Raw genomic sequence first — 72,089 nt, forward strand, 5'->3', positions numbered from 1 at the left:
GATCTGAAGTCACCATGGATCCCTACATTAGGAGTTGTGTACTTTAGTTTCGTCAAACGTCACCCGGGTGGACTATAAAGCGATTCCTGGGTATGTAACGAATTATGGAGAGGGATGTGAGTGATGTAGATGGGATCTATCTCTCCCATATGGGAGCGACATCGCTATTCTTGATAGAGTGAGACCACTAAGCGCATGACCAAATGAGTCAACATTAGATGTTGAGCTCATTTGATCGAGTGAGTCTACTTGAAGTTCAAGATTTAGATTGATTAGAGGATGACACGGTCTATGCCTCACATTGATCAATCTAGATGTCTAGGATAGAAGGACACTTGTCATTATTTTGTGAGTAGTCACAATTGGTAGTCACAAGGTGATGTCGGATCTCGACATTCTTGTAACTTGGGTAGTAATGATGTGTTGCTAGATACCGCTCATTACTTATGCTCCTAAATGGGTTTAGGGCATTGCCAACGTTACAAGAACCTATAGGGTCACACACTTAGGACAAATAGATGGAGATTAGGTTCATATGATGAACCAAGAGGATTAGATTTATTTGATAAATCAAATTGGATTAAGAGTAATCCTAATTGGGCTAACTTGGGTTCGACTCAAGTTGATTCATGTATTTAATGAGTCTAATTTAGATTATGACTTATTAAATCAATTTAATTTAATGAATTAGATTCATTATATTAAGTTGGCTTGAATCAAATGGTTGGATTAGATCAACCATGGTAGAGATTGGGTCAAGTTTGACTTGACTAGAGATGGAAGACCAAAGGTCAATTTTGACTTGACCTTTTGCCACCTCATTGGTGAGTTGGCATTAGGTGGACCAATGATGATGTTCCACATCATCATGGTGTGCCACCTCATGGAAGTTACAAAGCCATTTTCTTATTAACTCCACATTAATTGCATTTAATGGGGAGTTATTCTTGTGAAGAATGTGGCCGGCCACTTTGTGATTGTGTGAGAATTCAATTTCATTCAAGGGTGGTGAATCTTCCTCCTTCTTCCTCTCAAGCTCTCCCTCTCCCTCTCCTCCTTGCTTGGCCGAATCTCACCAAGGTGCTAGCACACCTTTGTGTGAGGTTTTCTCCACCTACGTGTCCGTGTGGATACTTCTAGAGGACCGGCGCTTGACGGTCTTGAGATCCGGCAACACCTTGGAAGAGCGGGATTCGCGTAGGGCGCGCATCAAGGGTAAACACTTTTTCCTCGTAGATCTAAGTAGTAGATCAGTTTTTAAACTCGTACAAGAAATAGTTTTTCAAATTTTGTATACGAAACTTTGCACGGATCTACGGTTTTGGGTCCTTCGGGGTTTCCGCGACGCGAAAAAGCGGTTTTCGCGGCTCGAAGAACCCAACAATTTAGTGAGGTGGCAAGATGTGGACCAATAGTGTTGATCCATATCATCCTAGAGTGCCACCTCATGGGGGTTACAACTCTTAATGGTCTCCACATTAATTGGAATTAATGTGGGGGGGGGGGGGTTACACCTCCTAGAGTGGCCGGCCACTTGATGGCTAAGGGGTATTTTGAATTTCCTCTCATTGATTCATTCACTCTTCTTCTCCCTTGGGTGCTCTCTCTTCTCCTTCTCTCATTCCTTGGCCGAACACTCCATTGGTGCTAGCACACCTTGTGTTTTGGTCATCTCCTTCTACTTGTGTCTGTGTGGATACATATAGAGGTTGTCTACTTTGACAACTAGAGATCCGGCGACATCTTGGACAAGCGGGAACGCGAAGGGCTTCGCTACAAGGGTAATGATCTTAACTTTAGTGTAGATCTAAAGTTTTTACAAACTCGTACAAGAAAAGGTTTTTCGATAATTTTGTTTACGAATCTTTGCACGAGATCCATGGGTGACAAAAGCGGTTTTCGCGGCCTGAAGAACCCAACAGTGGTATCAGAGCCACGTGCAAAGACTTGTACGAGTTCGTTTGTATTTTTATGAAAAATATACCTTCTGTGATTTTCTGTAAAAATTGAGTTTTTATGAGTAATTTTTCCATAGAAGCGAAGCACAAGTGTCTCGGCACTTGTAGGCTTCGGCTACCGAAAAGTTTTCTTTTAAACGGCTTCGTTTTGCCCCAAATCCGTTTGGGACAGCGGGGTCGGGTGCCATTAGATCGCAAAGGAGCAACTCACGATGGTTAGATCGTGGGTAGGGGCATTGCCCCTAACCCCGCAAGGGAATTTGCTCCGCGATTGCACCCGAAATCGCTAAAAACGAACCCGCCGGGAAGATTTTTCCGAAACGGCAATGTCTCGACCCAAATTGTTTTGGGACAGCGGGTTTAGGCGCTGTTGGATCGCAAAGGAACCCTCGCGATGGTTAGATCGCGGGTAGGGGCGCTGCCCCTGGGCCCCGCAAGGGGATCCGTTCCGCGATTGCGCTTTTTTAATGATACGGCGACCACCGAGAAATTTTACTCATAAAAATTGTAAAAATTATTTTAAAATTACAAAAAAATTATGAAAAATATATAATTTTGAATTATATATTAATTTGTGATAGTCATGGCCCAAAATACCCAATAAGATTGGATTTGTGTTGTAATTCATAATACGGCCTGCGTGCCGTCATATGATTGTGTGTGCTGTATTTTTATTTTTTTTCCACGGCCTGCGCGTCGTGCCTTTCTCTTATTCTGGTTGTAAATTAGATTTAGACTCGAATGTAACTCGAGTTTCAAATTGTAATGTACAAATTGGAGCGGTGGAGGGTCCACACGAGACGGAGTTCCGAGGCGGGCACGAGCAACACAAGGTGGTCAAAGGGAGGAGCTTGGAGAAGCTGTTGACCCTAGGTTGACCATTCGATCTTCTCATTGGCTTGAGAAGATCGTAGTAGGGCCATGACTAAATCACAAATAGATTAATTAATTAATTGTTATGTATCTGATGCATGTTTAATAATTAATTAGTTAATTAGTGCCTTACGATTAGATTAGATCTAAGTCGTGCACATGATGCACCCTTGCGATTAGATTAGATCTAAGTCGTGCACAAGATGCATCCTTTTTCGATTAGATTAGATCTCGATCGAACCAACTCTAAATGCCTAACCGTGCCGTGATACCTATCACTACCTCGATCACATGTATTGTTGAATCTGCCAAAGCAGAGCAATACATATTATCTTGGTAGGGTACGGAGGGACAATCTTGGTCCCGCCTATCAACGCATGGGTGAATACGAACTCAATTAGATTGAGTATTCCTAGTTACTCGGTTGGATCGAGTCAACTATAGGCATTATTCCAACGGTTGGAAAGGATAGGTCAAAATCACATCTATATTAACTCTCGGGCATGTTAGCCAAAGCTAATTCGAGTTTTAATATAAATACGGATATTGATTCTATAAACAAGAGTTGCATAGAGATGTAATTGGTAATCGTTACCTACCGATCATACTAATCCTTGGGCGTATTAGCCAAAGCTAACTCAAGGGTTAGTATGATGTGGATCTTGTCCCACAAGAATTATAGAATTCAGTGGGAGCATCATTTAATTAAAGGCCTAATTAAATGATTTTAAAGAATATGATACTTATTTCTGCATTTATATCTGTTGTAGAATTGCCATGGCGTCGAATACGAACATTTTCTCCCTGCGAATTGTCCTTAAGAAGGACAAGCTCAACGGAGCAAATTCACAGGCAGAACACGAGAATAGTTCTCACTAGGAACGTAAGCATGCGTTGGAGCAACTGTTCTCGAGGCTCCTCACGCAATGCCTCGAGGTGACAAAGATACTTACAAGAAGCATCAAGATGACGCATTAGATGTGTCATGTCTAATGCTCATGACCATGAATTCTGATCGAAGCAACATGAGTTGATGGGTGCTTACGATATGGTTGCACATCTTTGTCAACTATATCAAGGACAAGCGAGGGGAGGATGAACTTCACGGATACCGGAAGATCTTAACAAGAAGAGAAATAAGATTTCTACTGTATAAATGCTATAGAAGTCAACATCTCTATTTCTTCGTCGTGGGTTAGATATCGGATGTGCTTCACACATTTGTACTAGTGTACAAGCACTGAGAAATAGCAGCAAAGGGCGAGATAGACCTACGAGTAGGCAATGGAGCACGGGTTCTGCGTTGATGTAGGGACTTATTTTCTATCTGCCCTCCGGGCTTATACTAGAGTTAGACGATTGTTGTTATGTGCCTGCATTGACTAAGAACATTATATCGGCTTCTTGTTTGGACAAGAAAGGATTTCGCTTATAATAAAGAACAAATGTTATTCCGCCTATTTAAACGATATGTTCTATTGTAGTGCACCTCTGATAAACGGACTCTATATTCTAGACGTTGAGAGCCCTATCTATAACGTAAATACCAAAAGGTCAAGTCAAATGACATGAACCAAACCTACCTCGGCACTGTCGCTAGGTCATATAAATGACAAGCGCTTCATAAGGATGGTATGCTGGACTCATTTGATTTTGAATCATATGAGGTATGTGAGTCATGCCTACGAGGCAAGATGACCAAGACTCCCTTTAGTGGGCACAGTGAGAGAGCGACTTAGGACTCATACATAGTGATGTATGTGGCCCTTTCAATGTCATTGCTAGGGGTTATAGGTACTTCATCACATTTCTTGATGACTTCAAGAGATACGGTTATGTGTACTTGCGACACATAAGTCTGAATCCTTTGAAAAGTTCAAAGAATTCAAGAATGAAATGAACCGACAGAGTATTAAGATACTTCGATCCGATCGAGGTGGAGAATATCTTAGCCATGAGTTCTGTGACTATCTAGCTGAGTGTGGGATTCTGTCCCAACTCACTCCTCCTGGAACACCACAGTGGAATGGTGTATCCGAAAGGAGGAATCGTACCCTATTAGATATGGTACGATCTATGATGAGTCACACTGATCTTCCGACATACCTTTGGGGTTATGCTCTAGACACGGTAGCTTTTATACTCAATCGAGTTCCATCCAAGGCCGTGATAAAGACACCATATAGGATATGGACTGGGAGAGATGCCCAGGTGTTTTTCATTAGGATTTGGGGTTGTGAGGCTTACGTTCGACGTCAAGTCTCAGACAAGTTATGACCCAAATCCGACAAGTGCTACTTTATCGGATATCCCAAGGAAACTAAGGGATATTACTTCTACATTCCCAGTCAGCACAAGGTAGTTGTGGCAAAGACTGTGGTCTTTCTAGAAAGAGACTTTGTTTCTAGAAAGACTAGTGGGAGCGCGTTCGATCTTGAAGAAGTTCAAGATGCGAACAATACCACTGATGCCTCGATGGAAATTGAACTGGAACCACAAAGTGTTGTGGATGATGTTCCACAAGGAGTTGAGGAACAACCAGTTCAAGTAGACATTCCTCTTCGCAGGTCTGATAGGGTACGTCGTCAGCCTGAGAGATACTCATTTCTCTTGTCTGACCATGATGACGTTGTGCTCATAGAGGGTGAGCCTATCACCTATCAGGAAGCTGTGATGAGACCAGATTCCGAGAAATGGCTAGAGGCCATGAGATCCGAGATGGAATCCATGTACACCAACCAAGTTTGGACTTTGGTTGATCCATCTGAAGGGGTAAAACCTATAGGGTGCAAGTGAGTCTTTAAGAGAAAGACTGACATGGATGGACTTATTTATAAGGGTCGCTTGGTAGCTAAAGGTTTCAAGCAGATTCATGGTATTGACTATGATGAGACCTTTTCTCCAGTAGCGATTTTTAAGTCCATTCGGATCATGCTTGCTATTGCAGCCTACCATGACTATGAAATATGGCAGATGGATGTCAAAACCGCGTTTCTGAACCCGCTCGAGGATGTGTACATGACACAACCTGAGGGTTTTGTAGATCCACAGATACTAGTAGAGTATGCAAGTTGCATAGGTCCATTTATGGACTAAAGCAAGCTTCTCGGAGCTGGAATATTCGATTCGATGATGCGATCAAACAGTTTGGTTTCATCAAGAATGAAAATGCGCCTTGTGTCTACAAGAAGGTTGTAGGGGACATAGTTGTCTTCCTCATATTGTATATGGATGACATACTACTCATTGGGAAGGACATCCCTATGCTTCAGTCCTGACTAGGGAGTTGCTTCTCAATGAAGGACTTAGGTGAGGCATCCGCATTCTTGGGATTCAGATCTATAGAGATAGATCTAAGAAATTGCTTGGCCTAAGTCGAGTACATACATTGACAAGGTACTCCTTCGGTTTGCCGTGCAGAACTCCAAGGATTTCTGCCGATGTCACATGACGTGAGTCTTTCGAATACTCAAGGTCCCTCTTCGAGGAGAGAGACCGCGTGGATCGATCCCTTATGCCTCGGCCATAAGATCGATCGCTATGTACACGACCCGATGTCTCGTATGCTTTGAGCATGACGAGCAGATACCATCGATCGGTGAAAGTCATGGATAGCGGTCAAGAATATTCTTAAGTACTTAAGAAGGACTAAAGAATATTTCTTGATATATGGAAGCAATGATGAGTTATGTAAGGGTTACGGTGATGCTAGCTTCCAGACCGATCGGGATGATTACCGATCGCAATCGGGGTTCGTGTTTTGCTTAAATGGTGGTCTTTGTGGTGGAAGAGTTCGAGCGGGACACGATGGTGATTCTACAACGGAGGTCGAGTATATTCCGCATCGGAGGCGTGAAGGAGGCAGTTTGGATCCGCAAGTTCATCACTGAACTTGGGGTGGTTCCTAGCATCGCTAACCCAGTTGAGCTCTATTGTGACAACAATGGAGCTATAGGACAGGCGAAGGAACCTCGCTCATACCAGCGGACCAAGCACATACTACGGCGCTTCCATCTCATTCGAGAGATTATCGATAGAGGAGATGTGAAGATTTGCAGAGTATCTACAGAGGCTAACATCGCAGATCCCTTGACCAAGGCTTTGGCACAGAGGAAGCATGATGAGTTAGTTAGAGCCCTAGAGCCAATCATTTGATGATTGTATGGACTCATGTATATCATATTCTTATATTAATAAAGGCAATAGTTTGGTTATTATGCATATTTGTTTTAGTGCCAAATAAACTAAGTATAGTAACGTCCTTGAGTAGAGCGTTCTTACCTATATCAATCGATTGGTTGAATCGATAGTGAGATGATATAGGGAACACTACTCTTAATCATTCCTAGTCGAGTATTAACATTCAGGGACGATGTTAATGCAATAAGACTAGCATGTAGGTCAACTCGATGACTTGATCTCACAAGTCGTGGATATGGAGATATCAAGTTGACACATGAGTATATATTGGAGAATGTATACTGAATGACCCGTCATGAGAAAGTATCATGGATCGTTATATGAGTGTCATATACTTTCTGCTATTAGTATGACTATTAGTCCTTAGACCTGAAGTCACCATGGATCCCTACATAAGGAGTTATGTACTTTGGTTTCGTCAAACGTCACCCGTAACTGGGTGGACTATAAAGGCGATTACTGGGTATATAACGAATTATGCAGAGGGATGTGAGTGATGTAGATGGGATCTATCCTTCCCATATGACGGGAGCGACATCTCTATTCTTGATAGAGTGAGACCACTAAGTGCATGGTCATGCCCAAATGAGTCAACATTAGATGTTGAGCTCATTTGATCGAGTGCGTATACTTGGAGTTCAAGATTTAGATTGATTAGTGGATGACACGGTCTATGCCTCACATTGATCAATCTAGATGTCTAGGATAGAAGGACAATGTCACATATTGTGAGGAGTCACAATTAGTAGTCACAAGGTGATGTTGGATCTCAACATTTCTTGTTACTTGGGTAGCAATGATGTATTGCTAGATGCCGCTTATTGCTTATGTTTCTAAAAGAGTTTAGAAACATTGCCAACGTTACAAGAACCTATTGGGTCACACACAAAGAACATGTGGATGGAGATTAGGTTCATATGATGAACCAATAGGAGCCAAAGATTGGATTCGAATTAGACTTATTGAGTTAGACTCAATTAGATTCAATTGTTGAATGAGTCTAATTTACATTTGATTCATTGAGTCAATTTATATTAATGAATTGAGATTCATTAAATTAAAATTGACTTGAATCAAAGCTTGTATTTAACTCAACAAGGAAGAGATTGAGTCAAGTTTGACTTGACCAAATTGGAAGTTGAAACATCAAGTTTGACTTGATGCATTGCCACATCATGTAGGTTGACTCATCCTACATGGCATGACACATAGTTGCCACATCACCTCCACCTCATGAGGTGTGCCACCTCATTGGAGGTTACACTCTCCTTTCTTTAATGTGGCCGGCCACATTAATGAGAGGAGTTATGTGGCCGGCCACACTTAATGGTGTGGAGTTTTTTCATTTGTGTGTATTGATGTGGTTTTATTGTATCATCTTCCTTCTTGCTTCCTCTCTCCATGGCTGATTGTTGCCGTGCACTTCATTGGGAGGAGAGGTGTGAGTTAAGTCCAAGACAATAAGAGAGTGTGAAGGTCACAAAGGAGAAGACTACTAGAGGAGTGGTGAGATTCTTCTTGTTTTCTCTTCTTTTCTCTTCTTTCCAATCCCATCCGAGAGCATCTAGAGAGTGCTAGCACACTTGTGGTGCTCTCTCTTCCATCCTTGAGAGTTAGAGAACCCTCCTTGTTCGTGTGGATACCGAGAGAGGATTGTCTACGTTGACAATCTTGAGATCCGACGATTTTGGACCTTGCGGGATTGCGAAGGGCACGCTACAAGGGTAAACATTTTCTCGTAGATCTAAGTAGTAGATCAGTTTTTGAACTCGTACAAGAAATAGTTTTTCGAATTTTTATACGAATCTTTGCACGGATCTACGGCTTTGGGTCCTTCGGGGTTTCCGCGACGCGAAAAAGCGATTTTCGCGGCTCGAAGAACCCAACAGTGGTATCAGAGCCACGTGCAAAGACTTGTACGAGTTAGTCTTTGGTCTTTGGAAAACAAAAAAAAAATCTTTTCTGTAAAATTCAAATTTTATGTTTTTATGGGTAATTTTTCCTTATAGGCGAAGCACAAGTGTCTCAGCACTTGTAGGCTTCGGCTATCGGGAAGAATTTTCCCAAACGGCTTCGTTTCGACCCAAAATCTTTTGGGACAGCGGACTCGGGTGCCTTTAGATCGCAACGGAGCAACTCACGATGGTTAGATCGTGGGTAGGGGCGCTGCCCCTAACCCCGCAAGGGGATTTGCTCCGCGATCGCACCCGAAATCGCTAAAAACGAACCCGTCGGGAAGATTTTTCCGAAACGGTAATGTCTCGGCCCAAATCGTTTTGGGACAGCGGGTTTAGGCGCTGTTGGATCGCAATGGGAGCCCCGCAAGGGGATCCGTTCCGCGATTGCGCCCGAAACCGCTAACCGGGACCGCCGGGAAATTTTACTTGTAAAATTGTAAAAAATTATTTTTAAAATTACAGAAAATAAGAAAATATATAATTTTGAATTATATATTAATTTTGTGATAGTCATGGCCCAAAACCCAATATGATTGGTTGTGTTGTAATTCATAATACGGCCTGCGTGCCGTGATGTGTTTTCGCGTGTTGTATTTATTTTATTATTCGCGACCTGCGCGTCGTGCCTCGTCTTTTATTCTTGTTGTAAATTAGATTTAGACTCGAATGTAACTCGAGTTTCAAATTGTAATGTACAAATTGGAGCGGTGGAGGGTCCACACGAGAGGAGTTCCGAGGCGGGCACGAGCAACACAAGGTGGTCAAAGGGAGGAGCTTGGAGAAGCTGTTGACCCTAGGTTGACCATTCGATCTTCTCATTGGCTTGAGAAGATCGTAGTAGGGCCATGACTAAATCACAAATAGATTAATTAATTAATTATTATGTATATGATGCATGTTTAATATGTTCTATTGTAGTGCACCATTAATAAACGGACTCTATATTCTAGACCTTGAGAGCCCTATCTATAACATTAATACCAAGAGGTTCAAGTCAAAAGACATGAACCAAACATACCTCTGGCACTGTCGCTTAGGTCATGACAAGCGCTTATCCCAGCTCCATAAGGATGGTATACTGGACTCATTTGATTTAGAATCATATGAGATATGCGAGTCATGCCTACGAGGCAAGATGACCAAGACCCCCTTTAGTGGGCCTAGCGAGAGAACAACTGATTTGTTAGGACTCATACATAGTGATGTATGTGGCCCTTTCAATGTCGCTGCTAGAGGTGGTTATAGATACTTCATCACATTTACTGATGACTTCAGTAGAATCTGATTATGTGTGCACGATGACATAAATCAATCCTTTGAAAGTTCAAAGAATTCAAGAATGAAATCGAGAACCGACTTGGCAAGAGTATTAAAATACTTGATCGGATCGGTGGTGAATACTTAAGCCATGAGTTTCGTGACTATCTAGTTGAGTGTGGGATCCTATCTTCACTCCTCCTGGAACACCACGGTGGAATGGTGTATCCGAAAGGAGGAATCGTACCTATAGATATAGTACGGTCTATGATGAGTCACAGAGATCTTCCGACATACCTCTGGGGTTATGCTTTAGACACGGCAACTTTTATACCGAGTTCCATCCAAGGCCGTGATGAAGACACCATATAGGATATGGATGGGAGAGATGCCGGTGTCTTTCATGAGGATTTGGGGTTGTGAGGCTTACGTTCGACGTCAAGTCTCGGACAAGTTAGGACCCAAATCCGACAAGTCCTATTTCATTGATATCCCAAGGAAACTAAGGGATATTACTTCTACATTCCCAACGGCCAAGGTAGTTGTGGCAAGATGGGTCTTTCTAGAAAGGGACTTTGTTTCTAGAAAGACTAGTGAGAGTACCTTTGATCTTGAAGAAGTTCAAGATGCGAAGCACTGAGCCTCGATGGAAGTTGAACTGGAACCACAAAGTGTTGTGGATGATATTGTTCCACAAGGAGTTGAGGAACAACAACCAGTTCAAGTAGACATACCTCTTCGCAGGTCTGATAGGGTACGTCTTCAGCCTAAGAGATATTCATTTCTCGTGTCTGACCATGATGACGTTGTGCTCATAGAGGATGAGCCTAACACCTATCAGGAAGCTGTGATGAGACCAGATTCTGAGATATGGCAGATGGATATCAAAAAACCGCGTTTCTGAATGGAAACATACTCGAGGATGTGTACATGACACAACCTGAGGGTTTTTGTAGTTCCACAGCCATAGGATCTATCATGTATGCCATGTTATGTACTCGACCTGATGTCTCGTATGCTATGTGTTAGTGAGAGCCCTAGAGCCAATCATGTGATGGTTACTTTTTGGACTCTTTGTATCATATTCTTGTACATATATTTTTGATATATAAATAAAGGCATTGTGATTATTATACTTGTGTGTATTTGTGCTATATAAATAAGTATAATAATGTCCTAGGGTAGTAGGTTCATATCTATATCAATCGATTAGTTAAATCGATAGTGAGATGATATAGAGAACACTACACTTAATTATTCCTAGTCAAGTATTAACATAGAAGGACAATGTTAATGCATTGAGACTAGCATGTAGGTCAACATGATGACTTGATCTCACAAGTCATGGATATGAGATATCAAGTTGACACATGGGTATACATTGGAGAATGTATACTGAATGACCACGTGAGAAAGTATCATGGATCGTTATATGAGTGTCATATACTTTCTCAGTGACTATTAGTATGACTTTAGTCCTTGACCTGAAGTCACCATGGTTCCTACATAAGGAGTTATGTACTTTGGTTTCGTCAAACGTCACCCGTAACTATAAAGGCGATTACTGGGTATGTAACAAATTATGCGGAGGGATGTGAGTGATGTAGATGGGATCTATCCCTCCTATATTACAGGAGTGATATCATAGTCTTGATAGAGTGAGATCACTAAGTGCATGGCCATGCCCAAATAAGGCAATATGTGATATTGTGCTTATTTGATTATAGTGAGTCTACTTGGAGTTCAAGACATTTAGATTGATTGGAGGATGACACGGTCTATGCCTCATAAAGATCAATCTAGATATCAAGGATAGAAGGACAATGTCACATATTGTGAGAGTCACAATTATTAGTCATATTGGTGATGTTGGATCTCAATATTCTTGTAACTTGGGTAGCAATGATGTGTTGCTAGATACCTCTCATTGCTTATGTCCCTAATTGGATTTAGGGACATTGCCAACATTGACAAGAACCTATAAGGTCACACACATAGAGCAATAGATGGAGACTAGTTCATATGATGAACCAAGAGGAAAGATGAAGTCAAGTTTGACTTGGCTAAATATGGAAAGTCTATAAAAGGCAAGTTTGACTTGACCTAAATCCACAAGTTTGACTTGACTATGAGTTAGACTCAAGTATGATCCAAATGTTGGATAAATCAATTAAGGGAGTTAATTTGGTCATGTTTGACTTTGGCCAAATTAGGAAGGTTGAAAGTCAATATTGACTTGACTTGGATGCCACCACATTTGATGAGGTGGCATGGGAGAACCAATGGGGATGCTACACATCACCATGCCACCTCATGCTTGCCACCTCATGGGAGGTTACCCATGAGTGGCCGGCCACATTAAGGGGGCAATTAAGAGCATTAATTGCCCACTTAATGACATTTATGTGGCCGGCCACATGATATGGTGGATTGATTGAATTTTTGAATTCAATTTTTTGATTCTTCTTCTTCCTTGGTGCTCTCGGCAACTTCTCCCTCTCTTCCTCCTCTTCTTGGCCGAAAACCACATAGGTGCTAGCACACCTTGTTTCGGTCATCTTCTCCACCTAATTGCTTGTGTGGACACATATAGAGGGGCTCTACTTTGTGCCCTCTAGATCCAACTTCAACCTTAGTCGAGCGGGATAAGCGAAGGGCACGCATCAAAGGTAGTTTTTCTTTAAACTATAGATCTAGGAGTAGATCTAACATATTCGGGTATTAAGCATGATATAAATACGTGGAATTTTTCGAATCGGATTTTTCTTTGCACGAGATCCTTGGCTAGGGTGTTTCGGGGTTTCCGCGACGCGAAAAGCGGTTTTCGTGGCCCGAAAAATTCTAACACTAGACTGCGGAGATATCGGATCCGGTGAAAGTCATCTGGATAGCATCGAGAATATTCTTATGTACTGAGAAGGACTAAAGAATATTTCTTGATATATGGAGGCGATGATGAGCTAGCTGTAAAGGGTTACAGTGATGCTAGCTTCCAGACCGACCAGGATGATTAAAAATCGCAGTCGAGGTTCGTGTTTTGCTTGAATGGTAGTGCTATAAGCTGGCAGAGTTCACAGCAGTTCTACAACGTTTCCATCTCATTCGAGAGATTATCGATAGAGGAGATGTGAAGATTTGCAGAGTACCTACAGAGGCTAACATTGCAGATCCCTTGACCAAGGCTTTGGCACAGAGAAAGCATGATGGTCACACTAGGTCTTTAGGCTTTAGAGCCTATACTGATTGGCACTAGTGCTAATGGGAGATTGTTAGTTAGAGCCCTAGAGTCAATCATTTGATGATTGTATGGACTCATGTATATCATATTCTTATATTAATAAAGGCAATAGTTTGGTTATTATGCTTATTTGTTTTAGTGCCAAATAAACTAAGTATAGTAACGTCCTTGAGTAGAGCGTTCTTACCTATATCAATCGATTGGTTGAATCGATAGTGAGATGATATAGGGAACACTACTCTTAATCATTCCTAGTCGAGTATTAACATTCAGGGACGATGTTAATGCAATAAGACTAGCATGTAGGTCAACTCGATGACTTGATCTCACAAGTCGTGGATATGGAGATATCAAGTTGACACATGAGTATATATTGGAGAATGTATACTGAATGACCCGTCATGAGAAAGTATCATGGATCGTTATATGAGTGTCATATACTTTCGCTATTAGTATGACTATTAGTCCTTAGACCAAGTCACCATGGATCCTACGAGGGTTATGTACTTTGGTTTAGTCAAACGTCACCCGTGACTGGTGGACTAAAAGGCGATTACTGGGTATATAATGAATTATGCGGAGGGATGTGAGTGATGTAGATGAGATCTATCCCTCCCATATGACGGGTGATCATTATTCTTGATAGAGTGAGACCACTAAGTGCATGCCCATGCCCAATGAGTCAACATTAGATGTTGAGCTCATTTGATCAAAAGAGTCTACTTGGAGTTCAAGATTTAGATTGATTAGAGGATGACACGGTCTGCCTCACATTGATCAATCTAGATGTCTAGGATGAAGGACAATGTCACATATTGTGAGGAGTCACAATTAGTAGTCACAAGGTGATGTTGGATCTCAACATTTCTTGTAACTTGGGTAGCAATGATGTATTGCTAGATGCCGCTTATTGCTTATGTTTCTAAAAGAGTTTAGAAACATTGTCAAGAACCTATTGGGTCACACACAAAGAACATGTGGATGGAGATTAGGTTCATATGATGAACCAATAGGATTAGGTTCATATGATGAACCAAAGATTGGATTCGAATTAGACTTATTGAGTTAGACTCAATTAGATTCAATTGTTGAATGAGTCTAATTTACATTTGATTCATTGAGTCAATTTATATTAATGAATTGAGATTCATTAAATTAAAATTGACTTGAATCAAAGCTTGGATTTAACTCAACAAGGAAGAGATTGGGTCACGTTTGACTTGACCAAATTGGAAGTTGAAACATCAAGTTTGACTTGATGCATTGCCACATCATGTAGGTTGACTCATCCTACATGGCATGACACATAGTTGCCACATCACCTCCACCTCATGAGGTGTGCCACCTCATTGGAGGTTACACTCTCCTTTCTTTAATGTGGTCGGCCACATTAATGAGAGGAGTTATGTGGCCGGCCACACTTAATGGTGTGGAGTTTTTTCATTTGTGTGTATTGATGTGGTTTTATTGTATCATCTTCCTTCTTGCTTCCTCTCTCCATGGCTGATTGTTGCCGTGCACTTCATTGGGAGGAGAGGTGTGAGTTAAGTCCAAGACAATAAGAGAGTGTGAAGATCACAAAGGAGAAGACTACTAGAGGAGTGGTGAGATTCTTCTTGTTTTCTCTTGTTTTCTCTTCTTTCCAATCCCATCCGAGAGCATCTAGAGAGTGCTAGCACACTTGTGGTGCTCTCTCTTCCATCCTTGAGAGTTAGAGAACCCTCCTTGTTCGTGTGGATACCGAGAGAGGATTGTCTACGTTAACAATCTTGAGATCCGACGATTTTGGACCTTGCGGGATTGCGAAAGGCACGCTACAAGGGTAAACATTTTTCTCGTAGATCTAAGTAGTAGATCAGTTTTTGAACTCGTACAAGAAATAGTTTTTTCGAATTTTGTATACGAATCTTTGCACGGATCTACGGCTTTGGGTCCTTCGGGGTTTCCGCGACGCGAAAAAGTGGTTTTCGTGGCCCGAAGAACCCAACATGATGGTCACACTAGGTCATTAGGCCTTAGAGCCTATACTGATTGGCACTAGTGCTAGTGGGAGATTGTTAGTTAGAGCCCTAGAGCCAATCATTTGATGATTGTATCGACTCATTTTATCATATTCTTGTATATTAATAAAGACATTTGTTTGGTTATTATACTTATTTGTATTAGTGCCAAATAGACTAAGTATAATAGCGTCCTTGTGTAGAAGGTTCATACCTATATCAATCGATTAGTTGAATCGATAGTGAGATGATATAGGGAACACTGCTCTAAATCATTCCTACTCGAGTATTAACATTCAGGGACAATGTTAATACAATAAGACTAGCATGTAGGTCAACTCGATGACTTGATCTCACAAGTCATGGATATGGAGATATCAAGTTGACACATGGGTATGCATTGGAGAATGTATACTGAATGACCCGCCATGAGAAAGTATCATGGATCGTTATATGAGTGTCATATACTTTCTCATGTGGCTATTAGTATGACTATTAGTCCTTTGACCTGAAGTCACCATGGATTCCTACATAAGGAGTTATGTACTTTAGTTTATCAAACGTCACCGTAGCGGGTGGACTATAAAGCGATTCTTGGGTATGTAGAATTATCGAGAGGGATGTGAGTGATGTATATGAGATCTATCCCTCCCATATAATGTCGCTATTCTTGATAGAGCGAGACCACTAAGTGCATGGCCATGCTCAAATGAGTCAACATTAGATGTTGAGCTCATTTGATTGAGTGAGTCTACTTGGAGTTCAAGATTTAGATTGATTAGAGGATGACACGGTCTATGCCTCACATTGATCAATCTAGATGTCTAGGATAGAAGGATATTTGTCACATATTGTGAGGAGTCACAATTAGTAGTCACAAGGTGATATTGGATCTCAACATTTCTTGTAACTTGGGTAACAATGATGTATTGCTAGATGCCGCTCATTGCTTATGTTTCTAAAAGAGTTTAGAAACATTGCCAACGTTACTAGAACCTATAGGGTCACACACTAAGGACAATTAGATGGAGATTTGGTTCATATGATGAATCAAGAGGATTAGATTCATTTGATGAATCATATTGATTTAAGAGTAATCCAAATTGGGCTAATTGAGTTGGACTCAAGTTGATTCATGTATTCAATGAGTCTAATTTAGATTATGACTCATTAAATTAACTTAATTTATTGAATTAGATTCATTATAATAAGTTGGCTTGAATCATATGGTTGGATTAGATCAACCATGAGAGAGATTTGATCAAGTTTAACTTGATTTGAAAGGAAGAGAAAAAGTCATGTTTGACTTTACTTTTTGCCACATCACTAGTGAGTTGGCAAGATGTGGACCAATAGGATTGCTCCACATCATCAATGTGTGCCACCTCATGGAGGTTACAAGCCTCCATAGCATTTAATGTGGCCGACCCACATTAAATGAGGAGGTTACACTTGTTGCCATGTCATTTAGTGAGGTGGCAAGATGTGGACCAATAGTGTTGATCCACATCATCCTAGAGTGCCACCTTATGAGGGTTACAACTCTTAATGGTCTCCACATTAATTGGAATTAATGGGGAGGGGGTTACACCTCCTAGAGTGGCCGGCCACTTGATGGCTAAGGGGTTTTTTGAATTTCCTCTCATTGATTCATTCACTCTTCTTCTCCTTTGGGTGCTCTCTCTTCTCCTTCTCCCATTCCTTGGCCGAACACTCCATTGGTGCTAGCACACCTTGTGTTTTGGTCTTCTCCTTCTACTTGTGTCCGTGTGGATACATATAGAGGTTGTCTACTTTGACAACTAGAGATCCGACGACATCTTGGACAAGCGGGAACGCGAAGGGCTTCGCTACAAGGGTAATGATCTTAACTTTAGTATAGATCTAAAGTTTTTACAAACTCGTACAAGAAAAAGTTTTTCGAAAATTTTGTTTACGAATCTTTGCACGAGATCCATGGCTTTGGGTTTCCGCGAAGCGAAAAAGCGATTTTCGCGGCCCGAAGAACCCAACATAAGGGACAAAGTATCCCTTTTTATACTGCAACGGATGTTTCTGGAGTCTGGCGAATGTCAAGGAATGTCGGGTGTCAGGCTTTGTCTGGCGGTGGTCGACACATGGCTTTCTCCTATAGGCTGGCGGAGGAATCGAGAGGAGTATGAGCCTCTGATCGTTAGAATATTCCCTTGTTGGGTTTTTCGGGCCGCGAAAACGCTTTTTCGCGTCGCGGAAACCCCGAATCACCCATGTCACTGGATCTCGTGCGAAGAAAAATTTCGAAAACACGAGTACGAGTTTCAAACTACGATTTACAGTATATCTACAAAGGAAAAACATTTTACCTTCGAAGCGTGCCCTCGCAAATCCCGCTCGTCCAACGGTACGCCGGATTTCAAAGTTGTCAACGTAGACAACTCTCTAGTGATATCCACACGAACAAGAGGTGTTCTTTAACACTCAAGGATGGAGAAGAGAGCACCCAAGTGTGCTAGCACTCTCTAGGGCTCTCGGGTAGGATTTAAAAAGGGGAGAAAGGAGAGAAAGAAAAGGGATTTCACATAATCCTCTAAATACCCTCCTTTGTGACCTTCACTTCATCCTTTTCTTGGAACACAACTCATACACCCTCTCCCTCCATGAAAGCTCACGGCAACCACAGCAAAAAAGGAAGAAGAAGCTAGGAAGAAGATGGAATAATTATCACCTAATCAATTGCCACAAAAAATGAAACCTCCTTTCATTATGTGGCCGACCACACATGGGTAACCCCCTCATTTAATGTGGCCGGCCACATTAAATGGAAGATTGTAACCTCCTTGACAACTAGGAGATGATGTGGCTGCCATGTAGGATGGGTCATCCTCCATGAAGTGACAATTCATCAAGTCAAACTTGATGTTTCAACTTCCCATTTTGGACAAGTCAAAATTGACCAAATCTCTTCCATGTTGAGTTGAATTCATTCTTTGATTCAAGCCAATTTCAATCTAATGAATCTCAATTCATTAATATAAATTGACTTAATGAATCAAATTTAAATTAGACTCATTCAACAATTGAATCTAATTGAGTCTAACTCAATAAGTCTAATTTAAATCAATCTGAATCCAATTGGTTCATCATATGAACCTAATCTCCATCCACTTGTTTTTGTGTGTGACCCAATACGTTGGCAATGTTTCTAAACTCCTTTAAAAACATAAGCAATGAGCGGCATCTAGCAATACATCATTGCTACCCAAGTTACAAGAAATGTTGAGATCCAACATCACCTTGTGACTATTAATTGTGACTCCTCACAATATATGACAAATGTCCTTCTATCCTAGACATCTAGATTGATCAATATGAGGCATAGACCGTGTCATCCTCTGATCAATCTAAATCCTGAACTCCAAGTAGACTCACTAAATCAAATGAGATCAATATCTCATATTGATTCATTTGGGCATGGCCATGCACTTTGTGGTCTCACTCTATCAGGAATACCGATGTCTCTCCTTTCATATAGGAGGGATAGATCCCATCTACATCACTCACATCCCTCCACATAATTTGTTACATACCCTATAGTCGCCTTTATAGTCCACCCAGTTACGGGTGACGTTTGACGAAACCAAAGTACATAACTCCTTATGTGACTTCAGGTCTAAGGACTAGTAGTCATACTAATGGTCACATGAGAAAGTATATGACACTCATATAACGATTCATGATACTTTCTCATGGCGGGTCATTCAGTATACATTCTCTAATGTATACCCATGTGTCATCTTGATATCTCTATATCCATGACTTGTGAGATCAAGTCATCGAGTTGGCCTACATGCTAGTCTTATTGCATTAACATTGTCCTGCAGATAATACTCGAATAGGAATGATTAAGAGTAGTGTTCCTATATCATCTCCTATCGGTTCGATTCTAAGTTGATATGAGTAAAACCTTCTACTCGAGGACGTTATTATCTTAGTTTATTGGCCCAATATAGTAAGTATAATAACCAAAATCAAATGTTTTATTAATATAGAATATGATACAATAAGTCAAATACAATCATCAAATGATTGGCTCTGGGCTCAGCTAACAATCTCCACTAGCTAGTGCCGTTCGATTATAGCTCTGCCCAAATGACCTTGTGTGACCATCATCTTCCTCTGTGCCAAAGCCTTGGTCGAGGATCTGCGATGTTAGCCTCTGTGGGTACTCTGCAAATCTTCACATCTCCTCTCGATGATCTCTCGAATGAGATGGGAGCGCCGTAGTATGTGTTTGGTCAGCTGGTGTGGCGAGGTTCCTTCGCTTGTGCTATAGCTCCATTGTTGTCACAATAGAGCTCAATAGGGTCGAATGCTGGAACCACCCCAAGTTCGGTGATGAACTTGCGAATCAAGCTGTCTCCTTTGCTTGCCGATGCGACAATATACTCGACCTCTGTCGTAGAATCGACTCTTGTGTCTGCTTGAACTCTTCGACTCACAACACCATTAATGCAAAACTCGAACCTCATTGCGATCTATAGTCATCACGGTGGTGCGGAAGCTAGCATCTCGTAACCCTTCTGATAGCTCATCATTGCCTCATATATCAAGAAATATTCTTTAGTCCTTCTTAAGTACTTAGAATATTCTTGACCCATATCGATGACTTTCACTTGGATCGTAGTATCGCTCGTCATGCTCAAAGTATACGAGACATCGGGTCAGTACATAGCATAGCGTGCATGATCGATCCTATGGCTGAGGCATAAGGATCCGATCCATGCGGTCTCTCTCCTCCAGAAGAGGGACCTTGAGTCTTGAAAGACTCACGCCATGTGTGACATCGGCGAAATCCTTCTTGGAATTACGCTGGCAAACCGAAGGAGTACCTTGTCAATGTATGTACTCGACTTAGGCCACAATCTCTTAAATCTATCTCTATAGATCTGTATCCCTAGAATGTGGGATGCCTCACCTAAGTCCTTCGTTGAGAAACCTAGCCAGGTCTTGACAGATGAAGCATAGGGATGTCCTTCCCAATGAGCGGTATGTCATCCACATACAATATGAGGAAGACAACTATGTCCCTACAACCTTCTTGTAGACACAAGGTTCATCTTCGTTCTTGATGAAACCAAACTGTTCGATTGCATCATCGAATCGAAGATTCCACTAGAAGTTTGCTTTAGTCCTTAAATGGACCTGTCACGTGTGCATACTCTACTAGTATCTGTGGATCGACAAAACCCTCGGTGTGTCATGTACACATCCTCGAGTACGTTTCCATTGAAGCGGTTTTGGCGATCCATCTGCGGATCGTAATCGTGGTGGGCGATAGCAAGCATGATCCGAATGGACTTAAACATCGCTCTTTGGAGAAAGGTCTCATCATAGTCAATACCATGAATCTGCTTGAAACCTTTAGCTACTAAGCGACCCTTATAGATAAGTCCATCCATGTCAGTCTTTCTCTTAAAGACCCACTTACACCCTATGGGTTTTACCCCTTCAGGTGGATCAACCAAAGTCCATACTTGGTTGGTGTACATGGATTCCATCTCGGATCTCATGGCTTCTAGCCATTTCTCGGAATCTGGTCTCATCACAGCTTACTGATAGGTGGTAGGCTCATCCTCTATGAGCACAATGTCATCATGGTCAGACAAGAGAAATGAGTATCTCTCAGACTGACGACGTACCCTATCAGACCTGCGAAGAGGTATGTCTACTTGAACTGGTTGTTGTTCCTCAACTCTTTGTGGAACAACATCATCCACAACACTTTGTGATTCCAGTTCAACTTTCATCGAGGCATCAGTGCTATTGTTTACATCTTGAACTTCTTCAAGATCGAACGCGCTCCCACTAGTCTTTCTAGAAACAAAGTCCCTTTCTAGAAAGACCCCAATCTTTGCCACAACTACCTTGGACTGACTGGGAATGTAGAAGTAATATCCCTTAGTTTCCTTGGGATATCCAATAAAATAGCACTTGTCGGATTTGAGTCCTAATTTGTCTGAGACTTGACGTCGTACGTAAGCCTCACAACCCCAAATCCTCATGAAAGACACCTGGACATCTATCCCAGTCCATATCCTATATGGTGTCTTTATCACGGCCTTTGATGGAATTCGGTTGAGTATAAAAGTTGCCGTGTCTAGAGCATAGCCCCAAAGGTATGCCAGAAGATCTGTGTGACTCATCATAGATCGTACCATATCTAATAGGGTACGATTCCTCCTTTCGGATACACCATTCCACTGTGGTGTTCCAGGAGGAGTGAGTTGGGATAGAATCCCACACTCAGCTAGGTAGTCACGAAACTCATGACTAAGGTATTCTCCACCTCGATTTGATCGAAGTATCTTAATACTCTTGCCAAGCTGGTTCTGTACTTCATTCTTGAATTCTTTGAACCTTTCAAAGGATTCTGACTTATGTGTCATCAAGTACACATAACCATATCTACTGAAATCATCAGTAAATGTGATGAAGTACCTATAACCGCCTCTAGCAGTGACATTGAAAGGGTCATATACATCACTATGTATGAGTCCTAACAAATCAGTCGCTCTTTCGCTGTGCCCACTAAAGGGAGTCTTGGTCATCTTGCGTCGTAGGCATGACTCGCATATCTCATATGATTCTAAATCAAATGAGTCCAGCAAACCATCCTTATGGAGCTGGGATAAGCGCTTGTCATTTATATGACCTAAGCGATAGTGCCAGAGATAAGTTTGGTTCAGGTCATTTGACTTGAACCTCTTGGTATTTATGTTATAGATAGAGCTCTCAAGGTCTAGAAAATAGAGTCCGTTTATCAGAGGTGCACTACAATAGAACATATCGTTTAAATAGACAGAACAACATTTGTTCTTTATTATAAACGAGAATCCTTTCTTGTCCAAACAAGAAACTGAAATTATGTTCTTAGTCAAGGCAGGCACATAACAACAATCATCTAATTCTAGTACTAGCCAAGAGGGCAGAGATAGATGGTAAGTTCCTACAGCAATAGCAGCAACCCGTGCTCTATTGCCTACTCGTAGGTCTACCTCACCCTTCGTCAATGCCCTGCTATTTCTCAGCGCTTGTACATTAGTACAAATGTGCGAAGCACATCCGGTATCTAATACCCACGATGAAGAAATAGAGAGGTTGACTTCTATAACATGTATACCTGAAATAGAAATCTTATTTCTCTTCTTCTTAAGATCTTCCAGGTATTCTTTGGAGTTCCTCTTCCAGTGCCTTGCTTGTCCTTGATATAGGTGACAAAGATGTTCAACCATATCGTAAGCGCTCATCAACTCATGTTGCTTCTGAAGCTCAGAGTTCATGGTCGCGAGCATAAGACAGGACACATCTAATGCGTCATCTTGATGCTTCTTGTAAGCATCTCGGTCTGCTCGCGTGGCAGTGGCAGGAGGAGCCTCCGGAATGGGCTGCTCCAGAACGTACAGTTTACGTTCTTGGGTGAGAACTATTCTCAGGTTCCTGTACCAGTCCAGGAAATTTGCTCCGTTGAGCTTGTCCTTCTTAAGGATAGATCGCAGAGAGAAAGTGTTCGTATTTGACGTCATGACAATTCTACAACAGAAATAAATGCAGAAATAAGTATCATATTCTTAATCATTTAATTAGGCCTTTAACTAAATGATGCTCCCACTGAATTCTATAATTCATGTGGGACAAGATCCACATCATACTAACCCTTAAGTTAGCTTTGGCTAATACGTCCAAGATTTAGTATGATCGGTATGTAACGATTACCAATTACATCTCTATGCAACTCTTGTTTATAGGATGAAATCCACATTTATATTAAAACTCGAGTTAGCTTTGACTAATACGCCCGAGAATTAATATAAACGTGATTTTGTCCTACCTTTCCAATCATTGGAAGAATGCTTATAGTTGTACTCGATCCAACCGGGTAAACTAGGAATACTCAATCTAATTGAGTTTGTACTCGCCCATGCGTTGATAGGCGGGACCAAGATTGCCCCTCCGTACCCTACCAAGATAGTATGTGTTGCTCTGCTTTGGCAGATTCAACATCATGCGATCGAGGTAGTGGTAGGTATCACGACATGGTAGGCATTTTGAATTGTCGTGATTTAGATCTAATCTAAATGATGTTGTATCATATACACGAAATAGATCTAATCTAATCGATAGAGTGCATCTTGTACACGATGTAGATCTAATCTAATCGTAAGGGTGCATCTTGTGCACGATTTAGATCTAATCTTAATTGCTAGGCACTAATTAATTACTTAATTAAACATGCATCATATACGCAAGTAATTAACTAAGTTTTGTGATTAGTCATGGCCCTACTACGATCTTCTCAAGCCAATGAGAAGATCGGATGGTCAACCTAAGGTCAACTTCTCAAGCGCCTTCCTTTTGACCACCTTGTGTAGCTCGCGCCTTCCTCGTAACTCCGTCTCGAGTGGACCTTCCACAGCTCCAATTTTGTACATTACAATTTTGAAACTCGAGTTACATTCGAGTCTAAATCTAATTTACAACCAGAATAAAAGAAAGGCACGACGTGCAGGTCGCGAAAAATAAACCAAAAATAAAATAAAATACAACACGCACATCACATCACGGCGCGCAGGCCGTATTATGAATTACAACACAAATTGTCCAATCAAATTGGGTCTTTGGGCCATGACTATCACAAAATTAATAAATAATTCAAAATTATATACTTTTTCATAATTTTCTGTAATTTTTCATAATTTTACAGATTTTATGAGTAAAATTTTCCCGGCGAGCGATTTCGGGCGCAATCGCGGAGCAAATCCCCTTGCGGGGTTAGGGGCAGTACCCCTACCCGCGATCTAACCATCGCGAGTTGCTCCTAAGCGATCCTATAGCGCCTAAGTCCGCTGTCCCAAAACGATTTGAGTCGAAACATTGCCGTTTCGGAAAATTCTTCTCCGTAGTCGAAGCCTACAAGTGTAAAAACACTTGTGATTCGCTTCTACGAGAAAAATACCCATAAAATCATAAAAATTAGGAAATTCACAGAATGTTACAGTATGCATATTTTTCATAAAAGTATGAATCTAAACTCGTACTTGCTTCGCACGTGGCTGTGATACCACTATTGGGTTTTTCGGGCCGCGAAAATCACTTTTTCGCGTCGCGGAAACCTCGAATCACCCATGCCACTGGATCTCGTGCTAAGAAAAATTTCGAAAACACGAGTACGAGTTTCAAACTACGATCTACAGTAGATCTACAAAGGAAAAACATTTTACCTTCGAAGCGTGCCCTCGCAAATCCCGCTCGTCCAACGGTACGCCGGATCTCAAAGTTGTCAACGTAGACAACTCTCTAGTGATATCCACACGAACAAGAGGTGTTCTCTAACACTCAAGGATGGAGAAGAGAGCACCCAAGTGTGCTAGCACTCTCTAGGGCTCTCGGGTAGGATTTAAAAAGGGGAGAAAGGAGAGAAAGAAAAGGGATCTCACATAATCCTCTAGATACCCTCCTTTGTGACCTTCACTTCACCCTTTTCTTGGAACACAACTCATACACCTTCTCCCTCCATGAAAGCTCATGGCAACCACAGCAAAAAAGGAAGAAGAAGCTAGGAAGAAGATGGAATAATTACCACCTAATCAATTGCCACAAAAAATGAAACCTCCTTTCATTATGTGGCCGACCACACATGGGTAACCCCCTCATTTAATGTGGCTGGCCACATTAAATGGAGGATTGTAACCTCCTTGACAACTAGGAGATGATGTGGCTGCCATGTAGGATGGGTCATCCTCCATGAAGTGGCAATTCATCAAGTCAAACTTGATGTTTCAACTTCCCATTTTGATCAAGTCAAAATTGACCAAATCTCTTCCATGTTGAGTTGAATTCATTCTTTGATTCAAGCCAATTTCAATCTAATGAATCTCAATTCATTAATATAAATTGACTTAATGAATCAAATTTAAATTAGACTCATTCAACAATTGAATCTAATTGAGTCTAACTCAATAAGTCTAATTTAAATCAATCCGAATCCAATTGGTTCATCATATGAACCTAATCTAATTGGTTCATCATATGAATCTAATATCCATCCACTTGTTCTTTGTGTGTGACCCAATAGGTTCTTGTAACGTTGGCAATGTTTCTAAACTCCTTTAAAAACATAAGCAATGAGCGGCATCTAGCAATACATCATTGCTACCCAAGTTACAAGAAATGTTGAGATCCAACATCACCTTGTGACTATTAATTGTGACTCCTCACAATATATGACAAATGTCCTTCTATCCTAGACATCTAGATTGATCAATATGAGGCATAGACCGTGTCATCCTCTGATCAATCTAAATCTTGAACTCCAAGTAGACTCACTAAATCAAATGAGCTCAATATCTCATATTGACTCATTTGGGCATGACCATGCACTTCGTGGTCTCACTCTATCACGAATACCGATGTTTCTCCCGTCATATAGGAGGGATAGATCCCATCTACATCACTCACATCCCTCCGCATAATTTGTTACATACCCAGTAGTCGCCTTTATAGTCCACATGATTCTGGTGATGTTTGTGAAACCAAAGTACATAACTCCTTATGTAGGGAACCATGGTGACTTCAGGTCTAAGGACTAGTAGTCATACTAATAGTCACATGAGAAAGTATATGACACTCATATAATGATCCATGATATTTTCTCATGGCGGGTCATTCAGTATACATTCTCTAATGTATACCCATGTGTCATCTTGATATCTCTATATCCATGACTTGTGAGATCAAGTCATCGAGTTGACCTACATGCTAGTCTTATTGCATTAACATTGTCCCTGAATGTTAATACTCGACTAGGAATGATTAAGAGTAGTGTTCCCTATATCATCTCACTATTGGTTCAGCTAACCGATTGATATAGGTAAGAACCTTCTACTCAAGGACGTTATTATACTTAGTTTATTTGGCATCAATATAAGTAAGTATAATAACCAAAAACCAAATGCCTTTATTAATATAGAATATGATACAATAAGTCCAAAATACAATCATCAAATGATTGGCTCTAGGGCTCTAGCTAACATCCCTGACATATAATGATTATTCTTTGACAGGTGGTTATGATTCCTTGTATATTTGCCATGTAGTGTCTGGTCTCCTGACCCGTCTCCGTCTGCGTCATCTGATGCATGTACGTCTCGACCTGTACGCTGGGTCGGCTTCCCAACCTGCCTCTGTCTGCTGCTATCTGCTGCTGTCTGCTGTTATCCAAGGCATGTACATCCCGACCTGCATGCTGGGTCTGGTTCCTGACCCTCATCTGTCGGATTGTCCAAGGCATGTACGTCCCGACCTGCACGCTGGGTCTGGTTCCTGACCCTCATCTGTCGGATTATCCAAGGCATGTACATTGCGACCTGCACGCTGGGTCTGGTTCCTGACCTTCATCTGTCTGATTATCCAAGGCATGTACGCCCCGACCTGTACGCTGGGTCTGGTTCCTGACCCTCATCTGTCGGATTATCCAAGGCATGTACGGCCCGACCTGCACGCTAGGTCTGGTTCCTGACTTTTATCTGTCTGATTATCCAAGGCATGTACGCCCTGACCTGTACGTTGGGCCTGTAACCCGACCTGTGATCCTTGGAGTAGGTGTCCCGACCTGCCCGCTGGGTCTGTGACAGACCTGTTTGTTCGTATTCTCCATCCTTGGCTACACCTGGCTCGCAAGCCCGTTTATTAATCGTTGTCAGGGCGGGTCTTATAATCCCCTCCTTTGACCATCTCGTCTATTGAGACTTTGACTTTGGCCACGTAAGATGAACTTTTGACCTTCTTGACCTCCACGTCCGCTTGACTGTTGACCAGGCCCAGAGGCTTGACTTTTGACTTTCCTGATTTCCACGTCAGCTTGATTATTGACTAGCCACAGAGGCTTGACCTTTGACCTTCCTGCCTTCCAGGTCAGCTTGACTTCTGACCCTCTTGTGGCCTTGACTCATAACCACATCATCCTATCGACCCCACAAAATACGCACCGTATCACAGGCCTCCCCCTCATCAAGTCTAGTCGAAGGAGGCTCTAGTCCGACTAACTAGACCCCAGTATCCTGAATACCCGATCTGGCTCTTGACTCCTTTGTCGACCCATCGTCCCTCTGATTTCTATAGGATGTCCAACCGTCTCGTGAGGTAGCCTGACTCACTTCCTGCTTCTGTTGACTCCTCGACTTATGAGTATGATCAGTCTTTAACTGCCACACCGGTTTCTAAGCGACTTCTCAGGTTCCGAGGGAGTCCTGTCACCTTTCTCTTCTTTATAAAAGGCTTAGGCACTTTACTCCTAACTGCACTTCCTCTTTGTACTTGCTCCTTAACTTGCTCATGGAATCCCCCGAGTTATCTACTATCCGTCGCCGGTTGACTCTTGCCGAGAAAGCCTTACATGACATGACTTTGAGCCGGGATCTACAGATCTCCCTTCGTAGGGAGCTAGAAGAACTATGGCAAGCGGCTAAATGCAGGACTCGGGCGGAAGTGGCTCTGAAGATGAAAGTGCAGACAGACTTTCACGCTCAACTCCATCATATCCTCTACTTGAAGCTGAAGCATGAGGATGAGGTGTCTTCTCTGAAAGAGGAGAATCGACTACAGGGTGCCACCATTGATCAACTACGGGCCACCCTTGACCATGTCCAGATAGAGCTGTGGCTCAGGCGAGAACTCGTTTAGAGAGAGGACATCCAATGTCTGGGTCTGGTAGTAATTGAGGCTGCTGTTATATGCTCCTTTTTTGAATGAAATGAAACATATTTTCTATTTTGTGAATGTATTCCTTTGTTCTCGTGTCTTTGTGTCTTTATCGTTATGAAACACCTGCATTCTTTTAACATTTCTAACAAAGATAATAAAAACAACTTGCGTACCTCACTTTCTCCTTACCCCTTGCCAGAGCAGTGATGCATGAGAATAAGTCGTGCTATATCTTGCCCATATGCATGTGAAGAAATACCGCTCAAGAAAGTTGTTGAGCCGACCGGAAAGGTCGTTGGTCGTGAGAGCCTTGCTCACTTATAACTCGCACTAGGGCGAGAGTCTGGGACAGCCGACCGAGCAGCTCGGTCGTTGGGCGTGAGAGCAGAGCTCACTTATAACTCATACTGGGCGAGAGTCTGGAACAGCCGACCTGGAAGGTCGTTGGGCGTGAGAGCCTTGCTCACTTATAACTCGCACTGAGGCGAGAGTCTGGAATAGCCAACCTGGAAGGTCGTTGGGCATGAAAGGGCTCACTTATAACTCGCACTGAGGCGAGAGTCTGGAACAGCCGACCTGGAAGGTCGTTGGGCGTGAGAGCCTTGCTCACTTATAACTCGCACCGAGGCGAGAGTCTGGAACAGCCGACCTGGAAGGTCATTGAGCGTGAGAGTCTTGCTCACTTATAACTCGCACTGAGACGAGAGTCTGGAACAGCCGACCTGGAAGGTCGTTGGGTGTGAGAGCCTTGCTCACTTATAGCTCGCACTGAGGCGAGAGTCTGGAACAGCCTGTAGGGGATCGGTGGCCGACTAGAAGGGGGGTTGGATAGGTAGGTCACCCCCAACTTCGATTTCTTCGCTACACGGTTAGTTTGCACAGGCGGAAATGAAACTAAAACAAGAAAGCAATGAGTAAGAACACAAACGTTAACACGATTCTTTTACGTGGTTCGGAGATTGCTTGCTCCTACTCCACGGCGTGTCCTTGAGGTGGACGAGCCCTTGATCCTTCGGTGGATCAGTCCCCGGCAATCTCCGACTAGGTCTTACTCCTTCTCGGTGGAGTACAACCTCTCACAAGATTCTCTTCCTCTTACAAGATGAACTTAGGTTTAGGAGGAAGAGAGTAGGCTTGGAAGCTTTGGGCAATGATAAGGAGTGATTCAACAATAACCAGTAATCTCCTTCAAGCCCCAAAGCTTCCTATAAATAAGAGTAGAGAGTTGATCATCATATCAACTCATCTCGGCACCAGTCAACTAGCAAAACCATCAGTCGACTGGTGTTACCGTTAGAGGTAGTCAACGGCTACTTTCCAGCACCAACGGTCATTTACCAGTCGACTGCTAAAACTAGCAGTCGACTGGTAGCTATTTTCTGAGCGAACAGAATGCTTCTGTTCGCTGCCAGTCGACTGCTAAAACATGCAGTCGACTGGTGCAGTCGACTGCTAAAACATGCAGTTGATTGCTAAAAGTTGCAACCGACTGGACTGCACCTTGTTACACACTCACACTCATCCTCTCCGAGTCACCCTTGAAGTCCACTTCCCTAGGCTCCACTCCGTTGCTCCTCGTCCGGCGGTCCCTCAGATGCCTTCCATACCATTCTTCACCGACTCAAAGATCCGAGCCCTAGGATGAGCTTCCCTAGCTTATCTGCACCAAGCTCCTTATGTGTGTTTCACCAAGTCCTGCAAGACTCAAACACACATATCAAACACATATGAAAACCTAACTTAAACTCTTTGACATACACATCAAAACCATGATCGTACTGATCAAACTTAGGTCGATTGCACTAACAATCTCCCCCTTTTTGATGTGTGGCAATATGTTTAAGTTAGACATAAATAATAACATGAAAATTAAAAGCAATATGTAAACATGAAGTATAATTCCCAAGCTCCCCCTTAACATATGCTCTTCAACCTTAATTTTCAAGTTTTGCACACAATTAGGTTTCTAACTTAAACCTTCTCATTTCTCCCCCTTTGACATCATCAAAAATTGTACCGAACATGTACACATACCAAGGTATCAATGTGAACTTAAAATTACCCAAAACCAGCTCTTGAAAGTGCTGGAAAACATGTACCAGTCGACTACATCTGTTGCAGCCAACTGGCACATTACTAAGCTGAATTTTAGCCTTCCGAAGCCAACTTCAGAAATGCATAAAAAATTCTAGAAAATTTGAAAAATCATGAAATTTTGAACACATATTTATTATAATATTATTTAACAAGAAAAATTATTCTTCCTTGAAAATTCATCATATTTTTGAAGTTTTGATAAAAACTCAAACACTTTAAAAATCACTCAAGTTTGTATCAATTTGAAACCTTGCTTTGAATTTATATGTTTCAAAATAACTACGCACTGTAAATGAAACATAGAATTGTTTTGTAGAACATTTGAAATGTCCAACTATGATTTATGGGCAAGATGTCCATTAATTAAACATTTGTTTTACCCATAGTTGGCCTATGATCACTAAAAATTGATACATCACATAACTCATCAAAATGCCATAAGCATAAGTGACTTATTAGTATTATCCCATTATCTCACATTTATGGTTGGAAAATCATACAAGTCATTGTGAGATAAGGTATAATGGTAACCTCTACTTAGCCCCCTTGATCATGAATTTCTATCAAGGCTAAGTGCTCTCCCTTAAGGTCTCAAGTCAACCATTTTTCAAAGATTTGAACTATGATTTCATTGTTTGACTAAACCCAAAATCCTCTAACCCTTGAGGATTGATTTTGGCACCCAATAGAAATTCTTTCTAATTGGGTTAACCAAATATTCCTTGGGGATCCATTTTCGTTCTATGGTCTTGGTTTTTGATTGTCCCCTAGCAAGTAGACAATGGTAGGTCTTGTCATTATTTGGTTCATTGTATCCTATCCTATTTTTCTTAAAACTTGCCCTTTGGCTCCCAATGATCATATTTAGGGTTTTAGAGCCAATTTCAAATTTCCTAAGGGCATTGGTAAGGTCTTCTACCTTTTCCCTTAACTTCCTATTTTCTTCTTCTAAGCATGATTCATTTGAACTTGAAGAAGAAGAAGCATGCATATCATTGTCCTTAGAAGACATGGATTCTAATTTTTCTTCAAGCATGCTAATATCATGTTTCAAAGACTTGTTTTTCCTTTTTACCTTGAACAAGTCATCATTTGTGCTTGAAATAATTTTAATTAAAATATGAGGAGGAGGATTATGTACCTCACTTACTGAGACGTCCGAATCCGATGTTTGACCTCCCCCTTCACTTGAGCTCCCTTCTTTGTCTTCACTTGAGCTCTTTCCTTCTTCATTTTCGGATGAGGTGGAGGCTACATCATCAATTCCCATTAGAGCAAAATTGACTACATGGTGCTCTTCTCCCTCCGATGATGATGAAGGATCATCCCATGTTGCCTTTAGGTTTTGAGCCTTCTTCCCCTTTTCTTTTGTCTTCTTCTCCTCCCTCTTCTTCCCTTCCTTCTTTTTCAAGAGAGGGCAATCATCTCTTATGTGTCCCTCTCCTTGGCAATTGTAGCAAATTACCCTCCTTGTTCTACTTTTACTTCTTGAGCTTTTCCTAGCATGAGATTTGTTAGTAGAAAACCTTTTAAATGCCCTTCTCATTTTTCTCACCATATACGCCTCTTGATCACTATCCATTGAGGAGCTTGATTCTTCGGAGTCGGAGGATGGTGGGGATGAAGACTTCTTCTTCTTACCTTTTCCCTTGTTTGCCACAAGGGCTACTCCTCTTGATCTATGTGCTTCTTCATCTAATCCTTCAACTCTTGTTTTGTGGAGCTCCATTCTTGAGAAGAGTTCATCTAGAGAGGATTTCTCTAGGTCCTTTGATATGTAGTATGAATCTACAATGGAGCTCCAAGTTGTGGTTCTTGGGAAAGCATTTAGGGCTTTCATCATCATGTCTCGATTTGAGAGTGTCTCACCTACACTTGTTAGTCTATTAATAATTTCCTTAATTCTAGAATGTAAAATTGATACCTTTTCTCCTTTCTCAAGCTTAATATTGTTGAGTTGAGTTCGAAGGAGGTCTCTTCTTGCCAATTTTGCTTCCGATGTCCCTTCATGAAGCTCCACTAGCTTTTCCCATAACTCCTTGGCAATTGAGTAGGTTCCAACCCTTGTTATTTCTTGTTGGGGAAGAACATTGTGTAGATGATGGATTGCCATGGCATTTACTAGATGCTCTTCTTTTTGCCTTTTGGTCCATCTTGTTATGTCGATTGTCTCATTGTGTTCATCCTTGGGCTCTTCAAAACCACTTCTCATGATTAGCATAATGTCAAAATCGGTATTAAAAAATATCTCCATTCTCTTCTTCCACCAAGAGAAGTCGCCTTCGAATTTGGGTGGATGAATGTTTGAGCCGGCCATTTTGATGAATGCTCTTCTTGGCGATTAGTCCGTTGAAGGACAACCTTGCTCTGATACCACTTGTAGGGGATCGGTGGCCGGCTAGAAGTGGGGTTTGATAGGTAGGTCACCCCCAACTTCGATTTCTTCTCTACACGATTAGTTTGCACAAGCAGAAATGAAACTAAAACAAGAAAGCAATGAGTAAGAACACAAACGCTAACACGATTCTTTTACGTGGTTCGGAGATTGCTTGCTCCTCCACGACGTGTCCTTGAGGTGGACGAGCCCTTGATCCTTCGGTGGATCAGTCCCCGGCAATCTCCGGCTAGGTCTTACTCCTTCTCGGTGGAGTACAACCTCTCACAAGGTTCTCTTCCTCTTACAAGATGAACTTAGGTTTAGGAGGAAGAGAGTAGGCTTGGAAGCTTTGGGCAATGACAAGGAGTGATTCAACAATAACCAGTAACCTCCTTCAAGCCCCAAAGCTTCCTATAAATAAGAGGAGAGAGTTGATCATCATATCAATTCATCTCGGCACCAGTCGACTGGTGTTACCGTTAGAGGTAGCCAACGGCTACTTTCCAGCACCAACGGTCATTTACCAGTCGACTGCTAAAACTAGCAGTCGACTGCTAAAACTAGCAGTCGACTGATAGCTATTTGTTGAGCGAACATAATGCTTCTGTTCGCTGCCAGTCGACTGCTAAAACATGCAGTCAACTGGTGCAGTCGACTGGTGCAGTTGACTGCTAAAAGTTACAACCGACTGGACTGCACCTTGTTACACACTCACACTCATCCTCTCCGGAGTCACCCTTGAAGTCCTCTTCCCTCGGCTCTACTCCGTTGCTCCTCATCCGGCGGTCCCTCGGATGCCTTCCACACCATCCTTCACCGACTCAAGGATCCGAGCACTAGGATGAGCTTCCCAAGCTTAGTTACACCAAGCTCCTCATGTGTGTTTCACCAAGTCCTGCAAGACTCAAACACACATATCAAACACATATGAAAGCCTAACTTAAACTCTTTGACACACACATCAAAACCATGATCGTACTGATCAAACTTGGGTCGATTGCACCAACATAGCCGACCTGGAAGGTCGTTGGGCGTGAGAGCCTTGCTCACTTATAACTCGCACTGAGGCGAGAGCCTGGAACAGTCGACCGAGCAGCTCGGTCGTTGGGCGTGAGAGTAGAACTCGCACTGGGGCGAGAGTCTGGAACAGCCGATCTGGAAGGTCGTTGGGCGTGAGACCCTTGTTCACTTATAACTCGCACTGGGGCGAGAGTCTGGGACAGCCGACTGGGAAGGTCGTTGGGCGTGAGAGCATTGCTCACTTATAACTCGCACTGGGATGAGAGTCTGGGACAGCCGACCTGGAAGGTCATTGGGCGTTCGAGCCTTGCTCACTTATAACTCGCACTGAGGCGAGAGTCTGGAACAGACGACCTAGAAGGTCATTGGGCGTGAGTGCCTTGCTCACTTATAACTCGCACTGAGGTGAGAGTCTGGGACAGACGACCTTGAAGGTCGTTGGGCGTGAGAGACTTGCTCACTTATAACTCGTGACCGAGGCGAGAGTCGGAACAGCCGACTGGAGGTCGTTGGGCGTGAGAGCCTTGCTCACTTATAACTCGCACTGAGGCGAGAGTCTGGAACAGCCGACCTGGAAGGTCGTTGGGCGTGAGAGCCTTGCTCACTTATAACTCGCACTGAGGCGAGAGTCTGGAACAGCCGACCTGGAAGGTCGTTGGGCGTGAGAGCCTTGCTCACTTATAACTCGCATTGAGGCGAGAGTCTGGAACAGCCGACCTGGAAGGTCGTTGGGCGTGAGAGCCTTGCTCACTTATAACTCGCACTGAGGCGAGAGTCTGGAACAACCGACTGAGCAGCTCGGTTGTTGGGCGTGAGAGCCTTGCACACTTATAACTCGCACTGAGGCGAGAGTCTGGAACAGCCGACCTGGAAGGTCGTTGGGCGTGAGAGCAGAGCTCACTTATAACTCGCACTGGGGCGAGAGTCTGGAATAGCCGACCTGCAAGGTCGTTGGGCGTGAGAGTCTTGCTCACTTATAACTCGCACTGAGGCAAGAGTCTGGAACAACCGACCTGGAAGGTCGTTGGGCGTGAGAGCCTTGCTCACTTATAACTCACACTGAGGCGAGAGTCTGGAACAGCCGACCGAGCAGTTCGGTCGTTGGGCATGAGAACAGAGCTCATTTATAACTCGCACTGGGGCGAGAGTCTGGAACTGTCGACCTGGAAGGTCGTTGGGCGTGAGAGCCTTACTCACTTATAACTCGCACTGAGGCGAGAGTCTGGAACAGCCGACCTGGAGGTCGATCTGCCAACCAGGACATATTCTGCCGACCTAGGGGTCGATCTCCTGACCTGGATATATGCTGCCGACCTGGGGGTCGATCTCCCGACCAGGATATGTGCCGCCGACCTGGGGGTCGATCTCCCGCCCAGGATATGTGCTGCCGACCTGGGGGTCGATCTCCTGACCAGGATATCTGCTGCCGACCTAGGGGCCAATCTCCCGACCAGGAATTGCTTGAAGCACTTCGTCTTCGTCTGTCATCAAGAAATATATCATTAGTGATGCTGTGAGGATAACCGTATTAAAATCTTACTCATCCTTGGCCTCGCCGCATTTGAATTCTTTTCCCGCTACTTTTCTTCGACGGTTCCCGAGAAAATCGCTGGGTAAGCGTTTCCGTACTCCCGCTTCATTTAATGATTTCCTTATCACGTCCATCATTAATACGGCTCCTAGGGGATCGACACCTGTCTCATGCCTTTATTGCTTATGCAGGATGACGCTGCCCACGCCACTCCTTTTTGTACACGCTTTCCCACAAGAACATGTCCCTCGGCGATCGAACTGCTTCAGGCGAGTCACCCAAAAAGATACTCACCATCTATTTTCGATATTCCCTAGGAGAACTCTCTTTATAAACCCTAAAGGCAGTCTGCAGTCATTGCCTTGCGCGCTTCGACTGCCTTCTTCCTGTTGCTTCGACTTCTCTGGCGTCTACACAAAGCCCTTTCTAGGCTCCTTTGTCTAGTGCTCTTCTCCTTCTCGACTAATCTCTTCCGCAACCTTCTTTATCCTGATAATGGCTGATGGTAAGACCACTCTTTGGTATTCCTGCTTCATTTCGGATATAGACGATTACGACCTATCCGTGATTCGCTCAGACCTGCAACTTAGTGACGCTTATGAACTCCAAGTTCCTACGATGCATGAGCATCCTGCTAACCCTCCAGAAGGTTTCGTGACCATTTTTAGAGACCAGATTTTAGGAGGCCTTCGTTTTCCCATCCATCTATTTATTTCTTCCCTGAGTGAATACTTTGGCATTTGCATCTCTCAGTTTGCTCCTAACTTCTTTAGGGCAGTTTGCGGCACTGTTATTCTTTGTCACGTATACCAACTTCCCTTGACTGTTCATCTCTTTCACCACTTCTATTCCTTCAAACGCTCGGAGCTAGGAGTGTTTATGGTACAGGCTAGGCCTGTCTACAAGTTTTTTTTCGGACATGCCTTCTTCGAACAAGGGGTGAAAATCCCGTTTCTTCTTTGTCAGACTGCCTAGGCCGCTGGTCGGGCCCACACAGTGGCGCCCTTACCTCCCTTCCGACCTCCCCGTACATCAACACCAGTCTTCTTGTATCACCGCTTCAGAAGCACTTCAAGGCGTGCTCGTTAACTTTTCTATATTATTGTTGGAAGGCTTTCTATATTTGTTTGGGCTCAGCCCTGTTCAGAAGGACATCGGGGCCCCGTTTGGTTCCCCGTTTTCCTCTCAGCTATTATTTGCTAACTGAGGTATCATTCTTCCTTATCGCAGAGGCTGCCATGTTCCGAGCATATGCCTCCGATGTTAAGCACCGGTCTGCATTCTGATGGTCCAGAAGCACAAGGGCAAGGGCAAGCCCAAAGGTAAGGGAAAGTCCCAAACCAAGGGCAAAGGCAAGACACTGAAGCCTAAAGGAAGGGTCGCCAAGGATGCCACCTGCTTCCACTGCGGTCAGACCGGACACTGGAAGAGGAACTGCAAGGTACTTGGAGGATCTTAACAAGAAGCGAAGTGAGACTTCCACTTCAGGTATATATGTTATAGAAGTCAATCTATCTATTTCTACATCATGGGTATTAGATACTGGATGTGCTTCTCACATTTGTAGTGATGTGCAGGCGCTGAGAAATAGTAGAGCATTGACAAATGGTGAGGTGGATCTACGAGTAGGCAATGGAGCACGGGTTGCTGCTGTTGCTGTAGGAACTTACCATCTATCTCTGTCCTCTGTGCTTGTACTAGATTTAGACGATTGTTATTATGTGTCTGCTCTTATTAAGAACATAGTTTCAGTTTCTTGTTTGGACAAGAAAGGTTACTCTTTTAATAAAAGACAAATGTTGTTCTGTTTATTTAAAAGATATGTTCTATTGTAGTGCACCTCTGATAAACGGACTCTATATTCTAGATCTAGAGAGCCCTATCTATAACGTTAGTACCAAGAGGTTCAAATCGAACGATATGAACCACACCTATCTCTGGCACTGTCGCTTAGGTCATATAAATGACAAGCGCTTATCCCAGCTCCATAAGGATGGTTTGCTGGACTCATTTGATTTTGAATAATATAAGATATGCGAGTCATGCCTACGAGGCAAGATGACCAAGACTCCCTTTAGTGGGCACAGCGAGAGAGCGACTGATTTGTTAGGACTCATACATAGTGATGTATGTGGCCCTTTCAATGTCGCTGCTAGAGGCGGTTATAGGTACTTCATCACATTTACTGATGACTTCAGTAGATATGGTTATGTGTACTTGATGACACATATTTCCGAATCCTTTGAAAAGTTTAAAGAATTCAAGAATGAAGTACAGAACCAGCTTGGCAAGAGTATTAAAATACTTTGATCATATCGAGGTGGTGAATACTTAAGCCATGAGTTTCATGACTATTTAGCTGAGTGTGGGATTCTATCCCAACTCACTACTCCTGAACACCACAGTGGAATGATGTATCCGAAAGGAGGAATTGTACCTTATTAGATATGGTACGATCTATGATGAGTCACACAGATCTTCCGACATATTTTTGGGGCTATGCTCTAGACACGGTAGCTTTCATTCTCGACCAAGTACCATCCAAGGCCGTGATAAAGACACCATATAGGATATGGACTGGGAGAGATGCCCAGGTGTCTTTCATGAGGATTTGGGGTTGTGAGGCTTACGTATGACGTCCAGTCTCAGACAAGTTAGGACCCAAATCCGACAAGTGCTACTTCATTGGATATCCCAAGGAAACTAAGGGATATTACTTCTACATTCCTAGTCAGCAAGAAGGTAGTTATGGCAAAGACTGGGGTCTTTCTAGTAAGGGACTTTGTTTCTAGAAAGACTAGTGGGAACCCGTTTGATCTTGAAGAAGTTCAAGATGCGAACGATAGCACTGAAGCCTCGATGGGAGTTGAACTGGAACCACAAAGTGTTGTGGATGATGTTGTTCCACAAGGAGTTGAGGAACAACAACCAGTTCAAGTAGACATACCTCTTCGCAGATCTGATAGGGTACGTCGTCAGCCAGAGAGATATTCATTTCTCTTGTCTGACCATGATGACATTGTGTTCATAGAGGATGAGCCTACCACCTATCAGGAAGCTGTGATGAGACCAGATTCCGAGATATGGCAGGTGGATGTCAAAACCGCGTTTCTGAAACGAAACTTGTTTTTTGTAGATCCACCACAGCATACTAGCAGAGTATGCAAGCTGCATAAGCTAGCTTCTCGGAGCTGAAATCTTCGATTTGATGATGCAATCAAACAGTTTGGTTTCATCAAGAACGAAGATGATCCTTGTGTCTACAAGAAGGTAGTTGGGAACACAGTTATCTTCCTCATATTGTATGTGGATGACATACTACTCATTGGGGTAACATCTCTTTGCTTCAGTCTGTGAAGACTTGGCTAGGAAGTTGTTTCTCAATGAAGGACTTAGGTGAAGCATCTCGTATTCTGGGAATACAGATCTATAGAGAAAGATCTAAGAGATTGCTTGGCCTAAGTCAGAGTACATATAATGACAAGGTACTCCTTCGGTTTGCCATGCAGAACTCCAAGAAGGGATTTCTGCCGATGTCATATGGCGTGAGTCTTTCGAAGACTCAAGGTCCTTCTTCTAGAGAGGAGAGAGACCGCATGGATCAGATCCCTTATGCCTCAGCCATAGGATCGATCATGTACGCCATGCTATGTACTCGACCTGACGTCTCGTATGCTTTGAGTATGACGAGCAGATACCAGTCAGATCCAGGTGAAAGTCACTGGATAGCGGTCAAGAATATTCTTAAGTACTTAAGAAGGACTAAAGAATATTTTTTGATATATGGAGGCAATGATGAGCTAACTGTAAAGGGTTACAGTGATGCCAGCTTCGAGACCGATCAGGATGATTAAAGATCACAGTTGAGGTTCGTGTTTTGCTTGAATGGTAGTGCTATGAGCTGGCAGAGTTCACAGCAGTTCTACAACGTTTCCATCTCATTCGAGAGATTATCGATAGAGGAGATGTGAAGATTTGCAGAGTATCTATAGAAGCTAACATCGCATATCCCTTGACCAAGGCTTTGGCACAAAGAAAGCATGATGGTCACACTAGGTCATTAGGCCTTAGAGCCTATACTGATTGGCACTAGTGCTAGTGGAAGATTGTTAGTTAGAGCCCTAGAGCCAATCATTTGATGATTGTATGGACTCATTGTATCATATTCTTGTATATTAATAAAGGCATTTGTTTGGTTATTATACTTATTTGTATTAGTGCCAAATAAACTAAGTATAATAGCGTCCTTGAGTAGAAGGTTCATACCTATATCAATCGATTAGTTGAATCGATAGTGAGATGATATAGGGAACACTACTCTAAATCATTCTTAGTCGAGTATTAACATTCAGGGACAATGTTAATGCAATAAGACTAGCATGTAGGTCAGCTCGATGACTTGATCTCACAAGTCATGGATATAGAGATATCAAGCTGACACATGGGTATACATTGGAGAATGTATACTGAATGACCCGTCATGAGAAAGTATCATGGATCGTTATATGAGTGTCATATACTTTCTCATGTGACTATTAGTATGACTATTAGTCCTTAGACCTGAAGTCACTATGGATCCCTACATAAGGAGTTATGTACTTTGGTTTCGTCAAACGTCACCTGTAACTGGGTGGACTATAAAGGCGATTACTGGGTATATAACGAATTATGTAGAGGGATGTGAGAGATGTAGATGAGATCTATCCCTCCCATATGACGGGAGCGACATCGGTATTCTTGATAGAGTGAGACCACTAAGTGCATGGCCATGCCCAAATGAGTCAATATTAGATGTTGAGCTCATTTGATCGAGTGAGTTTACTTGGAGTTCAAGATTTAGATTGATTAGAGGATGACACGGTCTATGCCTCACATTGATCAATCTAGATGTCTAGGATATAAGGAAAATGTCACATATTGTGAGGAGTCACAATTAGTAGTCACAAGGTGATGTTGTATCTCAACATTCTTGTAACTTGGGTAGTAATGATGTGTTGCTAGATACCGCTCATTACTTATACTCCTAAATGAGTTTAGGGCATTGCCAACGTTACAAGAACCTATAGGGTCACACACTAAGGATAATTAGATGGAGATTTGGTTCATACGATGAACCAAGAGGATTAGATTCATTTGATGAATCAAATTGTATTAAGAGTAATCCAAATTGGACTACTTGAGTTAGACTCAAGTTGATTCATGTATTTAATGAGTCTAATTTAGATTATGACTCATTAGATCAATTTAATTTAATGAATTAGATTCATTATATTAAGTTGGCTTGAATCAAATGGTTAGATTAGATCTACCATGAGAGAGATTGAGTCAAGTTTGACTTGACTAGAGAGGAAGAGGAAGAGTCAAGTTTGACTTGACTCTTTGCCACATCATGAGTGAGGTGGCAAGATGTGGACCAATAGTGTTGCTCCACATCATCTTGCTTTGCCACCTCATGGAGGTTACAAGCCTCCATTGCATTTAATGTGAGTTAGCCACATTAAATGAGTGGAGGTTACTCATTTGCCACATCATTGTGAAGTGGCAAGATGTGGACCAATGGTAATGGTCCACATCTTCATGATGTGCCACATCATAGGAGTTACAAAACACCTCTTAATGGCTTCACATTAATTGTGATTAATGTGGAATGTGAGTTACACTCCATGGAGCGGCTAGCCACACAAAAGTGGTGAATGAAATTTGATTTATTCAAGTGTGATTATTACTCCTTTCTTCTTCCTCAAGCTCTCCCTCTCCCTCTCCTCCTTGCTTGGCCGAATCTTACCAAGGTGCTAGCACACCTTTGTGTGAGGTTTTCTCCACCTACGTGTCCGTGTGGATACTTCTAGAGGACCGACGCTTGACGGTCTAGAGATCCGGCAATTCCTTGGACGAGCGGGAACGCGAAAGGGCACGCTTCAAGGTATACTTATTAACACATAGATCTAGGAGTAGATCTAGATATTTGAAAACTCGTACTCGTAATTTTCGTTCGGTTTTCTTTGCACGGATCTACGGCTTTGGGTGATTCGGGGTTTCCGTGACGCGAAAAGCGGTTTTCGTGGCCCGAAAAACCCAACAGTGGTATCAGAGCCACGTGCAAGGCTTGTACGAGTTTAATTTTTTGGTTTTATGAAAACTAAAGTTTCTGTAATTTTCTGTAAAATTATGATATTTAGGTTTTTATGAGTATTTTTCTCGAGTAATCGAAGCACAAGTGTTTAGACACTGGTAGGCTTCGACTACCGGGAAGATTTTTCCAAAATGGTGATGTTTCGACCCAAATCCGTTTGGGACAGCGAGCGAAGGCGCTGTAGGATCGCTTAGGAGCAACTCACGATGGTTAGATCGTGGGTAGGGGCACTCCCCCTAACCCCGCAAGGGGATTTGCTTCGTGATTGCGCCCGAAATCGCTAATCGGGACCGCCGGGAAAATTCTTCTCAAAGGTTTCGTCCCAAATTGTTTTGGGACAGCGAGTTTAGGCGCTGTTGGATCGCAAAGGAACCCTCGCGATGGTTAGATCGCGGGTAGGCCCGAAACCGCTAAACGGGACCGCGGGAAAATTTTACTCGTAAAAATTGTAAAAATTAATTTTAAAATTATAGAAAATTATGAAAATATATAATTTTGAATTATATATTAATTTTGTGATAGTCATGGCCCAAAAACCCAATATGATTGGATTGTGTTGTAATTCATAATACGGCCTGCGTGCCGTTATGTGTTTGCGTGTGTTGTATGTTTTTACTTGCGCGTCGTGCCTTTCTCATATATTCTGGTTGTAAATTAGATTTAGACTCGAATGTAACTCGAGTTTCAAATTGTAATGTACAAATTGGAGCGGTGGAGGGTCCACACGAGACGGAGTTCCGAGGCGGGCACGAGCAACACAAGGTGGTCAAAGGGAGGAGCTTGGAGAAGCTGTTGACCCTAGGTTGACCATTCGATCTTCTCATTGGTTTGAGAAGATCGTAGTAGGGCCATGACTAAATCACAAATAGATTAATTAGTTAATTGCTTATGTATATGATGCATGTTTAATAAATAATTGATTAATTAGTGCCTTACGATTAGATTAGATCTAAGTCGTGCACATGATGCACCCTTGCGATTAGATTAGATCTAAGTCGTGCACAAGATGCATCCTTTTCGATTAGATTAGATCTCGATCGAACCAACTCTAAATGCCTAACCGTGCCGTGATACCTATCACTATCTCGATCACATGTATTGTTGAATCTGCCAAAGCAGAGCAATACATATTATCTTGGTAGGGTACAGAGGGACAATCTTGGTCCCGCCTATCAACGCATGGGTGAATATAAACTCAATTAGATTGAGTATTCCTAGTTACTCGGTTGGATCGTGTCAACTATAGGCATTATTCCAACGGTTGGAAAAGATAGGTCAAAATCACATCTATATTAACTCTCGGGCGTATTAGCCAAAGCTAACTCGAGTTTTAATATAAATGCGGATATGGATTTTATAAACAAGAGTTGCATAGAGATGTAATTGGTAATCGTTATCTACCGATCATACTAAGCCTTGGGCGTATTAGCCAAAGCTAACTCAAGGGTTAGTATGATGTGGATCTTGTCCCACAAGAATTATAGAATTCAGTGGGAGCATTATTTAATTAAAGGCCTAATTAAATGATTTTAAAAGAATATGATATTTATTTCTTCAAATTTTTCTGTTGTAGATAACTATGACGTTGAACACGAATTCCTTCTCCCTGGGATCTGTCCTTGAGAAGGACAAGCTCAACGGAGCGAATTTCCTGGACTGGTACAGGAACTTGAGAATAGTTCTTACCCAAGAACGTAAACTGTACGTTCTGGAGCAGCCCATTCCTGCCAATGCCCCGCGAGCCGACAAAGATGCTTATAAGAAGCATCAAGACGACGCATTAGATGTGTCCTGTCTAATGCTCGCGACCATGAACTCAGAGCTTCAGAAGCAACATGAGTTGATGGGCGCTTATAATATGGTTGAGCATCTTCGCCAACTATATCAGGGACAAGCGAGGCATGAGAGATTTGAGATCTCGAAGGCACTGTTTCAGTGCAAGATGTCAGACGGGGCTCCTGTAGGTCCTTATGTACTCAAGATGATTGGGTACATAGAGAACCTACAAAGACTGGGGTTCCCACTTGGCCAAGAGCTGGCCACTGACTTGATCTTGCAGTCCTTGTCAGATAGCTATAGTCAATTCGTTCTCAACTATAACATGAACGAGATTGACAAGCCACTGCCCGAGCTACTTAGTATGTTACGAACTGCTGAGATTAACCTTAAGAAGGTTAAGCCCATTTTGATGGTCCAGAAGCACAAGGGCAAGGGCAAGCCCAAAGGTAAGGGAAAGTCCCAAACCAAGGGCAAAGGCAAGGCACTGAAGCCTAAAGGAAGGGTCGCCAAGGATGCCACCTGCTTCCACTGCGGTCAGACCGGGCACTGGAAGAGGAACTGCAAGGTACTTGGAGGATCTTAACAAGAAGCGAAGTGAGACTTCCACTTCAGGTATATATGTTATAGAAGTCAATCTATCTATTTCTACGTCATGGGTATTAGATACTGGATGTGCTTCTCACATTTGTACTGATGTGCAGGCGCTGAGAAATAGCAGAGCATTGACAAATGGTGAGGTGGATCTACGAGTAGGCAATGGAGCACGGGTTGCTGCTGTTGCTGTAGGAACTTACCATCTATCTCTGTCCTCTGTGCTTGTACTAGATTTAGACGATTGTTATTATGTGTTTGCTCTTATTAAGAACATAGTTTCAGTTTCTTGTTTGGACAAGAAAGGTTACTCTTTTAATAAAAGACAAATGTTGTTCTGTTTATTTAAAAGATATGTTCTATTGTAGTGCACCTCTGATAAACGGACTCTATATTCTAGATCTAGAGAGCCCTATCTATAACGTTAGTACCAAGAGGTTCAAATCGAATGATATGAACCACACCTATCTCTGGCACTGTCGCTTAGGTCATATAAATGACAAGCGCTTATCCCAGCTCCATAAGGATGGTTTGCTGGACTCATTTGATTTTGAATAATATAAGATATGCGAGTCATGCCTACGAGGCAAGATGACCAAGACTCCCTTTAGTGGGCACAGCGAGAGAGCGACTGATTTGTTAGGACTCATACATAGTGATGTATGTGGCCCTTTCAATGTCGCTGCTAGAGGCGGTTATAGGTACTTCATCACATTTACTTGATGTCATGAGATATGGTTATGTGTACTTGATGACACATATGTCCGAATCCTTTGAAAAGTTCAAAGAATTCAAGAATGAAGTACAGAACCAGCTTGGCAAGAGTATTAAAATACTTTGATCATATCGAGGTGGTGAATACTTAAGCCATGAGTTTCGTGACTATTTAGCTGAGTGTGGGATTCTATCCCAACTCACTACTCCTGGAACACCACGTGGAATGATGTATCCGAAAGGAGGAATCGTACCTTATTAGATATGGTACGATCTATGATGAGTCACACAGATCTTCCGACATATTTTTGGGGCTATGCTCTAGACACGGTAGCTTTCATTCTCGACCAAGTTCCATCCAAGGCCGTGATAAAGACACCATATAGGATATGGACTGGGAGAGATGCCCAGGTGTCTTTCATGAGGATTTGGGGTTGTGAGGCTTACGTATGACGTCCAGTCTCAGACAAGTTAGGACCCAAATCCGACAAGTGCTACTTCATTGGATATCCCAAGGAAACTAAGGGATATTACTTCTACATTCCTAGTCAGCAAGAAGGTAGTTATGGCAAAGACTGGGGTCTTTCTAGTAAGGGACTTTGTTTCTAGAAAGACTAGTGGGAACCCGTTTGATCTTGAAGAAGTTCAAGATGCGAACGATAGCACTGAAGCCTCGATGGGAGTTGAACTGGAACCACAAAGTGTTGTGGATGATGTTGTTCCACAAGGAGTTGAGGAACAACAACCAGTTCAAGTAGACATACCTCTTCGCAGATCTGATAGGGTACGTCGTCAGCCAGAGAGATATTCATTTCTCTTGTCTGACCATGATGACATTGTGTTCATAGAGGATGAGCCTACCACCTATCAGGAAGCTGTGATGAGACCAGATTCCGAGATATGGCAGGTGGATGTCAAAACCGCGTTTCTGAAACGAAACTTGTTTTTTGTAGATCCACCACAGCATACTAGCAGAGTATGCAAGCTGCATAAGCTAGCTTCTCGGAGCTGAAATCTTCGATTTGATGATGCAATCAAACAGTTTGGTTTCATCAAGAACGAAGATGATCCTTGTGTCTACAAGGTAGTTGGGAACACAGTTATCTTCCTCATATTGTATGTGGATGGCATACTACTCATTGGGGTAACATCTCTTTGCTTCAGTCTGTGAAGACTTGGCTAGGAAGTTGTTTCTCAATGAAGGACTTAGGTGAAGCATCTCGTATTCTGGGAATACAGATCTATAGAGAAAGATCTAAGAGATTGCTTGGCCTAAGTCAGAGTACATATAATGACAAGGTACTCCTTCGGTTTGCCATGCAGAACTCCAAGAAGGGATTTCTGCCTATGTCACATGGCGTGAGTCTTTCGAAGACTCAAGGTCCTTCTTCTAGAGAGGAGAGAGACCGCATGGATCAGATCCCTTATGCCTCAGCCATAGGGTCTATCATGTACGTCATGCTATGTACTCGACCTGATGTCTCGTATGCTTTGAGCATGACGAGCAGATACCAATCAAATCCAGGTGAAAGTCACTGGATAGTGGTCAAGAATATTCTTAAGTACTTATGAAGGACTAAAGAATATTTCTTGATATATGGAGGCAATGATGAGCTAACTGTAAAGGGTTACAGTGATGCCAGCTTCCAGACCGATCAGGATGATTAAAGATCACAGTCGAGGTTCGTGTTTTGCTTGAATGGTAGTGCTATGAGCTGGCAGAGTTCACAGCAGTTCTACAACATTTCCATCTTATTCGAGAGATTATCGATAGAGGAGATGTGAAGATTTGCAGAGTATCTATAGAAGCTAACATCGCAGATCCCTTGACCAAGGCTTTGGCACAGAGAAAGCATGATGGTCACACTAGGTCATTAGGCCTTAGAGCCTATACTGATTGGCACTAGTGCTAGTGGGAGATTGTTAGTTAGAGCCCTAGAGCCAATCATTTGATGATTGTATGGACTCATTGTATCATATTCTTGTATATTAATAAAGGCATTTGTTTGGTTATTATACTTATTTGTATTAGTGCCAAATAAACTAAGTATAATAGCGTCCTTGAGTAGAAGGTTCATACCTATATCAATCGATTAGTTGAATCGATAGTGAGATGATATAGGGAACACTACTCTAAATCATTCCTAGTCGAGTATTAACATTCAGGGACAATGTTAATGCAATAAGACTAGCATATAGGTCAGCTCGATGACTTGATCTCACAAGTCATGGATATAGAGATATCAAGCTGACACATGGGTATACATTGGAGAATGTATACTGAATGACCCGTCATGAGAAAGTATCATGGATCGTTATATGAGTGTCATATACTTTCTCATGTGACTATTAGTATGACTATTAGTCCTTAGACCTGAAGTCACTATGGATCCCTACATAAGGAGTTATGTACTTTGGTTTCGTCAAACGTCACCTGTAACTAGGTGGACTATAAAGGCGATTACTGGGTATATAACGAATTATGTAGAGGGATGTGAGAGATGTAGATGAGATCTATCCCTCCGATATGACGGGAGCGACATCGGTATTCTTGATAGAGTGAGACCACTAAGTGCATGGTCATGCCCAAATGAGTCAACATTAGATGTTGAGCTCATTTGATCGAGTGAGTTTACTTGGAGTTCAAGATTTAGATTGATTAGAGGATGACACGGTCTATGCCTCACATTGATCAATCTAGATGTCTAGGATATAAGGAAAATGTCACATATTGTGAGGAGTCACAATTAGTAGTCACAAGGTGATGTTGGATCTCAACATTCTTGTAACTTGGGTAGTAATGATGTGTTGCTAGATACTGCTCATTACTTATGCTCCTAAATGGGTTTAGGGCATTGCCAACGTTACAAGAACCTATAGGGTCACACACTAAGGACAATTAGATGGAGATTTGGTTCATACGATGAACCAAGAGGATTAGATTCATTTGATGAATCATATTGGATTAAGAGTAATCCAAATTGGGCTAATTGAGTTGGACTCAAGTTGATTCATGTATTCAATGAGTCTAATTTTGATTATGACTCATTAGATCAATTTAATTTAATGAATTAGATTCATTATATTAAGTTGGCTTGAATCAAATGGTTAGATTAGATCAACCATGAGAGAGATTGAGTCAAGTTTGACTTGACTAGAGAGGAAGAGGAAGAGTCAAGTTTGACTTGACTCTTTGCCACATCATGAGTGAGGTGGCAAGATGTGGACCAATAGTGTTTCTCCACATCATCTTGCTTTGCCACCTCATGGAGGTTACAAGCCTCCATTGCATTTAATGTGAGTTAGCCACATTAAATGAGTGGAGGTTACTCATTTGCCACATCATTGTGAAGTGGCAAGATGTGGACCAATGGTAATGGTCCACATCTTCATGATGTGCCACATCATAGGAGCTACAAAACACCTCTTAATGGCTTCACATTAATTGTGATTAATGTGGAATGGGAGTTACACTCCATGGAGTGGCCGGCCACACAAAAGTGGTGAATGAAATTTGATTTTATTCAAGTGTGATTATTACTCCTTTCTTCTTCCTCAAGCTCTCCCTCTCCCTCTCCTCCTTGCTTGGTCGAATATTACCAAGAAGCTAGCACACCTTTGTGTGAGGTTTTCTCCACCTACGTGTCCGTGTGGATACTTCTAGAGGACCGACGCTTGACGGTCTAGAGATCCGACAATTCCTTGGACGAGCGGGAACGCGAAAGGGCACGCTTCAAGGTATACTTATTAACACATAGATTTAGGAGTAGATCTAGATATTTGAAAACTCATACTCGTAATTTTCGTTCGGTTTTCTTTGCACGGATCTACGGCTTTGGGTGATTCGGGGTTTCCGCGACGCGAAAAGCGGTTTTCGCGGCCCAAAAACCCAACATTCCCGGGCCCATCCTCCGCCCCGACCTGCTCGGCGAGGGTCTTCTGGTGACCGTCTTGCTCCCTTGGCTCGCCCCACTCGCCCACGCACTGCATGTCCCCCTCGGCCAGCTGCCCCTGCTCGCCCCCGGGCTTCTCGTCCACCTCGGCCTACTACCCCGACACCCCTCCAACCGGTTGGTTCTCCCAGCGCCACTTATATCCCTGATCTGGGTCTTGGTGAAAGACGTATGGGCCTTGGTGGAGGAACAGGCAACGTTTCCTTCGCCAGCCCCACTTTTAGAGAGGCTTCTCATGATGCTCGCCAGGCCTGTGTCACAAATGACCGTATGAGCCAGGATGCCCCTTCTCCCTCTAGACGTTGGGCTAGGTCACCCTCCGATGACTCTGATTCAGATGACCAACCGCTGGCTCAGAGACGTCGGCGTCAAGCCCCTCGTCCAGTGTCCAACTCAGGCCCGTCGTCTGTCCCTTCTCCTCCTCCAAATGTAGCTGCCTTTCCTCCACCTCCCAGTGTGACTCCACCTCCAATCCCAATCCGTGTAAATGATCCCCCTACTTTGTCCGATAATCAGGCCGAGCCCCCGTTGGCTCAACCCTCCACATCGCAGCAAACTCAGGGCGGCGAAGCTGGCCCCTCAGAACGCCGTTCAACTACACCGCCTATAGTACCTCCTCAGGAGCCTTCTTCAGCTCCTTCTGACTCAACTGCTGATCCCTCAGCTCCTCCTAGCTCAGCCGCGGGTCCCTCAGACCCATCCCAGCTTACTTATCACAGTTATTGTACTAGTGTCCCTTCTGAGGGGAGGTTATAGTCCCGAACAGATGTTCCCACCAGCTCCCTCAAGATGAAAGGTCGTCTAGCCACTTTATGGGAAGAAAGCATACAGCATATGGACTCCTTGCCTCCCCTGGCCCAGATGGACAAATTCGCAGAGTTGTATGTCAAGGTAAACTTTGAAGCTTTCCAAACTGTTGTTTTTCCCTCTCTTATGAGATATTTCCTGTATGCCCCAGGCTTGTGCGGAGTCTCTAGCAGTGAACAATTTCTTCCATGCTATTTATCATCAGAATAAGGTGCTATGGGACCAAGTTGCTGAACTGGAATTGCAATTGAATGATCCTGCCCAGGCCAGCCATGCTTTGTGGGCAAAGATAGAAGATTTGACCAGGCAAAAGAACAGTCTGGAAGTATCCCTAGCGCGAGCCAACCATGAACTTAAAGATTTCTAGGAAAAGCAAAGTCAAGTTGACATTGTACATCAGCAGAGTATGCATCAGCAATCTTTAGAGCATCAACGAGCTATAGATCAATTGGCTCAGAAGCTACGCGCTGCTGAGACTCTGGCGCAAGACCAAGACCAGAAGTTAAAATCTCAGGAGGTCAATTTAAAATCTCAAGAGGCCCAGTTGACCTCCTAAGCAACAGAACTAGCCACTGCCCGAAATGAACTGGCTTAGACTCGGGCCACCACAGAGGGTGTGTCAACAGCTCTGACTATTTACAAAGATGGAGAGAACGATCGCTGTCTACAGAACCGTGCTCTGTATCTGCGTTCTCCAGAATTCTGTGTACAGGTTGGACAGCGTTTCTCTATGTCTGTTATCTATGGGGCGGGCGGGGCTCTGCGACAACTTCATGAGCAAGACTACTTAAAGTCACTTCCGCCTCCTGAATTCTTGGACCATGATTGGATCCTCAAGGAGATCCCGGATGAATTTTTGCTCCTTTCGAGTGATATTTCTTGGCTACTTGTATATAATGACTTGCTACTTGAGAATTTCTTGTAAAGTATTTTGCTGTTTCTTTGTTTGCACTCTAAGGCTCGCTTTTACTAAAATTGCTTAGCTTTTGTCATAAAAAGTATTAGGACATATAATTTCTGCTTTCACATCTTCTTCTGCTTTCCCTGATCTACTCTTCCCTGGTCTGCTATCCTAGTTTGTTGGATAAGGGGCAGACCGGCTTATCACCCAGCTTACACTTCTCGACCTGCTTCTTCAAACCCGATAAGGCCGAAGGTAATTAGCACTCTATGGTCGATCTAGCCTTCTGCCTCGTTCATCTTGTAAATAATAAGCTCCGGATGCTAACTTTTTAATGACTTTGTAAGGCCCGTCCCATTGAGGTGCTAACTTAGTCACGCCCCCCACTGGCTTGATTTGCTTCCAAACCAGATCTCCTTCTCCAAAGAACCGAGGAATCACTCTTCTGTTATAGTTTTGTCTCATTCTTTGTCGATAGGCCTCCAGCCGAGCCACCGTTCGGTCTCGGGTCTCGCTAATAAGATCTAGCTCAGCCAACCTTCGTTCTGTGTTTTCTTCATCATATAATGTCCTTCTGACTGATGGCACTCCAATTTCTATGGGTACCACTGCTTCATTGTCATAAACCAAGTGGAATGGTGTCAGACCTGTGCTTTCCTGAGGTGTTGTACGATAGGCCCACAGAATATTTGGCAGCTCTTCCACCCAATTACCTCCGATATGATCTAGCTTGACCTTCAGATCTCGTACTATTTCTCTCTTGATTACCTCGGTTTGACCATTGTTTTGCGGATAGGCTAATGAAGTGAAGGCTTGCGTTATGCCAAATCCCTTGCACCAGGCCTGGATTCTTTGTCCCTGGAATTATCTTCCATTGTCAGACACCAGCTTGTGAGGAATACCGAATCTGCAAAGAATGTTCTTCCACAGGAATTGAATGACGACATCTTCTGTGATCCGAGCTAGGGCTTCTACTTCTGCCCACTTAGAAAAATAATCCACTGCCACCAATAAGAAACGCCTCTGACTAGGTGCCATTGGAAATGATCCCACTATATCCATGCCCCATTGATCAAAAGGACATGAAACTATAGATGTTCTTAAAAGGGTCGTAGGTCGATGTGTCAAATTTTGATGTTTCTAGCAGGACAAGCAGGTGCTCACCAACTTATGTGCATCTGTTTGTAAAGTGGGCCAGAAATACCCGGCCAGGAGTACCTTGCGAGATAATGTCCGACTGCCAACATGATTACCACAACATCCCAGATGTATTTCTCGCAAGGTCTAGTCGGCCTCCTCCATACTCAAGCATTTAAGTAAGGGTCGGGAAAAGGGCCTTTTGTAAAGCTAATCCCCAATCATGACATAAGCATGGGCCTGCTTCCTGAGCAGTCGTGACTCTTCTGGATCGATTGGTAAAATACCCTGCCTGAGATAATTGATCATGGGTGCCCGCCAATCAATAGTTGCTTCTATATTGTTTTGCAGATCTAACTCGCCTATCAGAAAAGTTTGTTTCGTTGGCCGATCTAGCACCCAAGTAGTTAAGGAACTGGTCATCTTTGCTAATTCGTCAGCCTTCTCATTCTCCGACCTGGGTATCTTGGTTACAGTGACCTGTGTAAATTCTGCCTTCATCTTCTCATAAGCTTCCCGATACATTTGCAATTTATCACAATTTATCACAAAGTTGCCAGTTACTTGCTGAGTCACCAACTGGGAATCTGAATAAATGATTACCCGGGCTGCCCCTACATGCCGAGCTGCTTGCAGTCCTGCCAACAAAGCCTCGTATTCTGCTTCATTGTTCATGGCTCGAAAATTTAATCGGACCGCCAGTTGGAGTATATCTCCTTGAGGAGATATTACCAAGACCCCAACCCCACTTCCCTGATGATTAGCAGACCCATCCACATAGATCTTCCAGGTTTCCTCAGAGTGGGTCTGATGAACTTCTGTCAGGAAATCTGCTAAGGCGTGCGCCTTAATGGCGGTGCATGGCTGATACTGTATGTCATATTCTCCCAACTCTGTGTCCCATTTGATAAGCCGACCCGCAACTTCTACATTAGTTAGCACTCTTCCCATAGTGCTGTTGATTAGGACTGTGATAGGATGCGACAAGAAATAGGGTCTTAACCGCAAAGCCATAAGGACCAATCCATAAACCAACTTTTTGAGAGTCGTGTATCAGGACTCGGCTCCTTTTAATAAATGGCTGAAGAAATACACTGGCCGTTGTACATTATCATGTTCTTTTACGAGCACGACCCCTATAGCCTTAGGGGTGGCTGATAAATAGATCCATAAGGGCTCTCCTACAACTGGCTTAAATAGGGATGGGAGAGTCTCCAGATACTTCTTCAGCTCTTCAAAAGCTCTGGTGCATTCTTCATCCCATTGAAATTTGGAGGTCTTCCTTAGCACCTTGAAAAAGGAGCAGCTCGATCTGCAGATCTAGAAATGAATCTTGACAGGGCTATTATTCTGCTGACCAGCTATTGGGTTTCTTTTAAATTCTGAGGAGGCTGCATATCCTTGAGCACTTGCACTTTTTCAGGATTGGCTTCTATTCCTAGCTCAATCACCAGGTACCCCAAGAATTTCCCTCCCTTAGCTCCGAATAGACATTTCAAGGGATTCAGCTTCAGCCCATATTGCCGAAGAGTCCTGCATGTTTCTTCCACATCTTTGATTAAGTTCACGGCCAGCGGGGATTTGATGAGTATATCATCTACATAGACCTCTACATTTCGCCCGATCTGCTCCCGGAAGATTTTGTCCATCATTCTTTGGTATGTGCCTCCGGCGTTCCTAAAACCAAAAGGCATGATAGTATAACAGAAAGTACCGTCAGCTGTAATAAAGCTAACCTTTTCTTGATCTTCCCTTGCTAGAGGTATCTGATGATACCCTTGGTAGGCGTCCAACATACATATCCTCTCGTAGCCAACCGTGGAGTCCACCATTCGATCAATCCGGGGCAGAGGAAAGCAGTCTTTAGGACTAGCCCGGTTGAGGTCCCGGAAGTCTATGCACACTCTCCACTTATTGTTGGCCTTCTTCACCAAGACTACATTGGAGAGCCATGATGGGAACCGAACCTCCCGAACATGTCCTGCCTTCCTGAGCTGATCTACCTCGGCTCTTATTATTTTATTCTGGTCTACTGAAAAATTCCTTTTCTTTTTTTTTACAGGTCGGGATTCTGGTACTAAATACAGCTTGTGTTCAGGTACTTCGGGCTTGACCCCGAGCTGCTCTTCAGTGGACCAGGCAAAGACATCCCGGTTGCGGATCAAGCATTGAATTAATTCTTCTTTGAGGGGAGAGGGAAGGTCACTTGCCACCCGGGTCAAACTTTCAGGTCGCTCTGCATATAATTGTACTTCTTCCCAAGGGATGGCTTCTTCGGCTATTGGCAGAGGCTCCTCTTGAACGACATGGACACCTCCATCTTGCATCCTTTGATTTTTCCGAGCCTCCACTCGGACCATGTCGATATAGCACCGTCGAGAAACCCTCTGTTCCCCTTTAACTTCCCCGACCTGCTCGCCTACGAGAAATTTGATTTTTTGATGGAAGGTCGAGACAGCAACCCTAAATTCATGTAGGGCGGGCCTTCCTAGAATGACATTATAAGAAGAAGGGGAGTCCACTTCTATGAAAGTGCTCCTCCTGGTATGCACCAACGACTCAGTGCCTAAAGATATGGCCAGCTTAATCTGACTCATAGGCTTCACTTCGTTGCCTGTAAATCCGTATAGAGATGTGGCCACCGGCTGGAGCTCAGCAGCATCAATTTGTATTTCTTCAAATGCAGTCCTGAATAGAATGTTGACCGAGCTCCCAGTATCGACGAAAACCCGAGCCACTCGACTATTGGCAATGATGGTCTTGATGATGAGTGCATCGTCATGAGGCAACTCCAGGCCCTCCAGGTCCGCTAGCCCAAAGCTAATATTAGGGTCGGCGGCTTGCTCTTGACTGCATCCGACGACGTGAACCTCCAAGCGACGGACATGAGACTTGCGTGCTCTCCCTGAATCTCCGTCAGTTGGTCCTCCAGAGATCATGCCGATCTCTCTGACAGCAGCATTACCTCTGTTCTTAGCCTCCCGTGATCCTTCTGGCTCTTTCCCACGGCCAGGCTGATGAGTACTGGGTCCTGCGAGGTCGGGGCGAGATTGCCCGGCTTGTCCAGTCACTCCTCTTTGCTCCTCCATCATCTTGATCAATTGAGGAGCTAGTTCGGGCGGAGGTAAACCCATCTCGGCAGCCCGCTTGGAGTCTCGAGCGAACTGAAAACAATGATTAGTATCATGTGTACGTGACCGATGATAAGTACAATACCGATTATTCCATGGCCCTGGTCGGGGAACATGCACGGCGGCAACTCGAGGTGCAGGTCTGACTTCCGGCCCGGGATGAAATGCAGGTCTCGCCTCCCGGGCTCGCGACAGAGGTTGAGGGGGTGGTTGAGGCACCCTTCTTTCTTTCTTGTTGGCGGAGGGAGGTGGTCTTTCAGGCTTCCTCCGAGCTGCTTGTGCTTCTTCTACCTTGATATAGGAAGCAGCTTTTTCCACCATCTCATCAAAATTCCGAGCTGGATTTTTGATGAGATCTCTGAAGAATTCTCCCTCTCCCAATCCATGAGAGAAGGCGCTCATCAGAATCTCTGAAGTGACAGTGGGGACATCTTGAGCCACTTGATTAAAGCGGTTGATATAACTCCTTAAAGGCTCAGTCGGCCCTTGCTTCAGAGCGAAGAGGCAATGATCCGTCTTCTGATATTTCTTGCTGCTAGCAAATCGGCGTAGAAAAGCCGTTTTGAAGTCTAGAAAACAGGTAATGGACCCTTGAGGTAGCCCATCGAACCACTTTAAGGTTGAGCCAGCTAAAGTATTCAAGAAGACTCTGCATTTGACATCATCGCTGTATTGGTGCAGCAGGGCTGCATTTTTTAATTTTCGCAAGTGTTCTTCCGGGTCTTTGCTCCCGTCATACTCTCCGATCGACGGGGCTCTGTATCCTTTAGGCAGTCTCTCATTTAGAATCCTGGCCGAGAAAGGTACTTTCTCGTCCGGATCTTCGGGGAACACCTCAGGTGCGACAAAGACCTTCCTCTTCTTCGAATCTCGCGACAAAAAACTCTCAGCCATAGAGGCTTGAGGCTGCTCCTTCTTAAGGCTTTGCCCTTGAGGCTCTGGCTGATAATATCCCACGCCAGGCTCACAATAAGGAATTTGAGGAAATACCTCCAGCTGCTTTCTTTTATAACCCCGATCCGAAACAGGGAGGGGCTCCTTGGAAGCTTCTGCAGGAGCTTGTCGTGGTCGTGAAACAGTTGCTTGCTTCTCAGAGGCTGCCAATCTTTTGGCCTCCTTGAAGAGCTCATACTCTCCAGCGGTCATAGTAATATGAATGCGGCTAGACTCCTCCATCGTCACGTTCCGGAACAGGTTGTTGTGTTCCCACAGACGGCGCCAAATTTGATCCCGTCCAGAAGCTAAGTCGAATGAAGGGGGGCCTTGTTGTGCAGAAAGTTGACGGAGAGTCGTTGAAGCGATGAATCTACCTGGTACCCCCTGGAAAGGTTCGCACGGGCAGCCGACGGAGAGAGATGACCTGAATGCTGACGCTGTATCTCTGCACACACTCAAATGAGTCACCCCTGTCGTTAGAGACCATAAACCAGGGAAAAAGTCCCCGGGTCAGGCCCTCCGACGCTCAAGTCAGGTACTTTTTCCCCAGAAATCACAGCAAAAGGACGAGAAGTAAAGGACTAGTGAAAAATGACGAGTGAGCGTACCTGTGTAAGGGACAAAGCATCCCTTTTTATACTGCAATGGATGTTTCTGGAGCCTAGCGAATGTCAGGGAATGTCGGGTGTCAGGGTTTGCCTGGCGGTGGTCGACACGTGGCTTTCTCCTATAGGCTGGCGGAGGAATCGAGAGGAGTATGAGCCTCTAATCGTTAGAATATTCCCTGACATGTGATGATTATTTTCTGACAGGTGGTTACGATTCCTTGTATATTTGCCATGTAGTGTCTGGTCTCCTGACCTGCCTCTGTCTGCTGTTATCCAAGGCATGTACGTCTCGACCTGCACGCTGGGTCTAGTTCCTGACCCTCATCTGTCGGATTATCCAAGGCATGTACGTCCCGACCTACACGCTGGGTTTGGTTCTTAACCCTCATCTGTCGGATTATCCAAGGCATGTACGTCCCGACCTGCACGCTGGGTCTGGTTCCTGACCTTTATCTGTCTGATTATCCAAGGCATGTACGCCCCGGCCTGTACGCTGGGTCTGGTTCCTGACCCTCATCTGTCGGATTATCCAAGGCATGTACGTCCCGACCTACACGCTGGGTCTGGTTCCTGACCTTTATCTGTCTGATTATCCAAGGCCTGTACGCCCCGACCTGTACGCTGGGTCTGGTTCCTGACCCTCATATGTCGGATTATCCAAGACATGTACGTCCCGACCTGTACGCTGGGCCTATAACCAGACCTGTGATCCTTGGCGTAGGTGTCCCGACCTGCCCGCTGGGTCTGTGACAGACCTATTTGTTCGTATTCTCCATCCTTGGCTACACCTGGCTCGCAAGCTCGTTTATTAATCGTTGTCAGGGCGGCTCTTATAATCCTCTCCTTTGACCATCTCGTCTACTGAGACTTTGACTTTGGCCACGTAAGCTGAACTTTTGATCTTCTTGACCTCTACGTCCGCTTGACTGTTGACCGGGCACAGAGGCTTGACTTTTGACTTTCCTGATTTCCACGTCAGCTTGACTATTGACCAGCCACAGAGACTTGACCTTTGACCTTCCTGCCTTCCAGGTCAGCTTGACTTCTGACCCTCTTGTGGCCTTGACTCATAACCACATCATCCTATCGACCCCACAAAATACGCACTGTATCATCATCCTTTTGTCTCATTGAGAGATTAGCACCTTTATTTAATTGAGGTAAATCATCCCTTGCATTTTTTTTATTGTGATTTTGGTTTTACCTTTTGTTGGCCAAGTCCAGGTAGTTTCTTCTCTATCGATCATTGTTCTAGGTTTGATTTGGCATTGACTATTTCCTTTGAGATTTGAATGTAAGTTTTTATTTCCATTTTTTTTTAAATTTGATTAGGGATTTTGAGCAGTCAATATGTAGCTTGTTTCTTCTTGATCAGTGTTGTCCTAGACATTTTTGGGGATGTGATATTTTTTATTGTTTCACTAATCGGAGACATAATATAGGTAAATGTAATTCCCTCTAGATGATCGCGCATAGGTCTTTAATGATGTTTGTTAAAGATATTCGCAGAGGTATTTTCAAATTCATTTTTATGTGATAATTTATTTCTTTTCTAAATGGAAAGTATTATGATAATTGAAGATGATCTAGAGGTCTCTCAAGTGCAGAGGCATCGAACAATTTTTAAGGAATATGTTTTTTTTATTGTGGTAAATTAATTGAAAATCACACTTGATTGGTTTAAAACAATTCTTCTACTAGCTATCTCTATCAAAGAGTCTTCTATATTGTCCAAAAATACATCAAACTTCTAGAGTTGGCTATATATCATCAAGGTCTTGTTTAAATTAATCAGGCTATCATTAATTGAATAGAATATCATTGTTATCATGTTAATAATTTAATTATTCATGTTAATAATTTTTCTGTGAGGATCTCAAGATTGCAGGTATCCTTGTTTGTATTATTTGATTTTATCATCTTTGTTTTTTTTTTTTAACTATGACATTGTCCTTTTGATGTTTATTTTAATGTAGAAAGATGATATACCTTTTTTTCATGTATATAAAAAAACCAAGTATATTTGTAAGTATGTGTGTGGATATTTTCCCTTCACCATTCATTTGGAGGACATCACGGCTTTTGATCCAGATTAGACCTATGGTTATTGATACGGTGCATGATTATGAGGTCAGAGAGATGATGTGGTCAGAGGTCAAGCATGTAGGATAGTCAAAAATCAAGCACATATGACGGTCAGAAGTCAGGTCTACGTGGGGGTCAAAAGTCTGACCTGCATGGAGGTCTAGAATCCGGTCTACGTGTAGTTCAAAGGGCCCAGTTACAAGATGGACTGGGTCAGGCACGAATGGGATTCTGGGGCTAGATCCACGTGTCAAGAACTCAGAGGCCAGGATCACAGGTCGGGATGTGCCAGCCAAGGATACAGGTCAGGACTTATACAATCATGCGACACAAGACACATGGATCAACGCATACAGGTCGGAATATACGAGCCAAGGACACAGGTCAGGGATATACGAGCCAATGACACAAATCATGACTTATAGCTTGGCGGCATAAGACACATGGACAGAAGCGTATAAGTCGGGATGTGCCAGCCAAGGATACAGGTCGAAACTTACAATCATGCGGGACAAGACACATGGACAAAAGCATACAGGTCGGGACGTGCCAGCCATGGATACAGGTCAGGACTTATAGCCTTACGGCTCAGGACACATGGATCAACGCGTACAGGTCGGAATATACGAGCCAAGGACACAGATCAGGGATATACGAGCCAAGGAAACAGGTCAGGACTTATAGCTTGGCGGCACAAGACACATGGACAGAAACGTACAGGTCGGGACGTGCCAGCCATGGATACAGGTCACGATTTATAGTCTTACGGCTTAGGATACATGGATCAACGCGTACAGGTCGGAATATACGAGCCAAGGACACAGGTCAGGGATATACGAGCCAACGACACAGGTCAGAACTTATAGCTTTGCGGCACACGACACATGGACAGAAGCATACAAGTCGGGATGTGCCAGCCAAGGATACAGGTCGGGACTTACAATCATGCGGCACAAGACACATGGACAGAAGCGTACAAGTCGAGACGTGCCAGCCATGGATACAGGTCAGGACTTATAGCCTTACGGCTCAGGATACATGGATCAATGCGTACAGGTCGGAATATACGAGCCAAGAACACAGGTCAGGGATATACGAGCCAACGACATAGGCCAGGACTTATAGCTTGGCGGCACAAGACACATGGACAGAAGCGTACAGGTCGGGACGTGCCAGCCATGGATACAGATTAGGACTTATAGCCTTACGACTCAGGATACATGGATCAATGCGTACAGGTCAGAATATACAAGTCAAGGACACAGGTCAGGGATATACGAGCTAAGGACACAGGTCAGGACTTATAGCTTGGCGGCACAAGACACATGGACAGACGCGTACAGGTCGGGATGTGCCAACTAAGGATACAGGTCGGGACTTACAATCATGCGACACAAGACACATGACAGAAGCGTACAGATCGGGACATGCCAGCCATGGATACAGGTCATGACTTATAGCCTTACGGCTTAGGATACATGGATCAACGCGTACAGGTCAGGGATATACAAGCCAAGGACACAGGTCAGGACTTATAGCTTGGTGCACAAGACACATGGACAGAAGCGTACAGGTTGGGATGTGCCAGTTGTTGGGTTTTTCGGGCCACGAAAACCGCTTTTCCGCGTCGCGGAAACCCCGAAAGCCCCGCTACCGGATCCGTACGAAAAATAAAACTTTTGAAAAACTTACGAGTACGAGTTTATAAACTCTAGATCCACATTAGAGAACGAGTTTTACCCTTGATGCGTGCCTTTCGCGAATCCCGCTCGTCCAAGGTGCCGGATCTCAAGTTGTCAAGGTAGACAACTCTCTATGCGTATCCACACGAACAACTCGATGGAGGGAGAACCTTAGAGTGTGCTAGCACTCCAAGAAGGTCTCGGCAAGATGAGGAGAGGGAGAGCAAGAAGAGAGAGCAAGGAAGGAGATGGAATCAAAGTTCACTTGAATGAAAATGAATACCATTCATTCCCTTAGTGGCCGGCCACACATGTGTAACTCCTCATTTAATGTGGCCGGCCACATTAAATTGAAAGGGGATTTGTAACCTCCATTAGGTGGCATACACATGCTAACTATGATGATGTGGCACATCATCATTGGCCACTTAATCCCAAGTCACAAATGATGTGGCATAAAGTCAAGTCAAACTTGACTCTTTCTCTTCCTCTCAAGTCAAGTCAAACTTGACTCAATCTCTCTCATGGTTGATCTAATCCAACCATTTAATTCAAGCCAATTTAATATAATGAATCTAATTCATTTAATTAAATTGATTCAATGAGTCACAATCTAAATTAGACTCATTGAACATATGAATCAACTTGAGTCCAACTCAATTAGCCCAATTAGGATTTCTCTTAATCCAATTTGATTCATCACATGAATCTAATCCTCTTGGTTCATCATATGAACCAATCTCCATCTAATTGTCCTTAGTGTGTGACCCTATAGGTTCTTGTAACGTTGGCAATGCCCCTAAACCTATTTAGGAGCATAAGTAATGAGCGGTATCTAGCAACACATCATTACTACCCAAGTTACAAGAATGTTGAGATCCAACATTACCTTGTGACTACTAATTGTGACTCCTCACAATATATGACAAGTGTCCTTCTATCCTAGACATCTAGATTGATCAATGTGAGGCATAGACCGTGTCATCCTCTGACCAATCTAAATCTTGAACTCCGAGTAGACTCACTAAATCAAATGAGCTCAATATCTCATATTGACTCATTTGGGCATGGCCATGCACTTCGTAGTCTCACTCTATCAAGAATATCGATGTCTCTCCCGTCATATAGGAGGGATATATCCCATCTACATCACTCATATCCCTCTACATAATTCATTACATACCCAGTAATCATCTTTATAGTCCACCCAGATACGGGTGAAGTTTGACGAAACCAAAGTACATAACTCCTTATGTAGGGAACCATGGTGACTTCAGGTCTAAGGACTAGTAGTCATACTAATAGCCACATGAGAAAGTATATGACACTCATATAACGATCCATGATACTTTCTCATGGCGGGTCATTCAGTATATATTCTCCAATGCATACCCATGTGTCAACTTGATATCTTTATATCCATGACTTGTGAGATCAAGTCATCGAGTTGACCTACATGCTAGTCTTATTGCATTAACATTGTCCATGAATGTTAATACTCGACTAGGAATGATTAAGAGTAGTGTTCCCTATATCATCTCACTATCGGTTCAACTAACCGATTGATATAGGTGAGAACCTTCTACTAAAGGCCTTGGTCATCTCTCTTTTTGGTTCTATTTTTATTTTTTTTTAATTATTTTTTTTTATTATTTTTTTTTGCAAATTCCACATAAGGCCTATTTTTATTCATGATAAAAATATCTAAAATTTTTCTAAGTACTCCATGGGTGTTACAGTCCCCCATACCTCATAAAAGTTCGTCCTCGAACTTAAAATAATTCCGGATACTTCTGCTTCATATCATCTTCTCGCTCCCATGTGGCTTCTTCGAACCGTTGATTTTTCCACAGAACCTTTACTAATGGTACTTCTTTGTTCCTTAGTCTTTTGATACTTCGATCCAATATCTGTACCGGTCGACTTACGTAACTTAGATCCTCTTGTACTTGTACGGTTTGCAGTTCAATCACCTGGTCCATGCTCGGAATACATTTCTTTAACATCGAAACATGGAACACATTGTGGATAGCAGACATCCCCTGAGGTAGCGCTAGTTCGTAGGCCACTTTGCCCACCCTTTTCAGAACTTGATATGGGCCTACATAACGTGGGCTTAGTTTTCCTTTCTTTCCGAACCTCATCACTCCTTTCATAGGAGCTACCTTGAGAAACACTGCATCTCCGACATTGAACTCTAATGGCCTTCGTCTCTTATCTGCATAACTCTTTTGTCGACTCTGAGATGTTTCTATTCTTTGGCAGATGTTTTGTATAGCACGGGTGGTGTTGTCAATAAATTCTGTTTGAACTCCCATCTCCTTCTTTTCACCACCCTCGTACCAGCATATAGGGGACCTACATTTCCTTCCGTACAGAGCCTCATAGGGTGTCATTCCAATAGTAGCTTGATAACTATTGTTGTAGACGAATTCCGTTAAACTTAAATATCGACACCAACTCCCTTTGAAATCTAAGGCGCAAGCCCGTAGCATGTCTTCTAGTACATGATTTACCCTTTCTGTTTGTCCGTCCGTCTGAGGGTGGAAGGCAGTGCTGAACAATAGCTTGGTGCCAAGGGCTTTTTGAATACATTCCCAGAAATGTGAAACAAAACGACCATCTCGGTCAGAAATAATGGTCTTAGGAATCCCATGTAATCTAACAATTTCTTTGACGTATATTTGAGCTAATTGCTCAACAGAATAGGTCATCTTAATTGCTAGAAAGTGGCTAGATTTTGTCAATCTGTCCACGATTACCCATATAGCGTCGTAGTCATTTGTTGTCTTGGGTAAACCCGAGATGAAATCCATAGATATATCTTCCCATTTCCATTCTGAAATTCGGATTGGCTGCAGTAATCCTCTAGGTCTCTGGTGTTCTGCTTTAACCTGCTGGCAAGTCAAACAGGTACTGACATACTGAGCCACATCTCTTTTCATACCGGACCACTAGAATTTCTTTTTCAGATCTGGGTACATCTTAGTGGAACCCGGATGCATCACGTAGGGTGTTGTATGGGCTTCTTCCAGTATTTTCTTTCGCAGCTCGGGATCCTCAGGGATACATAATCGGTCCTTGAGGTATAATATTCCACTATCTGCGATATGGAACCCGTCATTCTTTCCCCCTAAGGTTTCTTGCTTAATTCTTTGGAGACTTTGGTCACTAGTTTGCTTCTCTAATATATTGTCGAATAATGTCGGTGCTAAGGTCAAAGTGGAGAGTTGTCCGGACATGTTTTCGACCCAGCGACGCGTAATGTTCCTCGGGCTTCTCAAAAATTTTGACTATTGATTCGCCTTCAGTATTAGATAAGACTTTAATATACTGACTAAAGTTAGGCAGCTGACCTGTGACGACTGTGGAAGCATTGGCCGCATCCTCCTTGGTGGTGGAGAAAATTCTGGCATCCGTCGCTGCTGGCGGAGCTTCCAGCCTCCCTTGACTTATCTGCGGGCCTTCTATTGCAGCTTGCATCATGTGTAGTTGTGGAAGCACTCCTTTGTTCTGAACCTGCGGAGGGATAGATGTCTGGATCTGGGTAGGGCAGTTCCGAGCCATGTGTCCTTCCATTCCACAGTTGTAGCATCTGTTTGTACCTATACGACATACCCCTGGGTGCTTCTTTCCACAAGTAGTACACTGGGGGAACATGAGTTGCTTGTTGGCTGGACCACTCTTGGATTCACCCCATTGCTTCCTCTTGCCACTATGATTTCCTTTCCAACTGGTTCGGTTACTTTGTGATTTCTGTCCCCCTGACTGAGTCTGATTCTTGCCCTCATTCATTGCCTTCTGATAGTGTTCCGTGATTAGGGCGCTGCTGATTAATTCTTTGGCGGTCTGCGGTCTATTAACTCCGCCGACTACGTTTAAGGCTATCTCAGGTCTGAGCATCTTCAGCATAAGTCTGACTCTTTTTCTCTCTGTACTGACCAACTCTGGGCACAGGCGTGCTAAGCGGTTGAATTTCTTAACGGCTTCATTGACGGATAGATCACCTTGCCGGAACTCGGTGAATTCATCATAGTGTTTATTTGTGACTCGCATATGGAAAAATTCTTCGAAAAATTCTGTTTTGAAGTCTGTCCACATCATCTGATTTACTTGTCTTTTCGCCTTTATTCTGTCCCACCACATTTTGACATCTCCAGTAAGGCAGAATGATGCACATTTAACCTTCTCGTGTTCAGGCCAATCCAGTAACTCTACTATGCTTTCCACTGTCTTGAATCAGGCCTGTGCGTCCCATGGTTCACAGTTTCCGGAGAAAGTTTTTGGCTTCAGTCTCTGCCATTGTATCAAATATGCCTCCTGACGAACCACAGGAGCTGGGCCTACCGGTGGTGCAGGTGCTGGTGGTACTGGAACAGCTGTAGGTATTACTGGTACTACATTCTGGTGTCCTGGTGGAGTAACAGGATTTCCTTGTTGATTTAGCAGAGCAGTGATCATTTGCTGCTGTTCCGTAACTTGACGCTGGAGCTCGGTAACTACATGCATCAAATCAGGTGGAGGCACTGTTTCCTCTGCTCTGGTATTACGTCTTCAAGCCATCCTTATCTTCATTAATGACAACACAGCTAGCGTATGTTATTATCATTCCTAACCGGACTAACGAAAGGTCAATGTCATTTCTAATTAGTTGTAAGTTTGTTGTGTTATTATCATCCCTAACCTACCATCATGCAACCTAAACTAAAATTGTGACTTAAAAGAATAAGTAATCATGCATACTATTAGAGTACCATAAAAATAATTAAATAAACTGAGCATAACATTATGAATAAAATAAATAAATAGCTGAGCATAAGCATAAAAGAAATAACTAAATAAACTGATCATGAGCATCATAAAATAAGTAAATAAACTGAGCATAAGTATCATAAATAAATAAACAGATAAACTGAGCATAGACATAGAAAAAAAATAATTAGACTGAGCATAAGCATTGTAACGAAATCTTACTAAGCATAAAAATAATTTCTTACTTGGAGCTGCAGAAAGAGACTCGGTGTGTGTGTAGTGGGAAGGCTAACTTGGCTCTGATACCAAACTGTAACGCCCGCCCTCCCTGCTACTCAAAGGAGCGGGGCTACTTACTTACTTAACCATTCCAGGATACATACATATTCAAAAATTCTTTCTTATAACTTAAAGCAGCGGAAATGTCATAGAGTTATACTGGAATGTAACATAAATACAATGGTTCCTGTCAACATAACAAAACATTATAGCAGGTCTTATTCGTCCCAGCCGAGCCACTGCCACACACACCTCCTTGCCTCTCCTGCAGCTCCCCTAGGTCATCCATCCCTTGCCTTTATCTGTGGTACAAGGAAGTAAGCTATGAGCACACGGGCTCAGTAAGATTCTTTCCTACTCACAAAAAAAAAAATCCGTATCTCAAGCATAATCATACAAGCATATCATCAATGAACAAATAACATAATCATCACTATGTGAGCATGGTTTCTTATCATAACATATTCTTATGAATCATGTTTCTAACATATCATAAACAAAGTAATCATATGAGGTGAACCATGGGAAGCATAACATATCATGAACATGGAAAGAAACATATCATATAAGAATGGGTGCATTATGCAAAATACCTTTTTAAAACACATGCCATGTTGAGTGCAAAATGTCTTTATACATATCTTTTAATACTTGAACATAATATCATCATCATGAGGGCCCGGCTTGTACCACATACATACATAAATGCGCGCAATCCCTAAGACAGGGTAGCTAGCCCCGAACCTACTAGGGATCTAGACCCGTTCATAGTCCGTCGGTCTAGGGGCGTACTAAGGAGCCCATCCCTTTTTACTAGACCCGTTCATAGTCCGTCGGTCTAGGGGGGTTATGGAGCCCACTCTTGGTACAAGCCATACAAAGTAAAGTACATGTCATGCATATCATATCATCATAATTGCCACATCATATCATCATAAGGTCATGCTCTTGTCTTAACATGAAGAGTGCTCTTAATCCCAACTTAAGGGAAGCAACTCTTTGTCATTTTCTTATCATATCATAAGGCATGCATTATTTGTTAGGTTCTTCGGGCCGCGAAAACCGCTTTTTCGCGTCGCGGAAACCCCGAGTCACCAAAAGCCATGGATCTCGTGCAAAGATTCGTAAACAAAATTTTCGAAAAACCTTTTCTTGTACGAGTTTGTAAAAACTTTAGATCTACACTAAAGTTAAGATCATTACCCTTGTAGCGAAGCCCTTCGCGTTCCCGCTTGTCCAAGATGTCGCCGGATCTCTAGTTGTCAAAGTAGACAACCTCTATATGTATCCACAAGGACACAAGTAGAAGGAGATGACCAAAACACAAGGTGTGCTAGCACCAATGGAGTGTTCAGCCAAGGAATGGGAGAAGAGAAGAGAGAGCACCCAAGGGAGAAGAAGAGTGAATGAATCAATGAGAGGAAATTCAAAAACCCCCTTAGCCATCAAGTGGCCAGCCACTCTAGGAGGTGTAACCCCCCACATTAATTCCAATTAATGTGGAGACCATTAAGAGTTGTAACCCCCATGAGGTGGCACTCTAGGATGATGTGGATCAACACTATTGGTCCACATCTTGCCACCTCACTAAATGACATGGCAACAAGTGTAACCTCCTCATTTAATGTGGGCCGGCCACATTAAATGCTATGGAGGCTTGTAGCCTCCATGAGGTGACACACATTGATGATGTGGAGCAATCCTATTGGTCCACATCTTGCCAACTCACTAGTGATGTGGCAAAAAGTCAAGTCAAACATGACTTTTTCTCTTCCTCTCAAATCAAGTCAAACTTGATCAAATCTCTCTCATGGTTGATCTAATCCAACCATATGATTCAAGCCAACTTAATATAATGAATCTAATTCATTAAATTAAGTTGATTTAATGAGTCATAATCTAAATTAGACTCATTGAATATATGAATCAACTTGAGTCCAACTCAATTAGCCCAATTTGGATTACTCTTAATCCAATATGATTCATCAAATGAATCTAATCCTCTTGGTTCATCATATGAACCAAATTTCCATCTAATTGTCCTTAGTGTGTGACCCTATAGGTTCTTGTAACGTTGGCAATGTTTCTAAACTCTTTTAGAAACATAAGCAATGAGCGGCATCTAGCAATACATCATTGCTACCCAAGTTACAAGAAATGTTGAGATCCAACATCACCTTGTGACTACTAATTGTGACTCCTCACAATATGTGACAAATGTCCTTCTATCCTTGACATCTAGATTGATCAATGTGAGGCATAGACCGTGTCATCCTCTAATCAATCTAAATCTTGAACTCCAAGTAGACTCACTCGATCAAATGAGCTCAACATCTAATGTTGACTCATTTGGGCATGGCCATGCACTTAGTGGTCTCACTCTATCAAGAATAGCGATGTCGCTCCCGTCATATGGGAGGGATAGATCCCATCTACATCACTCACATCCCTCTGCATAATTCGTTACATACCCAGTAATCGCCTTTATAGTCCACCCAGTTACGGGTGACGTTTGACGAAACCAAAGTACATAACTCCTTATGTAGGGATCCATGGTGACTTCAGGTCTAAGGACTAATAGTCATACTAATAGCCACATGAGAAAGTATATGACACTCATATAACGATCCATGATACTTTCTCATGGCGGGTCATTCAGTATACATTCTCTAATGCATACCCATGTGTCAGCTTGATATCTCTATATCCATGACTTGTGAGATCAAGTCATCGAGCTGACCTACATGCTAGTCTTATTGTATTAACATTGTCCCTGAATGTTAATACTCGACTAGGAATGATTTAGAGTAGTGTTCCCTATATCATCTCACTATCGATTCAACTAATCGATTGATATAGGTATGAACCTTCTACTCAAGGACGCTATTATACTTAGTCTATTTGACACTAATACAATTAAGTATAATAACCAAACAAATGCCTTTATTAATATACAAGAATATGATATACATGAGTCCATACAATCATCAAATGATTGGCTCTAGGGCTCTAACTAACAATCTCCCACTAGCACTAGTGCCAATCAGTATAGGCTCTAAGGCCTAAAGACCTAGTGTGACCATCATGCTTCCTCTGTGCCAAAGCCTTGGTCAAGGGATCTGCGATGTTAGCCTCTGTAGGTACTCTGCAAATCTTCACATCTCCTCTATCAATAATCTCTCGAATGAGATGGAAGCGCCGTAGTATGTGCTTGGTCCGCTGGTGTGAGCGAGGTTCCTTCGCCTGTGCTATAGCTCCATTGTTGTCACAATAGAGCTCAACTGGGTCAGCGATACTAGGAACCACCCCAAGTTCAGTGATGAACTTGCGGATCCAAACTGCCTCCTTTGCTGCCTCTGATGCAGCAATATACTGTTGTAGAATCAGCTACTGTGTCCTGCTTCGAACTCTTCCAGCTCACAGCACCACCATTTAAGCAAAACACGAACCCTGACTGCGATCGGTAATCATCCTGATCGGTCTGGAAGCTGGCATCACTGTAACCCTTTACAGTTAGCTCATCATTGCCTCCATATATCAAGAAATATTCTTTAGTCCTTCTTAAGTACTTAAGAATATTCTTGACCGCTATCCAGTGACTTTCACCTGGATCTGACTGGTATCGCATACGAGACATCAGGCCGAGTACATAGCATGGCGTACATGATTGATCCTATGGCTGAGGCATAAGGGATCTGATCCATGCGGTCTCTCTCCTCTCTAGAAGAGGGACCTTGAGTCTTCGAAAGACTCACGCCATGTGACATCGGCAGAAATCCCTTCTTGGAGTTCTGCATGGCAAACCGAAGGAGTACCTTGTCAATGTATGTACTCTGACTTAGGCCAAGAAATCTCTTAGATCTATCTCTATAGATCTGAATCCCAAGAATGCGGGATGCATCACCTAAGTCCTTCATTGAGAAGCAACTCCCTAGCCAGGTCTTAACAGACTGAAGCATAGGGATGTCCTTCCCAATGAGTAGTATGTCATCCACATACAATATGAGGAAGACAACTATGTCCCCTACAACCTTCTTGTAGACACAAGGCTCATCTTCGTTCTTGATGAAACCAAACTGTTTGATCACATCATCGAATCGAAGATTCCAGCTCCGAGAAGCTTGCTTTAGTCCATAAATAGACCTATGCAGCTTGCATACTCTGCTAGTATGCTGTGGATCTACAAAACCCTCAGGTTGTGTCATGTACACATCCTCGAGCAGGTTTCCATTCAGAAACGCGGTTTTGACATCCATCTGCCATATCTCATAGTCATGGTAGGCTGCAATAGCAAGCCTGATCCGAATGGACTTAAACATCGCTACTGGAGAAAAGGTCTCATCATAGTCAATACCATGAATCTGCTTGAAACCTTTAGCTACCAAGCGACCCTTATAAATAAGTCCATCCATGTCAGTCTTTCTCTTAAAGACCCACTTGCATCCTATGGGTTTTACCCCTTCAGGTGGATCAACCAAAGTCCAAACTTGGTTGGTGTACATGGATTCCATCTCGGATCTCATGGCCTCTAGCCATTTCTCGGAATCTGGTCTCATCACAGCTTCCTGATAGGTGGTAGGCTCACCCTCTATGAGCACAACGTCATCATGGTCAGACAAGAGAAATGAGTATCTCTCAGGCTGACGACGTACCCTATCAGACCTGCGAATAGGAATGTCTACTTGAACTGGTTGTTGTTCCTCAACTCCTTGTGGAATATCATCCACAACACTTTGTGGTTCCAGTTCAATTTCCATCGAGGCATCAGTGCTATTGTTCGCATCATGAACTTCATCAAGATCGAACGCACTCCCACTAGTCTTTCTAGAAACAAAGTCCCTTTCTAGAAAGACCTCAGTCTTTGCCACAACTACCTTGTGCTGACTGGGAATGTAGAAGTAATATCCCTTAGTTTCCTTGGGATATCCGATGAAATAGCACTTGTCGGATTTGGGTCCTAATTTGTCTGAGACTTGACGTCGTACGTAAGCCTCACAGCCCCAAATCCTCATGAAAGACACCTGGGCATCTCTCCCAGTCCATATCCTATATGGTGTCTTTATCACGGCCTTGGATGGAACTCGGTTGAGAATGAAAGCTGCCGTGTCTAGAGCATAACCCCAGAGGTATGTCGGAAGATCTGTGTGACTCATCATAGACCATACCATATCTAATAAGGTACGATTCCTCCTTTCGGACACATCATTCCACTGTGGTGTTCCAGGAGGAGTGAGTTGGGATAGAATCCCACACTCAGCTAAATAGTCACGAAACTCATGGCTTAAGTATTCACCACCTCGATCTGATCGAAGTATTTTAATACTCTTGCCAAGCTGGTTCTGTACTTCATTCTTGAATTCTTTGAACTTTTCAAAGGATTCGGACTTATGTGTCATCAAGTACACATAATCGTATCGACTGAAGTCATCAGTAAACGTGATGAAGTACCTATAACCGCCTCTAGCAGCGACATTGAAAGGGCCACATACATTACTATGTATGAGTCCTAACAGATCAGTCGCTCTCTCGCTGTGCCCACTAAAGGGAGTCTTGGTCATCTTGCCTCGTATGCATGACTCGCATATCTCATATGATTCTTAATCAAATGAGTCCAGCAAACCATCCTTATGGAGCTGGGATAAGCGCTTGTTATTTATATGACCTAAGCGACAGTGCCAGTGATAGGTGTGGTTCATATCGTTCGATTTGAACCTCTTAGTACTAACGTTATAGATAGAGCTCTCAAGGTCTAGAATATAGAGTCCGTTCATCAGAGGTGCACTACAATAGAACATATCGTTTAAATAGACAGAACAACATTTGTTCTTTATTATAAACGAGAATCCTTTCTTGTCCAAACAAGAAACTGATATAATGTTCTTAGTCAATGCAGGCACATAACAACAATCGTCTAACTCTAGTATAAGCCCAGAGGGCAGAGATAGAAAATAAGTCCCTACAGCAACAGCAGCAACCCGTGCTCCATTGCCTACTCGTAGGTCTATCTCGTCCTTTGTCAATGCTCTGCTATTTCTCAGTGCTTGTACATTAGTACAAATGTGCGAAGCACATCCGGTATCTAATACCCACGACGAAGAAATAGAGAGGTTGACTTCTATAACATTTATACCTGAAGTAGAAATCTTATTTCTCTTCTTGTTAAGATCTTCCAGGTGTCCTGTGAAGTTCCTCTTCCAGTGCCCTGCTTGTCCTTGATATAGTTGATGAAGATGTGCAACCATATCATAAGCACCCATCAACTCATGTTGCTTCTGAAGCTCAGAGTTCATGGTTGCGAGCATTAGACAGGACACATCTAATGCGTCATCTTGATGCTTCTTGTAAGCATCCCGGTCAGCTCGCGTGGCAGTGGCAGGAGGAGCCTCCGGAATGAGCTACTCCAGAACGTTGAGAACTATTCTCAGGTTCCTGTACCAGTCCAGGAAATTTGCTCCGTTGAGCTTGTCCTTCTTAAGGACAGATCGCAGAGAGAAAGTGTTCGTATTCGACGTCATGGATATTCTACAACAGAAATAAATGCAGAAATAAATATCATATTCTTTTAAAATTATTTAATTAGGCCTTTAATTAAATGATGCTCCCACTGAATTCTATAATTCTTGTGGGACAAGATCCACATCATACTAACCCTTGAGTTAGCTTTGGCTAATACGCCCAAGGCTTAGTATGATCGGTAGGTAACGATTACCAATTACATCTCTATGCAACTCTTGTTTATAGAATCAATATCCGTATTTATATTAAAACTCGAGTTAGCTTTGGCTAATACGCCCGAGAGTTAATATAGATGTGATTTTGACCTATCTTTTCCAACCGTTGGAATAATGCCTATAGTTGACTCGATCCAACCGAGTAATCTAGGAATACTCAATCTAATTGAGTTCGTATTCACCCATGCGTTGATAGGCGGGACCAAGATTGTCCCTCCGTACCCTACCAAGATAATATGTATTGCTCTGCTTTGGCAGATTCAACAATACATGTGATCGAGGTAGTGATAGGTATCACGACACGGTTAGGAATTTAGAGTTGGTTCGATCTAGATCTAATCTAATCGAGAAGGATGCATCTTGTGCACGACTTAGATCTAATCTAATCGCAAGGGTGCATCATGTGCACGACTTAGATCTAATCTAATCGTTAAGGCACTAATTAATTAATTAATTATTAAACATGCATCAGATACATAACAATTAATTAATTAATCTATTTGTGATTTAGTCATGGCCCTACTACGATCTTCTCAAGCCAATGAGAAGATCGAATGGTCAACCTAGGGTCAACAGCTTCTCCAAGCTCCTCCCTTTGACCACCTTGTGTTGCTCGTGCCCGC

This window comes from Zingiber officinale, unplaced genomic scaffold (assembly GCF_018446385.1).
Source record: "Zingiber officinale cultivar Zhangliang unplaced genomic scaffold, Zo_v1.1 ctg243, whole genome shotgun sequence".
Lineage (NCBI taxonomy): Eukaryota > Viridiplantae > Streptophyta > Magnoliopsida > Zingiberales > Zingiberaceae > Zingiber > Zingiber officinale.